Genomic DNA, 72,089 nt, shown 5'->3' with positions numbered 1-72,089 from the left:
CTTAACTAACATGGCCCTGAAATCCCTCTGTGGCTGAAGGCCATGCTAGCTGCAGAGCTTGCACTGCTTCTCCTCCTGTATGGCTGTTTTTGAGGATTCTTGCTCATACCAGGGTGACAGTCGTACCAGGCAACCTTCTTTCAGTCCAGGAGGTGTGAAATCAGGATACTCAAGCATAGCAAGGTATTTTTTTAAATAAAAACATGGACACACATGGACCTAAAAAGAACAGATTGCCTTTGAATAAACTTTGTTCATCTGAACAGCAGTGTCAGTTGAAAAGAAGCTGCATTTTAAAATCACAATCGTATTATTTAAGCAAGTTGTATTATTCTGTGTGTTGCCTTTATCTGAAGATTGCAGGCATTTGTGATTATCTGTCGTTTTACTGTTATACAGCTGTTTTCATCCTGATAGGTCACAGAAATTTGCGACATGGCAAGTAAGGGCAACCATCTCATCCAGTGTGTTACAAAGATAGAGAGTGAAGGGGAGTGTCTAGCCCTATAGGGCTATATAGGACTATAGGACTGCTATAGCAAATTGCTACACTTTTAGAAAAATGCTGTAAAGCCATTCCATGCCATTTTTAATGCTGTGTCTGAACAGCCTATGCTCAGTGAATTGGATGGTGTTTGAGTTATCTGTCTGTGCAAGATGAAGAGCTGAGCTGGCTGTACTAGGATTAAACCTGTGGCAGCAGGTATTCCTCAGCCCATACTTGGGACCATGAAACAATCCTGAAACCAGGGCTCTGAAAATACAGCAGCATCTTGAGGGTTAAAGGCTGGAAAAGGCAACATTGACTACCCTCCAACTCCTCAGGTCTTAAAACCATCGATACCCGAAGCTATTGTGTGATGTTCAGCCTGTGTCTGCTGAGTGAGTCTGCACAGTTGGCACCACTCCAGCTGCAGCTGCTCTTTAAAGTTGAAAAAACTGCTTGGAAAAGTTTGGCTTTTTTTAAAAAAAAATATTATTTTCTCAGCTTTGAGAATAGTTCGGTGTAGTTGTTGACTAATCCCCCCCCTTCCTCTGAAACAGCAGTTTCAGTTTAGCTTGTGTCCCACCACTCATACTCTCCCTGCAGTCTTAAAGGAGCACAGACCAAACCTCAGCAGTTTTCAACAAGGCCACAGAGTTGTTGGAAAGGTTCCCACTGACTTCTTCAGTGAGCTCTAAAAGGCAGGCTCCAGTGCTTCCAGTGCTGCTGTAAATAATGTCTAGAAGGGGCCGGATAAGGAATAGGGGATACACATGGCCTTGCTTCGAGCTTGTCTTTCATTTCCTTTGTCTCGTTTAAGAGAAACAAGGGAGCTAATTTCATATAACTTGGCACATCATCTGATTGTTGGCCCCTTAGGGGTCTGTTTGGTGCTGCCTCTCCCACCGACAGGGCTTCAGGCTCCAGGTTTTACTTGGAGGAGCCAGGGAGACCTCTCGGGTGCCTGGAGGGAGAGCACAAAGTGTTAAATGCAGGAAGAGTTAGGGCAATTTTCTGGCTTTGATCTGTCACTTGGCAGATCCTGGAGACAGGCTTGTCTGGGGCTATCTCTGTAGCAGAGTTTGGAAGTGCCTGAGCAAGGCACTGCTCAGCCTGGGGGATGAAAGTGCACCCAAGAGCAAAGGGGCTCAATGTCCTCTTTTTGAAGCAGGAGCTGGAAAATACAAATTCAGTGCTGCTCTCAGCTGGGAAATAACAGGGAGGATGTGTTTCCCTCCTTTCCCTCTTTCTGTGGATTTTTCAACAGGTTAAGTTGGATTTGGTTGTTAAGAATTGTAAGTACTGAGAGAGACAAATGCAGCATCTGCAGATAGAAGGAAGGTAGTATTATTAGGGTGGGGTTAGTAGCCAGATAAAGTGGCAAATACTAAGTTATGGAAACCTTACTGTATCATTCCCTTAATTCAACAGAAGGTGACAAGGAGACGAATTAAATATAGAAACTAGACATGACAGAACTCAAAGAATGTCTGTGCTCTTGTTCAACACCAGGCTACAGAATGCACAATTTCATGCAAATCAGGTTTCATTTATTTTCTATTTTGCTTCTTCAGTTAAATGAGATGAATGAGAACAAGAGCTTTTTTCAGCATCCCATACCTAGTAAATTCATTCTGGGAATGGAGGAAATAGAGTGAATATGATTGTGGACAATGACATCGCCAATGATCCAAAAATATTTGCACTGGGTGACCTGAATAGTCTCTTGAATATAAATGAACCACAGGGGAAAATTTCTATTAAAAGCAAACACAGTAGTTAAAAGGGTGATATTGCTGAATTGGAAATATGCAGCAGGATTAAAGCTTTCTGAATTGTACACAGGATTAAGTGAATTGACACCTGTGGAGAAAATAATTTCAATAATAAACAGGTTTTTGTTCTTTGGGAATCTTTCTGGGAAATATAGTCGTAATTTTCAGAGAGTTATGACTGAATTGTCGTAAGATACATAATAAGTTACTGCTGTAATCTTGAATGATGGAATGTATTCATGTGGTAAAGTGGTGATCCATAATTGTATTGTTATGCTAGACAGTGAAAAAACACAAACATTTGAAACAAAATTAAACTTTGTATGTTAAAGTGGGTATTTAACAACAGGCTTCCTTTTGCAGTACACCTTCAAAACGCCGGTTTGCTTACTGGCTTATCACACAGCACTTTCTCCTTCTGATTGGCCCGTGGTGGACCAACCAGACCAATGCAGAACTAAAACACACATAGGGGCAGAGAACTTTGCCAGCACCATGCATATGAGACCTCCATTTGTTAGGCATCTTTTCTTTGCTAACCCTCTGTGCTGTTCATCTGTATGATGATCCTATTGAAACAGGGCCAAGCAAAAGCATTAGCTGGTGATCCTGTTGGGAACTAGGTGGTTGTGGTTATTATTGCTCCACTCCTACAGGCTAATGGCTGCCTAAACCGTGAGCATTCTTCTCAAAGTCAGTCAACCTGGGCCATCACAAAAGCTTACAAGTGTGTGGGGTAAAAGTAAGTAAGTTCGGCAAGGGCTCATCTGTCTTCTCACAAATTTTCAGGCTTGTTGTTTTGTTAGTGCTTCATATTTCTTATCAGGTTAAGTCTAACTGCTTACAATTGCCACTGAAGGTTACAGCAGAAATATCATTGTTACATCTCTGTTTTTACAGCCTTGCAACTTCCCAAAGCACTCTTTGCCACCGAATTTTCCCATGCATAGTCTCCAGCAAGTGTCAGTCATTTTTTCATTATCCCCCTTGAGTTCTTCAGTGAAGCCAAATGATTGAATCTTTGTAATTTACTGGGGCACGGAGTACATCTTATCTCCCTTTGCATCGTATCACAGTGTTTGCTTTCAGTAAATAACAATAGCAATAACTTGATCATTAATGGGCTGTTTGGTGTGTCTTTTAAGACCTAAGTTGTAGAAAATGATGTTTAGCATGTATGCTTAATACGTATCTTCCTATGTGGCACTTGAAATTTTGCAATCAACCTGTAATCTCTGGTTTTGCAGCACCCATGAGAAAGATAGTTCCTAGCTGAACATTTTGAACAGTGCGAGTTCCAATACTGGCTAATTCAGGTAAAGCATTACTTCATCATAGCATTGAAGTATAAAAGGTTCCCCTGAAACAGTTGTGACCTGCCTGTTTTCCATGGCTTTGAGGATTAGCAAAGTCTTTGACAGAGATTAAAAAATGTTTGTGACAAAATAACTGTTATTCATGTGATTAGCAAACCCACTGATTGGGGAGTGGTGAACAGAGGCCAAACAAAAGCTCTTTGACTCCAGCTCTGCAGTTAAGGCTGAAATATTGATGGACAATATACAGCTTTTAAGCATTGCATACAGGACTGTAGATGAATGAAGAAAGGCTCTGATCCAGCAATGCCCAGTGACTTCTTTGAGGACGTTTAGGAAAGGACGTTTAGGAAAGTTTACATTCTCTGGAAAAGGGGGTTGGCAACTTATGAGGACTATCAAGATATAACAAAGCTATGTAGGGGGAAAATGAGAAGGGCCAAAGCTCAATCAGAACTCAGCTTGGCCACTGCAGTTAAAGACAACAAGAAGAGATTCTTTGAGTATATCAATAGAAAAAGGAAGACTAGGGAAAATGTAGGCCCACTGGTGAATGAGACAGGTGCCCTAGTGGTGGAAGACACAGAGAAGGCAGAGTTACTGAATGCCTTCTTTTCTTCGGTCTTCACTGCTAAAGCTGTCCCTCATGAATCCCATACTCTGAAGGCAAAGGGGAAGGTCTGGAGAGAGGAAGATTTTCCCTCAGTTGAGGAGGACTGTGTCAGAGACCACTTGGCCAAGCTGGACATTCACAAGTCCATGGGCCCTGATGGCATGCATCCGCAAGTGCTGAGAGAGCTGGCAGATGTTATTGCTAGACCACTCTCCATCGTCTTTGAACGGTCATGGAGAACAGGAGAGGTGCCTGAGGACTGCAGGAAGGCTGACATCACTCCGATCTTCAAAAAAGGCAAGAAGGAGGACCCAGGGAACTACAGACCAGTTAGTCTCATCTCTGTCCCTGGGAAGGTAATGGAGCGACTCATTCTGAATGTCATCTCCAAACACGTTGAGGAACAGGAAGTTATTGGAAGTGGTCAACATGGATTTACCAAGGGTAAATCGTGCTTGACCAATCTGATAGCTTTCTATGATGTTATAACTGGTTGGCTGGATGAGGGGAGAGTCATGGATGTCATCTACCTTGACTTTAGCAAGGCTTTTGACACTGTCTCCCATGACATCCTCATTAGGAAGCTGAGGAAGTATGGGCTAGATGAGGTGACAGTGAGGTGGATTGAGAGTTGGCTGCGGGACAGAACTCAGAGGGTTGTGATCAGCAGCACAGAGTCTAGTTGGAGGCCTGTAACCAGTGGTGTTCCCCAGGGGTCAATACTTGGTCCAATTTTGTTTAATATATTCATTAATGACCTGGATGAGGGGACAGAGTGTATCCTCAGCAAGTTTGCTGATGATACCAAACTGGGTGGGGTGGCTGACACCCCAGAGGGCCGTGCTGCCATCCAGCGTGACCTGGACAGGCTGAAGAGCTGGGCAGAGAAGAACCTAATGAGGTTCAACAAAAGCAAGTGCAAGGTCCTGCACCTGGGGAGGAAGAATGCTAGGCACCAGTATAGGTTAGGGGCGGACCTGCTGGGAAGTAGCTCGGAGGAAAAGGATCTGGGGGTCTTAGTAGACAGTAAATTATCCATGAGCCAGCAATGTGCCCTTGTTGCCAAAAAGGCCAATGGAATCCTGGGCTGCATAGGGAAGAGTGTGGCCAGTAGGTCGAGGGAGGTCATTCTCCCCCTCTACTCTGCACTGGTGAGGCCACAACTGGAATACTGTGTCCAGTTTTGGGCTCCCCAGTTCAAGAGGGACAGGGAACTGCTGGAGCGAGTCCAGCGAAGGGCAACTAAGATGATTAAGGGCTTGGAGCATCTCCCTTATGAGGAAAGGCTGAGAGAGCTGGGACTCTTTAGCCTGGAGAAGAGAAGGCTGAGGGGAGACCTTATTATGGCGTACAAGTATCTAAAGGGTGGGTTGAAGGAGGATGGAGCCAGGCTCTTTTCAATGGTTCCCAGTGACAGGACGAGGGGCAATGGGCACAAGTTAGAACACAGGAAGTTCCGTTCAAATACACGGAAAAACTTCTTTACGGTGAGGGTGACGGAGCACTGGAACAGGCTGCCCAGGGAGGTTGTGGAGTCCCCTTCTCTGGAGATTTTCAAGACCCGCCTGGATGCAGTCCTGAGTAATGTGCTCTGGGCAATCCTGCTTTAGCAGGGGAGTTGGACTAGATGATCTCTAGAGGTCCCTTCCAACTCTGAAAAATTCTGTGTTGCAGTGGTGTGCAGAGAGTGTGGCTTGCTGGTTGGGGTGCCTGGCAGTCGGGGCTACACCTGGAGATCTTTTGGTGTCCTTGGTAGTAAAGAGCTTTTCCTCTTTGGTGGAAAAAAGTGTGTGTATCTGGGAATGTTTATGAGGGCAAGTGGGGATTTGATTTGGGCTTGTTTTTGTAGTCAGTTTGCTTTAGTACAACCTGAAGGATTGGTTCTGAAAAATGCTAAAGGACAGAGCTAAAGTGTCATGCTAGTGATGTTGCAGGATATGGCGGCAATGCTCTGCCATTCAATTCTTGCCATTCAATTCTTGACCTTCCTCCATGTACATCCAAGTAGTGCCTGAAATCATTACTTGCCATAAACAGTTAATTGTATCATGTATTACCTCCCCTCAACAGCCACTTGGACAACAGAGGGCTGTGTAAGGTTTATATGGTAGGGAATTGGGGTATTTTGTTGCTCTTGTCATCTATGCTGGGCTTTGGTTTTAATGCTAGAATATGCTTGGCACAGACAGTGGGGATGTAAGATACTGTGGGTCTAGGGAGATCTTTGCAGTCTTGCCCTGGATAGTATCCCATAGAGATAAGTTTTACTGTCATAGCAAAAGGAAAGTGTGACCCTGCTAAAGGAACACAGTTGGTGATTGAGGTTCTCAATTGCAAAGAGGATGTTCTTGAGCAATTCTGTTGCTATGTTGTAGAGTATCAGGAATGGTCAACAAATGGCCTTGACCTATGATCCCAATGCCTGATGTATGTCAGCCTTGAAAAATGGTTGCTGAAACTCAGATCACTTGTATTTGAGTTATAAATGAATTATAAATCATAGTACTGAGACCAGAGTAAGAACTACTTTTCTTTACCTGAAAGGTGAATCAAATGCTCGTTGGTTGCAGCATAGCTGGAGCCCAGGTGAGTGTCTGAAAGTTCAAGTAACTATACAGAAGAAGGCTGTGCCATTTTGGGTGCTGAAGCCCTGCTGAAAGTGCCTGCAGCTTTTGCCCAGGATTTCTGCTTCAACAAGGGACGAAATACCTTCAAATGTGCGCTTCTTTGCTGATGTTCACTATGGTACTTTGGTGCATGGGGCTTTGAATCCCCTTCTGACATGCTCAACCCTTTTCTGAATTTTCAACACTCTGGCTAGATGGGCTTTTTGGGATGACACAGATGCAACATGAATAATTTATGGCATTTCAAAAATACTGGTTTTGTTCTCTGGGGAAACGGACTAGCTACAGTTTGCTGTATTTAAAAGCAGAAAGTTGGTTTTGTTGTAAAACCCCAAACTGCATTTGAATATTCCTGTGCTCTGCTACCTCCCACCTCTTGCTCCTTGTCAATAAGCAAGATCTTTCAGTGACTTGCTCAGTAAGAAACTGATTCTACATTATTTCCTACAGAGGTTTCTGCTGAAGTGGGCTGGCTGTAAAGAAGCAGCAACTCCTTTACATTCAGTAACCATACCATTTTCTCTATCAGCATGGAACATTTGACTCGTGTGCCCTAGAAAATAACTCCTCACTCCCACTATGTGCTCATATACTGAGCTGAGTTCTAAACCTGACCTGCAGTTCTGGGATGCAAACTCATGATCAAAATCGCTGGATGCAGGAGGTCAGTGTTTCGGTGTCCTGAGTCTCTGGGGTGAGAGTCCACTATTTAAGGAGTAGTGTTGTGAATTCAAAACAGGTTAATGCTTTCTAAGGTCTAGTGAAGTTATAAAAACACAGTACAAAAGAGCATGTCTGCCTTAAATAAAAGCTGATTATAGAGCTCAATCCTGTTTCTATTAAAGTCAATAAGGGATCATGCTTCAAAATTTCACCCAATCTGGGTCAGGGTCTTTTATAGGGGGCAAAAAAATTCTGTATGAAAGACTGAGGCGCTTGGTTTCCAGCACAAGCTCTAATTCTACTCTTGCCATAATGCAATGCAAGTATGCTCTTCAAGGAGTTTATTTCATAAACAATACAAAAATAGTGGTTCTGTCTACAGCCTTTTCCCCCACACAGCACCTTGAACTGTACTGAGTACTGTATTGAGTACAGGAAGCAGAAGGCTAACCTTCAACAGGATTTTACACTCCCCATAATCCAGGGACTGGGTTTTCATTACAGTTAATAGGACATGGGGTAACTAATATTTGAAGCCAGATCTGAGGCTGTGAATGTGTAGCAGAGTTTTAAGTGATTTAATTTTCTTGATTTGGTACTGTCAGAATGTGCACAGTCCAGAGATGCCAGGTTAAAAGGCTTGGAAATAGGCTCACCTCCTACTGTAATTATCAGAAAGACTTCTGATCTGTCTGCATGCATAAACTGGATATTTGTATGTACACGTGCATCCACCAAGAACAAGCTTCTTGAGAATTTTGGCTCCCTTCATTGGTAACTTTTTGTTTCATGACCCTTGCTCTGAATTTCTTGTTTGTCATTTCCTATTTCCCATACTGGAAACTATGTTGCTGAACTCACCTAATAAAGAAGTGTCTGCTAATAGTTGCTCTTCAGGGGGATTGTTGTGATGAGCAGGCTGGGATTTCAGAGAATACTGCAGAAACGTACTTCTGAGACCCATTTCTGACAGTGTCTCACTCATGCAGCAGCACCCTTGGCTGTGGTGAACTTCCCTCCTCAGGACTGCCCTGGCTTGTGAGTAATTTTCTTTTCTCCTGTAGTTACCCACAGATCCGCTAAGTGCGGAGAAGTATATGTTGAAAGTACCCTAGAGAGCTGTTAGCCATGTGGCTGCTCTGTTAATTTTCATGGTGGCCCTGTGTTAGACTGTGTTGCTGTGGAAAAAAGTGCCCTCTGAGTTTTAATTCAGGGTTCATAAAGACTTAATGTCACTTTTCCATAAAGGAGAGTGCTGCGAGTGATTCCTCAATACATTTTGCCTTTGTTCTGCAGCATTGAAAAGACAGGGAGGTTTATGAGTTTATTTGTTACGTAAGATCGCTTGGGTATTTCTGAAAAACATTGTTTACAGATATTTCACAACCTTTTTGGACATTCTTAGAGACAGAAATGAATATCATGGTGTGACCAAGTAAAGAAAGTGCTTGTTCTGAAGTTCCTTTTCTTTAGAAATTAATGAAGTATTTTTTAGGATTGAATTTTGAATGTGTTTATTTTCTGATCATCTTCACTGTTAACCAGAGATTGACAGAGAGGTGTCAAGTGCAGTAACCCCGAGCCAATGAGGAGAGCTGGAGACAGACGGCTCAGCCAGTGCTGTTTCTTTCTGCTCTGTTCCCCTTACTGTGGAAGGGCTCTCTTCAGGCGTCGACTTTATTACTTGTCTGTTTAGTAGTGCTACTAAATCCAGAGGGACTGTGTCCCCATGGCTCAAGGTCCCTCTGTGCACACATGCACAGTAATAGTCCTGCCCTACGTGTCACTTATAGTGCTAGGTGTTACCTTCAGAAGATCATTTCCGTCCCACATAGAGTCTCAGCTTTATCAGGGTAGGATCTCCTTCAAAGAGAGCAGCCTTCACAGTCCTAACAGGCTTTCATCCATAGGGCTTCTCTCTTCTTTTCCCACCCCCTCTCTGTGCTTTATCATGTCTTCTCTTGTTCTGTGAACATCTCTTGTTCACCTGTCTGCTCTGCAGCTTGCTTGGATGCATTGCTGACTTGGGAGCTCAAGACCAAAGTTTCTGTGAACCCTTCTGTCCTAGCATGTAGCTGAATACATTCAAAGAATCCCAAATGTGACTCTCTGGCTGTGAGTGTGTTGCATGGATGGGCTGAGGGCTGTACCTAAGCCACTTTCAACTCTCACAGCGCTTCCCATCCCCACTGGCCAAGGAAGCCATACATCCTTTTCCTGGTACGTAAATGAAGAGTTCAAAGACTTGCCCCTGTGGTTTCCTTCCTACCATTAAACAGATCCATCTCTATACATCAAATATAATTTTCTTTTGCAGCTAGTCAACTCTCTTGATTGTGCTCTTTGCAGATCTGGTAGTTATTTTTGTTGCCTCTGTGGAGGTCTGCTCTCAGCACACCCAGAGCCAATGCTCCTGACAGGCAGCACAATCCTGGAGTGCCTTGGCAGGCTGCCTGCGTCTGTCCTGCAGGCCCTGGGGGGACTCTCACACATTTTGCCGCTTACTTTCCTCTTTCCTAGAGATCTAACACAATTTTGCAAGTAGTCACTTGGAGCCATATTTCCCTTTGCCCTGGAATATTTTTTAATTTATTTTTAGTAAATGTTTGTCAGTGTTTCTAACATTGCGCCTCCAGCAACGTGGCCTGGACTGAAGCCACGCAGCAGTCTGACAACCTGTTAGGCAAGTCTCCTATCAATTAGGCTGCAGCTGTCATTGGATCTATTCTCAGCCTCCTTGGTACGTGTTTGCAAATAACAGGGGCTGCTGTTTTGCAGCTCTTGATTTTTTTTTTTCTCCATAGCCAGGCAAGAACATTTTGTCCCTAAATTCCTCCTGTCTCCTTTGTTTTTGCTTTCTAATCATCTTCGCTTTATTCTCCTAGGAATATATGCTTATCGAGGATATTCTTTTAAGTAAAGTCTCTGCTCTCTCTTTTAATGCACAAAACAAGGAAACCCTTCCCCAAAGAAACAAGGCTATGCCTTGATCCTTTAAATGTTTTCAGACTTTCTCCAAAGCATCCAGACTGCTTCTTACCTGTGAGGAGCTGCCATTTTGAAAGCCCATCTTGCATGAAAGCTCTCTATGGGGTCTGCCTTGTCTCTGCTGATGTTTGAGCTTTGAGGTGATTGTGTGTTTTATTATCAAGTTTGCCACAGCTGGAAAGAGAGTCCCTGACAATGTACAATCTGTTAGAATTCCCTCTTATACCTTCTACCATTCGCAGTTTTCTCCTCTTCCATAAAAATAATGAAAATCGCTCTATAACTTTTTTCCAGATGTTGCACACAGCATGGTGGTACTTGATGCTAATATTTCATTCAGTAATCTATGGAGCACAGCCCAGTTTGTATTAGACAGAGCAATCATGCTTAGGCATATCATTTTCTTGTTTTGCTTCCATGTGAAATGGGAAATCAGAATTGGGGTGTTCAAGCAAGGCAGAAGCACCCAGGGCATTTCATCCTTGGGCTGACTGAAAGATACATTTTGATATTATGCTGTCATTTCTTTCAAAAGCCAGGCTCCGGCTTTGCACAAAAACAGTGGAAACTGTTCCAGTTTCCTCTCAATCTGTAGGTCCTAACAACAGTCTCCAGCCAGCTTGCAGCTTTGCAGGCATAACCAGCCCATCATAAGCAGAGTGAAACAGTTAAGTTTAGATCAGCTCATGCTGAATTGGCAAAAGTCCCTACATTTGCTTGGTGGGAATATAAGGACAGGGCTTTTTTCTGTCCCTGCTAAATAGCACACAATACTGTAAGATGCTTCCCCTGCAACATCACTCAATGTTTGCTCTGCAAGAATACCCACAAGGAGCCCACCTAGTGCTGTAGCTGTGCTGGCATTCAGAAGCATTTTGAAGTTTTTACGTATAAATTTTCCCTAAACTAGCTGTGTGGCCCTGCAAAGCTCTTAGGCACTGTAAGTGTTGATACAGCACTGCCTGTCTATGTTATGTTTTCTGGAGTACAAAAAACCCATGTGAGGAAGGGTCCACCAGGATCCCAGGACTCGGAGGTTTGGTGTTACACCACCCAGGTATGGGGCAGCTGGCTCATTGCAGGGCTCTGAGCAGCTGCTCGGTGTGTGAGTGAGAGGGACTTCTATGGGCAAAATTAGGGAAGCTGGGACATGCAGAAGGCCTAGGCAGGGCGTTGCTGGATTGCCTAGTAGTGCATCAGCACCAGAGAAAGACCTGAGTGCTTTTGTGATCCTCTTCCTAGGTGTCTATTATCTTCTTTCTTTACCAGGGGAAAGGTGGCTCTAAATCCCTTAGGAAGCTGCTATTTAGACTGGGATGTAGGCTCCCACAGCACTTTAGGTGTTTCATGAAATACTTGTTGCAGATAAATCCTGTTGAGCAGTGCAGCAGAACTTTGGGCAATCTCACGCTGAGACATTTAAGATTTTCTCAAGTAATTATTTAATGAAAAGCACATTTCACATGTATACAGCATCCCTGATTGTTCCTGCTCAACCACTGAGCTTTCAACTTTTTGAAAGTATAAACATAGTTAGAACAAGCTGCCATCCTGTAGACAAAGCTTAGTTGGCAAGAAGATGTGGTTTATGCAGTATTTATGTTCCCCCGGTAAACAAAGACAAGTAAAATGCTTTACTTGTTAACATCAATTCAAAGGAAAAGCGAATGATGGCATTTGCTGTAATCATGTTCAATGTTCTGAAGGTGTCTGCGTGTTTCACCTTTATTCTAAGTTCTTGCTTATAATTTGCTTCTTATGTTTAATAGTGTGTGACTGTTTCTGAGAATGCAGCATGCGACTTTGTTTCAAGACTGAATTTAAACAGAAGAGTTCTCTCTGGAGTGATAATTTTAAATGCAGCAGGAGGAACGGTTAAATAAGCAGGAGGGGCCTGAGCTGACTAGTTTGGTGTTCATTTCTTTGTCAGCTGCCCTTGGAATAGTGCTCAGATTAATATGATTACTCTTTGCAGTGGCTGCAAGTTCATAGACCAACTGTGCACTTGTATCAAAGCCCTCAGAATGATTTTAGTCCAGGGTTCCTACCAGAATTATTTATATAAAATGCATTTGAAATCCTATATTGGCCGTTTACACGTGAGGATTTCTATTTCAGGAAGCTTTGGAAACAGCCAGGATCTTCAACTGCACCCTTTCCAAAAGATACAGGATCCTTTTAACATTTAATGATGACTGAGAAGGTGCTTAAAAATAACTTAGAAGCACAAAGCACGTTAGTGTGCTCCCTACCAGCTACAGGACTGGACTAACAGTTAGATTTTGATTTCTATTTGCATTTCTCGTCCTTTCTTGCTTCATGACCTGAGATGAATTGCCTAGTTCTCCTTGACAAATGTGCTTAATACTTACCTATTGTCCATATTTACATTATTACATTTAGGAAGTGATAGAATCTGAATTCATCTTCTCTGAGGAAAGAACTGTAAAACTCTGTGATGGTCAGGTAGTATAAAATATATCCTTCTACATGACTGCACATAGTATTATCCACTGTATAATTTGCTGGGTATCAAGTCCATTTCACATGCAAAAGGTCCCTGGTTAATGATGGTATAAGTTCTTTCGGGAGGGATTATGCTTACGTATATATTTGTACAATATTCAACATAATAGCAAGCTAATCGTGACTGCATCATTTATGCTTTGCTACAATTTATACAATATAGGTAATCAATTAGTCTGATTCTTCTGCATGCTGCTAAATGGAACATGAACAGCTCATAATGGGCAGCAGTAAATAGACATTTGTATGTACACAGGTACACTGTGCAGTGAAAGAGGCATGCAGGAAACAAGGTGCTGAACAAAACAGCCCTGCATAAATCCAGGCATTCATTTAGAGGAAGAAAAATGTCGCTGAAAGCTGCAAGATTATTAGCATTACTATGCATGAGGAGTAGTCAGAGAAGATGTTACAAGAGGAAGAGAGACATTATTCAAGTGTCTAAGAAGACAGACCTTCATCAGCAATGGAGAGAGAAAAGGCTTCCAAAGGAATAGTATAGCATTTCAAACATTAAATTATAAGGGGACTGAAGCTTTAAAACGTATATTGGAGTTTCTGCATTATTTATTATTTGAGATTGCCTTTCCCCCAAAATGCTTAAGTTTTGTTCCATTCATACAGAACAGAAAAGTCCTTGCCATACTTCTCAACTTCCCAGGGCTTTCTGGACACTGAGCCAGCTCTAAGTTTTGCGATATGATTTACTCTAAGCAGACATTGATTACTTGCGATGCTGCAGTAGGTTGGAGCTGCTTGTTAGAAAGGTTGGGGAAGCGAGAAGGATTTGGCTGCCGTTGTCTGGAGCTTGAGAAAGTTGGGCTCAGAATTCATTATTACTTTGTATTTTCATTGCATCCATACCTACAAGCTCCAGGCACTGACAGGATTTCAGAGTGCTAGGTGCTGTCCTTTCTTCAACACAATTTAAGGCCTTGTGGACATCTGTTTTAAACCTAGTGCATAGCTGCACTGACAGTGCAGTCGCTCAGAGCGCAGAAGCTTATACTAGGAAAAACCCTGCAAAAAATACAGCTTGTATCAGTTGCCTGAGCAAAAGAAGCTGTATTGGCAAAAAGAAACTTTTTTTTCCCCCTTTTGCTCATATTACAGCTGTGCCTACATTAGGGCTTTTGCTGGCATAGCTGAAAAAAAAAAAATCACACTCCTAGCTGACAGGGATATGCTGTCAATTTTTTTAAATAGATGAGTCTGAAGTATTTCCACATGATGGATCAGTGTGTGTTTCTGTGTGTAGGGAAGGGGGAGGGGTGAACCTGTTTTAAAATAGAAGTTTCTAAAATTGGTTTGCACAGATACCCTTAAAATGGCAAATACAGCCCTTGCCAATAGCTTCCCACTTCCTGGCCCTCCTGTCCTTCTCGCCCAGGCTCAGACCGTAGCCCTGTGTTCCTCTTCCCTTCCGCCTTGTCTGCCCCACACTCTGGTGTGCCCAGCTGGGGACTCTCGCCTGCTATCTTCAGTTCTCCTGCCTGGCTTCTGCCCTGGCAGGATCCCACCGCTATGCCTCTGCCTCCTCTCCAAACACCTTCACTGAAGCTCCAGTCCATCCCCTCTGCCACCAAAGGCTGGCTCTGCTTCTGGAAGCGTGGGTTTCTTACCTACCTCTCCTACCGCTGCTCCCAAGGCCTCTGTTGGGCATGAAGGCGCAGGCTTTGCATACAAACAGAAGTCCTCCATAAGCTCTGTGCCATTGCAAAATGTTTCATTTCCTGCAGCCAAACTGCATGTTAAGTCAAAGAGAGAGTAGAGGGATTTCCATTGCAAACAGGGAGGCAGAGCCTTTCCAGAACATCTGGAGAATATTTGGAGGAAGAGAGAGAGCTGTGATAACATCACAGGACTAGAGGCATGAAGGTCGGTTCTGTTGCTGCTTGTCCTGACCAGACAATTACTGATGTTTACCTTGTTCCATCAGCGCAGATTGGTTATGGAGTCCAAATGGCATATAAAGGTATCATATGTACTAGCTCCTGGGGAAGGAATCGATCCCAGAGCTACTGTGATCTTTCTGAGTCACCTTTGGGCAAAAGTTACTGCTTTGGTGCCTCAGATTCTTCATGTATAAAATGAAACTTCACAGTCATGCGGTATGAACCTTAATTTGATCAAACTGGGAAGGGGGTGAGGTCCTGTGGTGGCTGCTGAAGTGCAAGGAATAGGGATTAGCTGGTCCTCAGGTTATTCACACTCCTTTAGAAGTACAATTCTGTGAAAGTAAGTTGCTAACTAACCTGCACACAGTGTGAGGGAGTGAGGGGTTGGAGGCAAGCAAGTCCTTGAAGAACCCACATGTGTCAGCGTGCATAGCCAGCACCCCGGAGTCCTTACTGATGGTTCTTGCAGGTGATCCATTGGTTACAGTGGAAATGAGGCACATGTAATAATTTTTAAAAAGAGCAGTGAGAGAATTGTTTTAATTTTTTCTGAATAAGAAAGTTTGAGCATTTAAATACCGTTTAACCAAATAACCTGCAGCCCGTTGGTATCAACTATTTGTTAAGAGTTTAAACTGACATTTCATAAGTATGTTAATTGATACTGCACTAACTTACTATAGGTATCTTCCTAAGTGCCAATTATCTGCCTCAACATTCCCCACAATTTAAGTTTGTTAGTAAGAAGCTAATTACACTAGTTTATTGCTGATGGAATTACATGAAGAGTAGATTTCGCTCTTACATACTTATTAGACCTCAATAAGTGATCCTTAGCAGTCTGTTGCTATTCAATTAACAAGTAATAACTTCCTTAATGAATCTAATTGAAATGCTTATTTCAGTCAGCCACCTAATATAAAGCGCTTTAGTTTGAGCACTTTTCTGAGTGCTAGTCTTGTTTACTTAACAAGAACAAAATGGGGCCACTGAGGAAAAGTCTGAGACTGTGATGAGGACTGAACCCACTGTTGGTGAATCCCTGCCGAACATGACCAGAAGTAATTTACCAGGTGATTTCTGTTCTACAGAAATATCACGGGAATAAACCAAGACATTTCTCTCTGAGGGTTTAAATCCATGGAGGGGATTCTGCAGCATGAAATTCTTCTAGAACATTAGCTCTGCCTCCTGTAACGGGTGTAAAAATACTTGCTGCTCCACTGGGAGCTGCTTAGCAAAGCTCCGGTGCACTGCTGTGGACGCTGTCATTGATTTCTTGTTGCAGTTCGACTGTCTTAAAAACTCACTTCTTTTCTTTGTGAATCTGCATATTTGGATTAAGAGATTATTAGAAGTATGATGGTGGCTATATTTGATGATCTAAAACTATCAGTATAATTACAGCCAAAAAGAGAATATAACTGGAGGGTTTTATACTGTTCCATGTACTTCAGTGAGACTGCCACTAAATCACCTTGAATTTAGTCCGCTCACAAGCGTAACCCTGTGCTGAACTGTCTTGAGTGACCGCTCCTGGGGCTAACAAAACCCAGTTGTTATGTGGAGACAGCTTCCTAACAAAAGGGCCAAAGAAGTGTGTGCAGCGTACCTGGGCTGTGCACACCGTGCCTGGTGAGCTGTTCGGTTGGGAGCCTTCTTAATGGGGAAGGGGAGGATTCTTAACTGGGATTAAGATTGTAGTCTAGGAAATGTTAACCTGCTTCATCCGTTTATGGCATGGGAAGACCCAACAATGGTTGGCTTCTCAAGCTATTTTTTTGGTTTCAGGATTAGAAGTCTGGTTGCTCCTGTAATAAGCAGACAAGACGTGTTAGTGGATAAATGCCAGGAAGTCTTCTCAAGCAATGCTAACAAATTATTCCATTTGGCAACATTAAGGTATGGGCAGTAACCTTTTCTCAAGATTTTTTAGCGGATAGATTTAGTGTCAAAAAAAGCCCATAATAGGCTGTAATATCTTCTCCAGTCTATCATCAGGTTTGTTACCAACTTTTTAATGTATGCCTTCTACTCATTGAATCGAAAGACCTTATTGATCTCTTTGCAGCTGAACTGATTATTGGGGTAAGAGCGAGAGTTCCTGAAGGAAGCCAAGAGAAATTATTCATTTAACATATTCTGATTTTAGTAAACTTCCATTTAACCTCCAGGGTTAATTAAAAAAAAAATATTGCTGGTTGGCTGGCATAAATGTATTAAATCAGACAGAAACCGAGTTCAGGCTAGTACATTTAATGTCAAATTTTGTAATATTCTTGGGGAAAAAATCCACATAGACTTATTAGTATTCCAGAATTGCTTTATTTTAAAACAACAGCCGTGACAGCAAAGCAACCCAACTAGGAAAATAACCCCCCAAATGAAAACACATCCCGCAACTTTGGATAGTTTAGAAATAGTTAAATAAGGTGTCAGGGACTTCACAGATCTGTGGTTATTGGTTGAAACCTTGTTGTCATCATGAGGTATTAGCTAGTTGGTGTCTGTAGCTTCTTTGGGTTGGAATTAGAGGATTTGGGGTGTTTTCCAGAGATGCCATGGTTCTTCTCTGTGCCTACAGGGTGAATGATACACATCATAGCTGGCGTCTTTGTTAATGTCTGAACAGGGAGCAAGGATTAAATGGGGCTAACAGCTGAGGGGATTTTCAAAGGCATGTGTGGTATTTACACATGTATCTCCTGGTGGTTTATATTACCTTTCCAGACTTGCTTTGAGATTCCTGGTTTGGTGTGGGTCTGTCTCCCCACTGCTCTCCCTGACCCTGTTATGGACAACCTACTTATGGGTGTTTGATGGAGACCTGGAAATTTTCAGAGGTACAAATGTCAACTCCCAAGTTACATTGATGGGATGGAGGAGCCCATGCTCAACGGGAAAGACCTGATAGAGAACCATACTGGAGAAGGTTCTGTCTTGTCATTCATGCCATGAGGAGCTTGGAGGTGAGATCAAGTGGCATAACAAAGGTGCAGGCTGACTTTTTGAAGCTGTGCTTCTCTGACCCTGACTTGACCTTGCATCTGAAGCAGAGGGGAGTGGGGCTGGGATATCCTATGAAGCAGCAGCCAGAGGGAGGAGAAGCCTTCATTGGAAGGACTTTATGAAAAAACAAATGAGCCCTAAAATACCAAAGTGAGGCTTCAAGACAGGTTATTGTACTGTGTGGGCCAAGTGAAACTATGTTTTAGAGAACGCAAGGAAGAGTCTAAAAAAAATCCAGTACTGGATTTAGCTGGAAACTGCTGACGTTGTTAGTTGTGTGGCATTTGTGCAAGATTTTGTTAGAAGCCAACATCATAGAGCTGTCCATTCTGTCAACCAGTTTCAGGGCAAACATTTTCTCCTCCCCCCCTCCCCAATCAAATTGAAATGACAGTTTTCTAAGTGGTTTTAGTTTGAAATGTGACAAAAAGTATATTTTTGGCAACTGATCTTCCTCTGAGTCCTATGTGATATTTTGTCCCTCCTGGCCTGAAATATCTTATGTAGTTAGAGCATTTTGAGGCATAGTCCCTCCCTCAGAGTATGGGGAGAAATTCTACCTGGAGTTTTCTTCCTGTGGAAGAGAAAATCCAGCCTTTTACCAAGTACTACAGTTTAACTGAAGCAGCAGGAACTAGCAAGGAACGCTTGTAATATGGAATGTGTCATGTATAGTAAGATGTCATTTTCAAGTGCTTTCTGAACTACCCATCCCAGTAATGAAGCAGCTCTGAATATCACGTGACTTTCTCACAGTGCGTTGCACTCCGTATAACCTCGCCTTTGATCATGATGTCACTTCAGATGAAAGCGTTGCATGGAGAGTGGTACGTTGCGTGCTAGGATCAGCTGATACCCTCTGGGATCAGAACAGTGAAGGACTACTTGAGATGTGCACTCTATGCTTGTCTAAGAGAAATAAGTGCTGCAATAAAAATAGTAGTCGGATATTCAAACTCGCCTCAGTCTAGGTAGAAGGAAGACATCACCTTTATGCAAAAAGACTGGCTTAATCTGAAAGTTCTCCTAGACAGGATTTCAAGAATGAGTAATCATTTTTATTGTCTTTCAGTTCTGGGTCCTAATTCAGATCAGGGATTTCCTGAATGCTTGAGTAGCTCTAGGTGGCCCTGCTCAAGCTAGAGGGTTGGACCATACCATCTCCAGAAGTCCCTTCCAACCTCAGCCACTCTGTGATTCTGTAATTTTGATATTTTGATACCCCTTACTTGAGTGTTACCAATAGAAGCAAAACAAACACCACAAAACAGCCTCTTCTGCTGCTCTTAGCACATGCAGCTCCCCACAGGACAGTCTCAATGTGCCCAGTGGGTGCCTTTATATGGCTTTTCTCTGTGCCTGGGAGGTGGGTGTTTGGTGCCTTGCGTCCCAGTTGAGTGTAATATATGATGGGCTTTTCTAGAGAATTTAAAACCATGCAAACATGACACACTGTGGTCCAGGGATGGCAACAGGACCCCCCCCCCAAAATGTCAGCTGCCCTAGGCAAGCCTGCTCAGCTCCCATTACAGTACCTGCTGGAAAACCCTCCAAAACCAGAAAAAGCAGACCATTCCCGCAGAAGCATTTTCCTTATGCTGAACCCTTGATCTCCTTATAAAACAAATGTGGCCAGAGATGATGCTGGGGCTGCATCCTGTTACAGCAAATGCTTTCCTGCAGATGTGCATCCCATTTTGCTTTGGCCTTGCTCACACCTCCTTAGCATTTGCTTTCTGGGAACGTCTGAGTGATTGAGGGTGAAGGCCTGGCCCCATGCAGCTCTGCCATCTCCTTCCATGGAGTCAGTATTTCACTTGCGCTCGCAGTGACAGAGACTGAATGTCAGAGCTGCACGCACAAGCTTTCACAGAAATCAATTCTTACATACAGCATTAATATTGGAAGTGTGTCTCGCTCACCTAATCGCTGGCCAGGCACAATAACCTGTGACTAATAGCCATTCATGGTTATACAGCACGGCCTGATTATAAAAATTTGCCATTAGTCCGTAACAAAAAAAATCTCAAGCTGTTAATTGACCAACATGTATTCCTGAGGAAATCGGAGTAATCAGATGGATATTCATTGCACAGAAGGGGAAGGTACAGCTAGCTTGTGCATTGCTTTTATGATTCATCCGCTCTGATCTACTTTTGATTATTTTTAACTCATGTGGGGCCGGTACCATAAGTCAAAGATTTGAGAAATAAGCCTGTGCTTAAAGTGACCCAAATTAAAAGCCAATTGCCACCTTTCTTCTCTTACTAGGCTACCGTCCATTTCTGTGCAGGAATAGACATACGTTAAAGGCTGTCAGACAGCTACAGAAGCAAATCGGTTAGCTCATGGTCTGCCTTTGCCAATGTTTAAGGTCAGCTACTGGAAAAAGTTACAAAACAGATATTGCAGCCAGGTATAGTCCTGCAGAAGGGCCTTTATTGAGAACTGTTATTCTTTGCTCATTTTTGTGCAAGTCAGTGGGACGCTGCCCTGGAAAAACAGCCTGTGATTTGCAAAACAAGGACAGCCGGTCAGTTTTGGAGTTGGTTTGCGTTTGTGGTGCAGGTCAGTTTTGGGCAGGTTGGGTTTGGGTTGTTTTATTTTTTTTCCATTCAAGTTTCCCTGTAGTAAACTCCCTTTTTTTGTTGACAGATGGGGACCATTCCTGAAAATGGTGAGGACAACTTGGCCATGTGGTAGATTTTCTTCGTCTTCCCTACCCTTAAAGTATTTCAGGAGCTTGAGTAACACTCTTCCTGGCTGACCTGAGGGGCAGAGAGGACACAGCGTCACCATTGCAGCCCAAGGACTTTTCAAACTTTACCTAAACATGGTCACCCTCTGGCATCTCTGCTCTGGTCAGCAGCCTTCAGTATAGGACAGACTTGGCTCTAGTTATGATTTTAACGAGCAGAGCTCAGAAAAGTTGTTGGTGTCTGTAGGAAGAAAAGCAAGCAGGCAGACCATAAATCAGGTCATTGGATGAATTCAGAATGCACTAATAAAACCAGAGCTTCCAATAAATTTCATTTCAGGCAGAGTAGAAATGGTTTCTCAGTCGAGAGTTCAGGGCAGATTATAATTTCAGATGTGTGTCAGGCCACTGCAATATGTCTACAAAAATGTTTGCAGGGAGGCAGCAACGCCTGGTCCGGAGTCAGGCCCTCACACCAGTTGCACTTCAGTATGATTGAATAAAAAGGTGAGAATCTCTAGTTCTCTCAGCAAAGCTGAATCTAATTAAACCTTTAATGTGTTGGTTTGGTTTTTTTTCCTCCCAAATCCTTTGGTTTCTTGCTCTTTCGTACTGTGCTATGATGACATTTGAACAACAAATGCAGTCTTGGTAGGTTGGTCTCCTGGTACTGCTTTTTATATGAAAAGCTTGCACATCCCAGCTGAAGTCCAGATGCTGCATTTATGAGGTATTTTGTCGTGATCAATTTTTAAAAAATATTTTTCCATCCCATGAAATTAATAGGCACCTGGGGAAATACCAACCAACTCCTCCCCACTCCTGCAAATACTAACCTTTCCCAGATGGGAAAGGATTTCTCTTTCCCTTTATTTACCTGCAAGATGTCCTTGCTGATGCTCAGAATCACAGAGGGAGAAGGAAAAAATACGAAAACCTTTATAAGTCGAAGCCGTTACAAAGAGACCAACTGCACATACTCCAACTAAGAACACTGCCTTCGGAGGATCCATTATACTGAATAAACCCTGCATAATTTTGCCAGGGTCACAGAGTGAGTCATTAGCAAGACGGCACTAAGACAGAGGCACCCTGATTTTTGTAACTACTCTGATTACTTTAAGACCCCAATTTAAAAGGCCACAGGTTTGTGCTGGCAGCACAGTCATGGAGATAACTACTCACGGCTTTACAAATTGGTTTTCTTGCAATCATCTCACTACTGCGGGCCTGCAGCCCTTTTGTGTTTCGTCTTTTTTACTTGTCTGTGTTCTGTTCAAAATTATTTATGCTTTCTCTAGGAAAAACAAAGCAAGCCAGAGATGAGCGGGAGCCGCTCCTCTGCCTTCGCACGCCCACACCAGGGCTGCACCCGCCTCCCTGCAGCCCCAGGCACTCAGGCCAACTCTGTGCTCTGGGTCTGGGACCTCCCCTTGCCAGCATGTTCCTGCCCGCCAGCATCAAGCACCCTTCATACGCTCATCACCTAGCGCTGTGGCTGTGGATTGTTCTTCAAGAGAAACTTCAGGATGCTTAAAACCAACCAATCGACCCAGGAGAGCATCTGAGGGGAAAAACTGAAATTGCTTTCATTTCTTTTCTTCCTAAGTTCTTCCCTATTGTTGCAGATCTCTTTCAGAATGGGGAGTCTGTAGGTGGCTGCTTTGGCATCATCATTAAAGACAAAGCAGTTTAAAACCTGCGTTTAGCTGGTTAGCCTTTGGCTGCCAAGTTCCCTCTCTGTTAGTAAAGGGAGAGTTTTTCTTGTTCTTATTCTGACAAACAGTGAGTTGTTTTTTGTTTTCACAGACGACTGTGGTGTTTGCACCCACCACGTAGCCCAGCGGAGCACGTCGGGAGAGACGACTGTCTGGCTAGACCCATCCAGCCACCACGTCACTCTGGTTAAGTGAAGGCTGGTTCAGTATAGACCAAAACAAGTACCTGTGGAAAATGGTCACTTGACACCTTTTAGATAGGATAAATACAGGTATTTTCTGAACAACAGTAGTCTATCATTTGTGTTATAAATGCACTTTTATATGTTGCTAAAATAACTATTTGTAATTTCTCATTACAACCCTTAATGCCTGACTGAAAATTATTCAAGTAGGTGTGCTTCAAAAGTTACTGCCCTTTCAGAGAGGGCACACCTTCAGCCATACTGGCTGACACATCATGGCAAAGGCGTAATTAATTTTAAAGTGGAAAAGCAGCACAGGCTTGCAGCATATGACAGCTATATGTGGTTGACTCTTCATTTCATTTATAAAGACATCCAATGAAAAAACGTCACATCAGTAAAAAGAAATCTAAATTTGCTGCTGCACTAGAAAAAATACATATTGAGCCATCATAGGTTTGGGGTTATTTCTTTTTTAATACCGCGTTTCTTTTCCCATTAAAAGATTTTTTTTTTTTCTAGTAAGATACAACTAGGTGCCATTGTATTGTCATAACATGCTCAGTAATTTAAAATGATTAATACCTTGACAATGTAATCTCATAACAAATAATTTTTATCCATTATCTAAAATCAACTTTTAATTAAAAGAATATGTTATATTTGTTTTCTGATACTAAATTACCTTGATCATTTTAAAATTACATGTGATGTTGGCACATACTAAATATATGGCATGTATATTTCTGTTGGGCTTTACTGTCTGCCTGCAACATGAATTTCAATTATTAAGCATTCGTAAGTATTCAGGAATGGCCTGCTATGTAGGGTTTGCAATTAATTTTGCCAGGAATGTTATCTGTCTTTTTGTAGGCCACATTTTAGAAGGCACACGCTATCTTCTTTAAAAACTGTACTATATTTGCACAAAATTGGTATTTTTCTAACCTTAACAAGAAAGATTTGCAGGAACCAGAGCCCAGCTGAAACCTGGATCACGCTCCAATAAAGGCTTCACACGGGCGTGTATTACGCATTTTCAAATTCAGTGCATCTGTTGGTGTGTCTATGGGCAACCCTGACTCTCTATGATACTCTCCCACTGCGCGCCAGTTACTGTGATGTTTTATATTTAACTTAGGAGGCTGAAAGTCGTCTACAGACACTCACTCTCAGAACATGCATGTTGACGTGTGGCTGCAATGAAAATGGAAGGACAGCTCTGTGCGTCGCCGTCTACCTCTGCAAGTCCCCCGTAAGGCTGAGGCGAGGCTGTCTCTGCACCTTCTTCCCAGAGCCATTAAAGGCAAGCAGTTTTTCCTCTACTGTAATCGCAACACCACCACGCCTATGACTAGCTTCGCTAATAATGAAATTAGACATGCAATACATTGGAATATTTTATTTTGACTTTACATGCGGTGTTAAAAACCCAAAGAACGTATTATTTACACATCCACAATACAAGTTTACAAGATATCTATACATGTTAAAGTACTCTATAGTATAGAGCAGCTTCATTTAAGGGTTACTTTTTTTTTATGCCGTACCATTAAAAAAGATACAATCTGCGTTTACCTTTGCACAAATGGATAAAGCATCTTTTATTATTAAATTAACAGAATAAGGACTAGGTTGAATGTTAGAAATTTCAACATAAATACTGAGAGAACTCACATTACCATCTACAAGGCAGCACAATGTTACAGGAGGTTATCAGGGTTCACATACATTTATCTTTCGGTTTCACACAAGTCTGTATTAATTAATATTTGTAAAGTGAATTCGGATCAGTTTGTGTCTTTTGACAACCGAGTACATTTTTAATAGTTATTAATCTGTAGTGTTTTAGTTGCAAGACAGAAGTGTTTAGGAAGAGATATCATTGATTTTTGGATCCAGAGGTCTCAGGAAATAAATGTCCCTTACAGCCTTACTAGAAAAAATGACTACTTCTATTCTTTATTCTTTGTTCTGTTAACAGAGATCCAGTTTTCAGTGACTAACCTTTTCTTCCCTTTGAACACATAATATAAATCTCTACCGTCTCTGAAACCCACTGCAGTTATTTGTCCCGCTAATTCATGAATATTCCTCTGCCATGGTTATTTCTATAGTTATGTTCAATAAACAATGTGGTAGTGTGTAGTTTGCAAGCTAAAATAGCCATCTGTGTTGAACATCAGCTGCAAGTGGTTACTGTAAAACCTACTAAATAGCTTACACAACTTTAGCAGGTGTTCCATTACCCTAGAAACCTCATTTGATTTCACATTATAACTGTTTGATCCTTTGGAGAGCTGGAGTGGAATGTTTATCATGGTAAGGTGATTTAATGCTGCTGTCTTCTTGGATCGTAGGCTGCCTTTAGTTACCATTAATTATTCTTGCTTTTTATCTTTCTTCTTTTTTTATTTTTGGGGTGCTGTTGAGAGGTTTTACAACTGGCACTCGGGAGATATGTGCTAGAGTGAGAACACTTGACAGATTTATTTTTTTTTTTTTAGTACTTTTATCATTTGCATGAATAAGGCACAAAATGCACAGATTCAGGTAAACTCACACATAGTATTTACAGAATATTGTCATTACCTGCATGACTTTGGAAAAAAACCTTACATTACACAACAAAAACAAATTGATTGCACTACTGTTGAGTTTTCACAGACTGCTTCTGCCAGGCCAATTAATGTTTCTTCTTTTTTATTGACAAGAGTCTATCAGCATGTAGGGCATTATTAAATGCAACAAAAACGTAACCTTCTCTAGTTACACAGGCCTTTGCCAAGTGAATTGATTATTAGCTGCCCTCAATGAGAAGTACAGGGGCTCAAGTTCACAGTGGCCAGGTATTGGATGGAGGCACTGTGGAAACACAGTAAAGCTCCCCCGTTCCAGCCCAAACCACTAGATTTGAAATGCACAGCTCTGAATCAATAGCAGCGTAACAGAGTTATGAAGAATTAAACGTATCTGCACTCTTTCACTGGGTGACTATTTCATCAAGGTGTTATTCAGAAGGCTGGCAGAGATGCGCAGTTCATCCTTAGCTGTCTCCAAACTGAACCCAACGGGCTGCAGAAGGCAGAGTCATCTGTTTGTTCAGTCATGCTCAATGTAAACAATTCCATAGCATAAAAGATGCAATGGGAATCTAAGTACATCCTAGTGTGTACAGTACACACGCACATCCACACACACGCACAGCTTTATCTGTGGCACAAACAAAATGCCACACACATGGAGAGAAAAAAAATAATGCTACAGTTGGGCCAGAGACTGAATTCCAGCAAATTGATTATTAACCCAGATATTCATTGAGACATTACCATTTTCTGACATTTGTGCAAGAGGCAAGGTGAATGCATACATATTAAAATGTTCACATTTAATGGGAAGGACCACACTTAATGGTAGTCTAAAATGGAACCCATTTTTCAAGTATTTGCTTACTGATTTTTTTCCCAATAACTTTTTTTTAGCTATTTAGAACAGTAAAGTAGCCCCCACCCCATTGTGCTACATGTCTCCTTAGCTCCAAACAAAAGAAATGTAATGACCAGCACTTTCCTTTGTTTTTTGTGTTTGCTCTCAGCAAGTACACGAAGACTTGCTATAGCTACACGTGGCAAGACACAGATGTTGCTGAAGTACAGACAGTTTCTTTGGCCACTTTGTTCTCTTTAATAACAAGCAAGTCTCTGTCTTACGTGTCTCCCACATCATCTCACAACCTGTACAGGTCGATGCCACACTCATTTTTAGCACAGACATGTCCTAGTAACTGTATTTGTTCAGTGGTCTGACTGAAGTTGTCTGAGGAACAAATGAGGGTTTTGGGGGCACATCAGGTTTTAAGGAGGGTGTCCTCTTTATTCCTGTTCGAGGAAGGGTGCCGTTGCTCGTGTAACTGCTTTGCCTAGACAAGGAAGGCTGGAGGTGAACGCTGACAGGCGTCCCTTGCATGTAGTCCATCTTTGTGCCTGCCGTGGGAGGCATGTACCCCCCACGATTAATACTAGGCTGTCTGGATAACAAAACACCGTTTGGTGAGTTTAAGTTTTTAGGAAGGGCAGATATTGAATGCCTTTGTGAAGAATTTTTGTGATAACCCCTCTGCCTTTCCAAAGAGGTCATCGGTACTGCAGGAGTGGTAGGAACGTCCACTCGTTTTGTGGGGCTGTTTCTTGGAAGAGTTGATGGAGGAGAGTATAAAGACGCCTCCCTGTTGGGAACCTTAGGTGGGATCTCAGACATATTTCCCATTGGATCCAGCATTAAAGTCTGGGCCATTTGAATATCTCCCATAATTGCTTTGGGATTACTAGTAGTTTCATTTAAGTGTTTCAGAAAATCATTCAGGGTGTTCCTGGAATCAACAGATCTCCTGTGGTCTCTTTTGCTGGATGGTTTTGTAAGTGGATGATCGATATGTTGCATCTTTTTGTCAGCCTTGTGCGCATTAGAATTTGAGAAAGATGTATTGTAATCATGGGTAGCATTGGGAAGAACGATAGCACTAGGAATATGTCCATGACTTAGAGGAGAGTGGGGTGGAGGACTGGAAGGAAAAAACTGAGGGCTTTTTAGTGGGGTTTCCTTTCGTGAAGCATTGAGGTTACTATGTGCTTTGTCCGACTGACTTTTCATAGCCTGCAGAGTCTTTTGTTGAAGAACCGGTGTAGATTCAGGAGTTGGAAGCGCAGCTAATTCCGGAGGCTGACCCCTGTGGTCAATCATCATGGACTTCGTATCACCGTTTGGTGGCAACTCCTTTCTGCTCGTCAACAGGTTTGTGTAAAGTTTGGGTGAATCAATGTTTTGTTGATATTCCTTGACGGGACTATCAAACAGCCCATTCAGTTTAGCAAAGCTCCCACTGGAGTCAGTGCAGGACTGAGCCGATTCTGCATCTTTGTGTATTTTTCTGGATTTCCGTACAAATATATCCCGGTAACAGTAAACGGCCACTCCCGCAATAAAGGCTCCCAGGACAAAAGCGGCAAAGACACAAGTGATTAGGACATTCATATGTACCATTTGGTTGGACTCTCCTGATTGTACTTCCCACCTTACACCTGCAAAAGACATGCAGTATATCATAAATCTACATGTACTTCATACCGACACAGTTCAGAAGACGGTAGCCTCCCTCGGGGAAGTGTCTGTTCAGTGTTTGCAAGTGCTCTGTGTCTAGTGGGAGTGTGACTTGGGTGGATCCTGCAATCCACGGCACTGGGGAATGCAAATAATTTTATAAATAAAAGTGACTGTGTGAGCATTGATCAGTCTAAATGAAGACACTCCATTTTCTCTGATGATGAGGAATGCTCGTCAAAGCTTCTCTTCTCATACTACGTTCGGTTTAGCATGTCCCCAAATTTCCTTAAAGGCTTGCAAATAGAGGCCTGTATGTTATTAACATTAATGATTTCTGCTGGAAAATTGAGGTTAGAAGGTGCTACTGGGCCAGACAGCAATTAATAACTCGTGGATGGATTTCTCTCTCAATTTTCTGCCCAACTCATAAATCAGTATCAAAAGAGAGACGGGATTATGCAAATGTTGTGTAAAACTGTATAATGTACATACTGCATTGTTATCACCATGTTAATGTGATACGGTGCAAAACTTGTAAACTAATACATCCATGGGTTGCTAGCCTTGGAGTGGCACACCTTGCATTAGATAAGTGTGTGATTCAAGATTATGTCATTCTATTAGAGCACTAATTTTTCTTTTTTTTAATCAATAATGAATCTAAACACTTGCATAACATTAAAAAAAAAAAAACAACTTGCAAGGTTAAGTTATTAGAGAAAGTTAAAATTTAAGAAGCTTTTAGCTTAGACCAAGAAGTTGAATATTGGATTAGTTTTTTATTTGTGTATTAACAAGCTCCCTTTGTTTTTGCGATTTTTAAAGCAACCACAGACATTTTGCAGCTAAGACAATGTTAGTTTTTAATGAAAGTAATTCTGTTAACTATCCCAAGGGATGTTAAAATGAAAGAGCAAGAGGGAAGGAACAGATTCACTTTTGTTAGAGGCAAGGCCTTTGAACATTGTTAATGTTCGGGGTTATAGGTTTTAATGGCACTGTGCAGAAGAAGAAAGAAAACATGAGTAAAGTTCACTAATAGCTATGACACAAAACGTGATTCAGAACCAAGAGCAAATGATAACAAAAACTTAAAGTGAAATGGAAAATAACTGCAACAAATTAAAATGACAAATGCACTGCCATAATGGCTGATAGGAAACCTGATATGTTTTGGCAAATGGTAATAAAACACAAATGGGTTTTGGCTGGTGAGATTTTCAGTAAATACAGAATTGTGCAAACATGTCTGTCACCTGGCTCTTCTGTGTACTGAGGAAGACTTGTGTTAAGTTTTGGTTATGGGTTTGGAAGCGTCTTGATTCTTTGGTTGACTGCAATGGTCCTACTGAATTAAAGTCTTTGTTGCCATAAGAACCTAATCAAAGGTTCACTTAGCTGAAAGAATGGCTACAGAAAGATGAGTTACAGGCAGAGTATGTTTCTTTTTGTGTTCGGCTTAAAATCTGTGTGCGTCTCTCTACGTACTGTAAACTGTTGCTCATACCCAGAGAATAAAAATTCAGCACATTGTTACTCAGATCTGACCCATGTTCTTCAGAAACATGCTGCAGGCAGGCAGAGTTTGGGATATGCCCCATTTAACGCAAGGATCTGTCATGGAGCTGTGCTTTGTTTTCTGTCTCCCCCCCGATTCTCACCCATGAACCAAATGGAAAAAAAAACCATGAAGCTCTTGTAAGCAACCATTCGTGAGGACTAATAGTGGTACCCAAACTAGACTGGTTTGAAAACAAGCACCAGAGGTGCAGATAAGTTTGAATGTAATTTTTTAATGCATCCAGAACTCCCGCTGATTTTAATGGGAGCTTTGGAGCACCCCAGAAATAAAAGGCTGAGCTTATTATCTGTGTTTCCCATTATAAGCTCTAAGCAGCACTTTGTACACCGGATAAGTAGGTATGAAAAACATGATTGCACTGTCTGCATATTCACAGGAAATGGGTGTAAAATATAGCCCGACAATCATGGCTCTTACACTTAAGGCTTAGACAATGCTGAGACTATCAGGTTTCCATTCAGCTGCAATGTATTCCCTGGTAAGGCCTTACCCTTTGGGACACCTGATAATGGATCAGAATAATCAGAAGTGTTTGGGTCATCTTGAACTACAAATTTCCGAGAGCCAGTCACTTTAGGTTTCCAGGAACCAATCACTTTAGGTGATATAACTGGGATACTTGCCATTGTGGTAATGGAAGCTGAGGAGAACTCCATGTCTGTGGTGGCAAACAGATTTTTATTAATGTGTATTACAGTCAGGCTTTCCTCACTGTTTCATGGCACATCTAAGCTACAGCTGGAGACAATATTTAATGGGAGTTACACGTCAGAGCAAAATGTGACCCCCTACACTCTGCAGAAGTACAGAGGGCTAATTAAAATCAATTGGTTCAAAACTTCAAGTACAAAAAAAAATACATTAAAACATCAACAGCTGCTAGCCAAAAGTCGGAGAAGTCAAACATGAAAGCAGTGCAAAAGTTAAAGTAAGCGACTGGGGGAGGTGAAAAGCACAACTTAGTCTACTTAATTGCTATATTCTTCAACTGGAGACAACATACTTGACTGCCTTTTAAACATCTTAAAAAAAAAAAAAAAAAAAAAAAAGAGAAGTTACTTGGAAAGATACACACTCATGACAGGTTACGCCTGAGAAACCAGATCAGCTCCATTAGTGTTATTATGGTATACCAGGAACTGCTGAATGAGCCATTTCTACAGGTGGGGATGAAAGGAATGTTTTTAACCTCTACTTTGTAATGGTTCCTAAGGAACAACATGGCATAGGTTCTGGCTCCTCTGCAGTACATTTGCTGAACAGAACCACCATAGCCTACACGAAAATGCAGGAGGAGGAAACACATCAAATTGGATTTACAATCCAAAGTCTACTTTGCACACTCAAGTATTTTGTGTTCACTGTCCCCATAGGTTTAAGCATGAATGTCAATGGCTCGAGATCTGACTGGGATATGCACTTCAAAAGCACACTCATTCAGGACTTGAAAATAAGGTTCAGTTGTATCTGTGTCCTGAAACATCACTTTGAAAATTCAGTTGATAAACTAAACACTCATGCAAGCAAGGTAGCATTTCCATGTAACACAGTTTTGTTTTACTTTGCTTTCCTAAGTGAGTCTTTAACTTACATTATGGGTAAATATATGTGGAAAATATTTGTCTCAACCCTTACTTCTTGTCAAAGTTCCAGAAATGCAAGTATCATTGGAAACCAAAACACAAAACAATGTTCTTGGTTTTGCTGCACTCTTACAAATTTAGCATACAAATAGATTATTTTCATATCTGTCAGTCAGAAATGCGCCCTTGGTTTGAAAGCAAAGACCAAGTTCTAGGAGCAAAGACTGGAAAATAAGGGCTTGGTCTTGCTCCTGTTGAAGTCAACACAGGTTCTGCTTTTGAGTTCAACAGAGGAGCACTGGGTCCTGTCTCCCTGAACACCAGGGGCTGATGGTGGAAACGCTATTAGAAAAATCACTGAAGGAGAGAGAAAAGGATGTGAAAGTCCATCTGACAACAATGCATACAGTTTTTTTCTAATCCACCTTTGTCTACACAAGTCCTCATTCAGCTACACAGTTTGTGATGTTAAATTTTTCCATTAGCACAAACTACTTGAAACATTTCAAAAATAAAGAAATACACATTTTAGAAAATGTGTATTTGAGCAAAAAGCTTGCTGGGAAAGAAGGAAAAGAGGAAAGGAGAGGTAGGGAGGAAGATGATGAAATTCTGCCATTCATCTACTAGAGATGACCAATAGGGGCATTCACAAATGCATGGCTGGGGATAAAGAGTAAAGCTTAGTGGACTTTCGTGCAGTGAAGATGTCATCTATGTTAATCAGGCTCTTTAATAAAAGATGTCTCAATAAATAATGAGCTGTTAACATGCGGCTACACAGGGTGAAGTGCTGAGTGAGAAGAGTCTGACTATCTTTACCATCAGTGGGAACATGAGTAAAAGCACAAAAATGGAGGATTGCCAACTGTGCAAAAGGAAGGAAAAAAGGGCTGAAAATGCTGAACTGAAGGAAAGTAAAGGTCATTAATTCAAAAAAATTAAAAAAAACTAACCAGATGTTGGGTCGCCAAATATTTTGTAATCTGGTGTAGCTGTAGTAGGCAAAATTTCTAAAAGAATTAAAGGAACAAGTAATCAGTAAAAAGTAACAAAAAGAAAGCAAAAGATCTCAAACCTGAGTAATGGAAAACAAAACCTAAAATATTACTGGTTACAAAAAATAAATTCTTCAATACTTTGCTGTAGACCCCAAGTAGTTGTAAACTGGTGAAGGAAAGACGAAACTCTGCCACCCAGGACCAAAAAGCTCAGCTTTGTGAACATTCACAGGAACACCAGGTGATGTGTTCATCATGTTACTGAAAAGCTCATCATAAATTTAACATCCATTGTGAGGTGTGGCCACAGATTACTGCTGAGACATTACAAACGAGCAGCAATGACTATGCCTTACCATGGCAGTCCCCAAGCTGTGCTGTGTTGCCATATTCAACATCTTGTACATATCCTCCGGTGCTGTGGTTGTATGAAACAAACAAAGAGAACCTGCAATTAACAGTATTAGTAGGGAAACAAATGGTGATTTTTTTTTTCCTGGAAGCAGCAAATGGAAACATATACAAGAACTAATGCACGGCCCAAAAAATTGTTTTACAAAACGCACAAGTTAATTATAACCAGGCTTTGAAACTCTATATATGGGCTTACGCCAGGAAATAGAAAAAAAAAAATGCCTTTTTTCGGCAATTTCATCATGTCTTCTACATTGGGTGCGCTCTTGGTTTTAGATACAACCGTCCAATTATACTAGTTAAAAGTTTGCACTGGCCTGCTACAAAGGCCTCTTTTTAAGATACAGCTGCTAATGCAGTGTATATTACAGACTTGATTTGTGCAAAATGCCTTCGGTATGCATATATATCACCCAAGCTCCAGCGCCGAGGCAAAATCTTACTCTTTTCCCACTGTGAATCCTGTGCTTTCGTATTTGCAATTGACTGTGCCCTGGCCGTGAGCACACCCGGGAGGGATACTGTGTACTGTCCTCTCCGAGCTGCTCAGCTTTGCAGGCAGCAATTTCTTGCCTTCCTGCTTCCAACTGCTCTTCCTACAGGTCTGCTTGTCCTCCCCTACACGTGTAAAACTGAAAGTAAGTCTTCACCTAGAGATTGCAGAATCAGGTCAGACTTTAGCATTCTGTTCTCTTACATATACAGTACACTGAAAAACCATCCCTAAAAAAATGGAGATTTATTAATTGAGTCCAAGGGAACAGGCTATGTGCTCGTGTGGTCTGTAAAGCATACGTAGTGATGCTGGGCTAATTTGAAAAGCAGTACTTACAGCATGCCTGGTGTCACTCTTCCACATGCCTCGTGGTCTAACCAGCCACAGTATGGGTCCCGTGAAGCAATACATGCCCTTGCAAGAGAAAAACCCCAAAAAATCATGCATTTTTTACTTCCTTCCCAAGAGATGTTGGTGCCCTTCCTTTAAGGGGGAGGTTCAGGAATAGGGCCGTACTTTTTACATGACCCGTGACGCTCACACCGACTCAGAGGAATTCTGATGACGCAGCTGGAGAATGCCACGAACAGAGCATGGTGGTCTCTATCCAGCTGAAGGGAAATGACTCTTCTGTCCTCCTCGCTCTCAGCATTACACCTGTTCAGCAAAAATAATGGGAGACCGTTATTTTAGTAACCGTATTACTTTATGCAGCGCTTACACTGCGAACATTTATTTATTGTCTGTGTAGATACTGAAAAGAGACTTTTTACATATATAAATGTAACTTACTAGTCTTTGCTGAGTGATTTCTAAACAAACCTATGTGTTATCAAATGCCAACTTCTGGCTCTTATTTACAGCTAGGTGACAATTTTGCTAAACTACGTAGGAAAAAAAATCCAAATCCATTTTCTTTGTTCTCTCAGTCGACATAAATATCTTGACAGAGCAGAACAGGAGTCCTGTATTGGACGCCTGTAGAGTCTAATTGGAACGCTTCCATTCCCAAATTGTTTGTGCCAGAATAAATAAGTTTAAAATTATTAGATGTAGTTTATACATTATTGGTCACTCTTGAGAAACCCTCAAGATAAGCTCACATCATTTCTTTTTTAACAGCAGCAGATAGTTCTGACGTTTCATTTTCAGGAAGAAGTGTATCTATTTGCAGAAGAATTAGACTGTATCGCTGACGTCACTGCAGTGTAATCAGGTTGCTCACTCAACCCATGCAAAATGGCAAGTGACCAAATATTTTCAGGTTATTCAACATGAGGAACACGGTGAAATGACAAACAAGTGGTGATGTTGGTCATAATGAGTTGGTTTTCGTTTACTATAATTTTTTCTAGCTAGATACCAAGGACCAGATGAAGAGCTTAGGTGTTCTGCTAATACTTACTTTGCATGATTATACGCTTCAATCTCTTCCAGTAATACGCTGTCATTCAAAGAGAAAGGCCTGGTCTTTGCCAAGATTTTAAGTACTACCCCTGCTTCGGAGCCAACAAACATGACTGTGTAGTTCTGGTAGGGTCCAGCAGCGTGGTCTACAGCAATTGCTGTCAATCTGTATCTATCAAGACCAAAAGGCATATTATTAACAGCGTGTTTTCTTGTTTTCCTTTTCACGTGCATTATGTTTGAATGGTGTCATACCTGACACGTGTTTTGGTAAACCAGGGCTCCTCAATGATTGAGGGAACAGCTGAATCCATCAAAGGATGAGATTTGATGAAGGAGAGTGTTTCGTCAGGGAAATCAATGGAAGTTTTGTAAGCCTCTGCTAGGCCGTGTTTTGCACAGCAGCCAGGTCTGAAAGGAGAACAACATTGTTTTCCTCTTGGTATTTTAGTTAATGAGAGAAGGCAGACTGCTAATGAGCATCCTTATGGCTGAAGTGTAAAGCTCTGCTTTGGTTTTTACCCGACAAGAGGCTCAAGAGTGCAACTGACTTAAGGTAGCTCTTTACAAGGACAATATTACAGCATCATGAGTAAGAACCTTTTACCTTGGCTTTGGTACTTTGTCTTCAGGTACAGCTGTCCAAACAGAGTCAGGAGTCTTTTGTTCTTTAAATCTCCCTTTGAAGACTTTCTCAATGTCATCCATGCTGAAAGCACACACTGCTGAACCAGGGATGCTGTAAAATTAGAAAAATAGTTGCAAGAACTCAGACTACAATGACACCAATCTCAGTGTACGAGAGAACCAGAGAACTACCTTTGATGTAAGGCTGCTCATCTCTCACCTGTTAAGCTGTGTGGTGAATACACCGACAACCGTGGGGACTCCATTGATTTCTATTATGTCTGTGATAGACTGCAGAACATCAAAGTAGAAGAATGAATCCCCAGGAACTGAGCAGTTGAGCCGAGCTTTCAGAAAGGATGTCCAATGTTTTTCCAGGACTCTTTGGGACCCCCCCATGTCATTTTTGCATATGCGTGCCACACGGGAATACACAGCCTGTGAAGGGCGAAAAAAAAAGGCTTGAGAGATGCAAGGAAAACAGTGCTTGTTTTTGAGCTGTTGATAAAACACCAAAGATAATTTTGTTAACAGGAAGCTGCCACTTATCTGCCCAGAAAGGATGAAAGCAAACGGTATTTAGCTCACAGTACACAGGCATCTTAATGTATCACACCAAGCAAATGCAACTCTGCAGCTTGTCCCCACCCTTTTTGCCCTTCAAAATCATATTGTTAGTGAGATTTAAGGACTTTAATTAACCATGTGTAAAGGATTTAATAATTTATTATAGAATATCCTTCCATGGTGAGGCATGAGCATTATACTCTGTACTGGCATGACTGAATTATTCAATATCCAGGGACATTAGAGAAACTTCTTTGAAACTCTTCTTTTGTGTTGTTTCCTTTTGTTTCTTTAATAAGCATGAAAATACCCTCAGATTTTCCATGACTTGCCACAAGTGTTAAGGCAACAGCAACACTAAAAGATACCTGTAGCGAGCTTGCCTAACAGCAGGGCATAGAGAACAGAAACAACTTTTTGGTTGAAGAATGCACTGTTCTATTTCTCCCCCGCCCCCTTCCCCCCCAACCCTTAAATTATAATGATGGGAAAATTGCCCAAACTTTGTAATAGACTCCACTTCACATTGCAAACTGTGCTTGATACTGATGCTGTTTTAGGATGATCTCATTCTGTTACAACTTATGGCTACGTGACAGCTCACTATGACGATACCTACCTTGCCTAAATTATTGTGCTCTACAGCAATTTCTCGGAAGAAGAAATAAACATAGTTCCCGTATTCTATGGCATGGAGGAAGTGTGGTTCTGTAAGAAAGAGCAAGGAGAAGGTTACTTCAAAAAACGACTCAATTGGCATACAACACTGACTACACTGTGTGACTCGGCGGCTTCTCCACAGGTCCATATACCAGCTAACATGAGCTCCAGCCTTCCAGATACTTTAGGAGGTCCGAGTATGGGTACACTGGAGCTTAAATGAACTTGAAGTCTTTAATATTGGCTAATGGACTGTAAAAAGGCCTCACAGGAATTGCATTTCAGCTGAAGTGTTTTGTTATTGCAGATTCATTCATTGATGTATACAACAAAAATTTTGCTTTATTGGTATTAAACGGCTTTTTTTATTGCAATCATACTGTACTGAAAGCATAGCGTATGTGTGTGTAGCTGGCTGTGAATTACCTGACCCTCTGTGCCACTGAAATTACATTTGCCACGTGTGTGGGAAAATACTCCCCCAAATTACCTTTTATCCATTTGGAATCATACTTTATTGTTCTTAGGGCAGATCCATCCCCCATGCTGCGATAAATAACAGCATCACTTGCCAGGAAATCTGCTACTGTTGCCGAATACAATTTTCCATCTAAAACGGAAGTTGAAAATGTGGTATTAAGAGGCCTTTAATAATCTACAGAATTTTGACTAGCCTGCATTTTCCCCCATTTCTTTACTGCCACTCTTTCCCAAATTGCTGTAACCTATTTATTAACAGGTCAGCTTTTAATCCTTTGGAGGCCCTTTAAAAAATTTAAGAGCAGGGGCACCATGACACCTTTAGCTTTCCTGTGCTTGCTTTAAAAGCTCTCTGGCTCCTTTGGTGTCATTAATCATTTAGACTCATTACAAGCAAAAGTTCTTACCAGCAAAGAGGGCGACATTGGTTTGTCTGGCATCAAATGGGCATCTTGCCAAACCACTAATTTCCTCCCCATCATACTCTAAGGTATTCAGCTGGAGAAGGAAAAGAAATGGGTGATAGTGTCATTTCTATTTTGTACACTGGCACAAAGGCATCACATTGTCTTTCCAGAAAACTTAATTCAGCGCATTGGCTTCTGTCTGGTTTTATTTCACCTTGAAGCACTCTCCAATCATGCTGGATGTATGTGCTATAGCATAATTAGTGCAAGCAAAACCAGTAACAGATTAATAACACTTTCAATATTCTTACCCGATAGTATCTGCACATAGGATTAAATGCATTTGTTCCACAGACAAACACCATCTCATCATTTCTTGGAACAAAGACTTTAATGAAGTTATGGCATTCATCCTGAAAATAAAGTAAGATGTATTAGACACAGACTTCACATATATAATAAATGTTAGTGTTGTTTTTTATGATGTATGTGCTAAACTTACTTTATGTTTGCCTTTCATAGCACAGTTCTCTCTGTCCTGCTGCCTTGATCTCCATGTTAATTTCTGTTAAATCAAACCAGAAAAGAACATTTAATTTCCTTTCCACAAAAAAGTCTTAAAAAAATTAAAACCAAAGAAAATAACTCTCCCTTGCCAGCACCTGTATCTACTCACCTTACTTGGAGTAACTTCCGATTTTGGAACTTCATTTAAGTTTACAGTGTAAACTTGGTCCCTGTTTGCAACGAGTAAAAAGACATAAGTAAATTCATTACTTCATTTGCCTTATTTTTGATATGATAAATCTCTTTTTAGAGTGTCAGACCAGAAACTTCTATGAAATGCTTATGGATTTTCTGTGTTTGATACAAATCGAAGACCGTTGGTCATGGGCAACATGGGGTGTTTTTGATTTTTATTGGTGTGGACCTTAGACAGCACCTACAGTGGCCAGCTATCCAGCTCTGTCTTTCCATTCTGTTGAAGACTAATCCCGGCTGTAAATATTCAAGTGTGTTATCCTCACTTCCTACATCCCTGATGTGTCAGTCCAAGTTTAAAATGATCAGGAAAGGTTTTTATCAAGGCAGTAATATAAAAGAAGGAAGAGAGTATTTGATCATTGGCTTTAGCATAACTGCAGTAACTGCAGCCTTCAAATCCAATTTTCATGCACTGGCCATAGATACGGTATATTTCTCTGGGAAGTCCTCCCCCAATTCTCATTTTTATCATATTCTGCAGATTTTTCTAAATGAATTTTACACATTAATGCAAAACCAGAAGAGAAAAGAATTTTAATCTAATGAACTGAGTGAAGGAAAATTACCTGCCAGCGATATAAAGTGTGTCTCGAATTTTCAACATCAGTTGGAAGTCCAGTCTGTGCTGAGATTCATTGCCTGAAGGGCGTCCTCTAAATACTGGATATTGCCTTGAATCTGCAAGTAAAAATGGGCTACACCATCACTCAGGATTATAGAGCTAAAGAATCAATATATGGCATTGATTAGCTGTATATACTAGGTGTAGAAGGGTTTAAACTAAATTCCTTGAGTAATGTCTTGAATATAAATGAGAAAAAGATGGCTAATGTCAGCAAATGTTCTTTTTCCTGAAGTTATTGCTGTATTTCTGATTGCTCTTTTAAGAAAATGATTAAGTGTTCTATTAAAGATACAAAGCCAGTAAACACATTTCAATTTGAAAGAAAACAGACTTTTTTTCTTAACTTCCCAAGGAAAAAAAAAAAAACCAAACCACATTAAAACTTTTTCCCTAGTGGTTAGCACCATTTGCAGATTACTTACAGTGGTAGTCAACAACGTTAATAGGGTCCTCATCTTCAGGGAAGCTGACAGCCCGGCACTGGGACAGACTCATTAGCATCACGGAGGCACAAAGCAGAGGAAGCCTCATGGCTGGTGAAAGATGAGTACTACCTTTGTGGCAACACTGTTTAACTACCTGGAAAACAGGAACACGCCAGTGAGATTTCAGCAGCACAGGACAGTAAATGTGACTTCCTGCTGCAGGAGAAGGGGCTCTTTCATTTGTATTTTAGCACTGGCAGCAGTGGACTAAATCGGTGCTTATGAAAGGCTCCTGTATGTACATTGATGGAAAACTGCTGCGTGACATATCCCTGCTCAAAGCTGCTCCAAAACATATTGATGTTTGCTAATTTTTATCTGGATTTACAGGCATTTCCAAAGAAGCTGACGACTGTCAGCCTACTTAATTCACGGGAATCGCTAACAGAACATGCAGGCTGCTGACCTGGCAAGAAAAATTGTCAAACTTGGGATTAGAATTTTAATTAAACTGCAATCTCTTTCCATCCCTTCTATCACTGAATGCCATCCAATAAAACCCCTTCCCCATAAAATACCTAAATCTTATCCACAAAAAGTCATGACACACACAATCTGTCTGAACATCCATGCCATGTTTTAAAATTACTGCTTGTTTTCCAGGCTGTGCCATCATAATACTAAGCCTAACATGCTCATTGCGAAAGACCTTATTATGTCTAGGACCAGACACTTGATGCTTTGCCTTGCGCAGTGATTTACACACGTGCAAAGTAAATGCAAAAATGCTGCCTCAGCAGTGTGAGAGTGCTTGTCACACGCTTTGCAAGGGTAGCAAGAGCCTCAAATGGGGGCACAACGCTGAACTGGGTTCCCAAGATGCCACTTGCCCCCTAGTTCTGTTTGTCACTGTAGAAAGCTAGGAACCTCACAGAGACTTTCACAGTGGGGATTTTGTGTGCGCGCGCTCTATAGATCATACAGCACATACTGTGATAGCACCACAACATTATACAACAAAGCTTTTAAGCGGGGAAGGGAAACATAACTTCTCCAATTAAACCGCAGGGATATTTTAGTGAGCAGAATGTAACTACTCAAGTTGCAATTTGGGTAGGATGCAAGAAAACGCATCTCAAAGTGAAACGCAACCCTTAATGACCACAAGTGGTCTGGGCAGGGGTCATATTTCTCATTAGAAACCTGGCAAACGTAGTACTATTCCCTCCTCCGACCTTTTGGAGGCATTCATTCAGCCCCGATTCACAGGTCAGAGCTCTGAGTCACCAGCTCAATGCCGTGCAACTGCTGAAATTGGTTATTAAGCTCTTTGTCTAACAGAAAAAAGAGAAACCTTTCCATTTCAACGTTTCAAGAATTGCTGTGAGACGTACACGTTGCCAGCACAAAGTGCCAGGCCCGATCCAGCAAAGCACATAAGTATTAATCATTTAATAATTTGAAAAGCAATTAAAAAGCCCCTTCATAACAACACTTAACCTTTCAGTAATCTTCACTGGGGATGAAAATACTGTATTTCTTAATTGATACTAGAGCTGGCTAGGGGCAGGGCTTCTTCCTTCCACAAGGCTGAGCTCTCTCAGTTCAGGCTGGACTGTGAGGAGACCAACTTAAAAGGTGACAGTATTTGGTGATGGGGTGGGGGTGTTGTCTGAATGCCTGTCCATTATGGACTGACCTGAAAAGAAGCATTTTCCACTGTTAATGATATTTCTGTATCTCAGTCCACCAGTCCAGAACGAATGGGCTGTGCTCTTAGTCAAGATTGATGAGTGCAGTGGTTAATAAACACTAATGATTCCTGGCACTTTCCCTCTGCTCTTCCTTGTCCTGACATGGCCTCTTCAGCTGAAGCATCTTGCGTTAAATTACTAATGAGCAAACTTAAAACAAACTGGAATTAATAAAGTTAGTCAAATTAGTTCTTTCTTGTGAAAGCACCATTAGAGCAAAGTCCTGCAGCACAGTGGCTCCCAGACACAATAACAAATCATTAATGGCTACACAATCTTTTTTTCTAGGCTTTTTTTCAAGAAGAGCAGGCTCCAAATATCCAACCCACTGCTGTCCCAGTGAAGGAAGAGAAAGGGGAGGCACATAAACTGTACGTTGAGTCAGTGCACCGCAATATCAGTAAGGTGCTTAGTAAAGCCCTCCCTGAAGCCTCGTTTTCTTGGAGAACAAATGAATACAAATTGCCAAAGAGCAAGAAGCTCTAGCAGCCATGCAGGATTTAGTTAGCACAGAAGATGAGGCTGTTTATGGCCCACACATCATGACTCAAAGAGACCCTGGCCTGGCTGCAGAACGTGCCCAGCCTGCAAACTCTACAAGTTCTGCCAGTATCAAGCACAGGCACGTATTAGGAAGTTTCTTTTTTTCCTCTCTTTCCTTCCAGCATCCCGCCTAGGAAGAATTCACTGGGGCAACAAAATACGAAACTTAAATGTAACCTGCCTTGGACTAGAGGAAATGGCTGCAGAGAACAAATGGGCAATTTGCTGCGCATTGGCCACAACAATTGTGACCTAAACCCAAACTGTCAGAAAACCAAAAACAAAATGACCAAAATGCCAGGTAACACAGAGAGTATCAGTTCTCTCAATTAGATTTTAATTTCTGTGTGTATATCATACTCACTAAACAAGGCAAAGTTTTGTAAATGTAAAACCACGGGATGTGTCTCCTTAGAGACCGCATCCAGACCAGAAACAAACTCACATTTATGTCTTCCTCAAAAAAACCCCAAACCTCTGAGACTCCAAGAATGTAAAAGGTGGGAATAGTTATGTTCAGCAATCTCTTTTAACTAAACATCACCTGTTGCCAGTGTCTATCAAAGAAAATGTCTACATCTGCATGAAGCACAGACCTTTGTCATGACAAGAGAGAAAAGCAGACTGAGAGCTGGACTGGATCAGCAAACCGCAGGTAATCACTTCCTACCAGCCAGGTGAGAAGTACAAATTTCCTTTTTTTTTTTTTTTTACTTGTTAAAAATATTACAAGGAAATGAACAGTAGCTCTGATTTCTAGCTACATATGAAAAGAAAATGCACTTGCTTTAAGAGGCACTTAAATGCACCTTTTAGCTGGTTGGACACAGGCTTGAGATCGGAACCACTGAAAAGAGAATAAACTTGGAAGAACAGCTGTTCCCTGGATAATCAGAAAAATGGCTTCCCTCTAGCTCTTGGAACAGGGGGATTATGACAGCCAGGTGTATGCTTCTGGTAGGCACAGATAGGCTGGTGTGAAAGACATAATTCTTGCCACATTCAAACCTTTTAACAGAGGCCACTAATGAGGACTACAAATAATGGTCAAGTATCTGTTTGGACCAGAATAGCTGGTTATGAAATGCTGGCAATGTCTACTTTCAAGAAAATACAGAAAACAATCATGCTCTGCGTCTGATTATTTTTCCCCAGCCACAATTCAGACCAGTCTTTGATTAATTTCTCTTATAAATTGCATTCCTAGCATTTCTGCTAGGAAACAATTCAGGGTAAGTGCAATGTTTGGAAATTACCATATTGCTATCCCCGTTTTGCAGCTGGGGAATTGAGGCACAGATCAAGGCTGAATTTGTGACAAGGCCAACCACCAAAAAGGCCTTTGCAAAGCATCTGAGCTGCTTTTGGGTCATCCCTCGCAGCACAGGCAAATTGGCCAGTGTCACCCAGGTGGAAAAGCCAGTAGCAGATCAGAGATCTTCTGGCCATTTGGTCTATGCCATAACTCGTGTCTGCAAATCCAAAGAAATAGAGATATAAATGTTAACTGGTGGCACAAATCCACAACGGTAAAGAGGACAGCAGGCTGACTGAAACAGGCCTCCAGGCTAGTGCTGTTGGTCAAGTGGAAGGCAGGCAGTTGTCCCAAGTAATAAACTGGCTCTTTGTGGCTGGCATCTTTCAATCTCAGATACAAACCCCATCCTTCAATTCCTGATTGGGGGAATCCAGAGAAGCAGGATATCATTTCTGTTAAAATATGAGCCCTCCTTCAAACAATCACACATGAAGGGGAACAGGCTGGTGTTTCTTGCCCATTAATCTACTCCAGCCTTTGACAACGCACTGGTGACACTCCATCAATCATCTTTCCGTGCGCTGCCACGTAAAATAGGAGGGGGAAGGGAAAAGGGCATTCAGCCAGCTGGAGAGAAGCAACACATAAAATAGCTCCAAACCAGACTGATGCAATATCTTCTATGCACAAAAAAAAAATAAAATTTTTAAGAATCTCCTTAACACATAAATGCTTCTCAAAACGCTAAACACAGACAGGAATGTCGTATGGCAAATGCAGGCTGAAGTTCAAGATAGGTCAGAACAAGAGATACATCCTAAAAGTTAGTTCACTTGTGGAGAGCTTGGCGAGGCAAAGGAGAAAAGGGTTGCAATAATAAAAGCTGAAAAACAGGCACATAACATGAAAAGGCCTAAATGACTACATTGTCTTCCTTCTCCACCAGGCATAGGGCAAAATCAGGCTGTTAGGTGAGATCAAGGATCTCCTCTGTGCTTGGAGGTATGCATTAACCATAATGCTGAGGGGAGACAGGCAGAATTGATTAGTAATATGCTGATCTTAGTCAATTTATGTGAAGTGGTTTCCCACAGTCCCAAATGCCTGGACTTCGACAGATCAGGAAATCCCTGCTGTCCTCTGTTCCTTCCTGCATGCAAATGGCTCCCTGAAGGCACTAATTAGTGCAAATGCACTAACTAGTGCATTTTTGAGATGGTACCTTCTGAAATTTTGAACATGAAGCCAATCTAATAATAAAAATTAAAACAAAACAAAACAAAAAATCCATTACTGCTGCTTGTTCACAGATGCTCAAGAAGTTTTTCAAGACCTACAGCCGAAGCTTCAGTTCCTCTTTCTGACGGAGAGCAAAGCAGATCCTGTGCAACACTCTGCAGCTTCCACTCATCTCAGCTCTTGAGACAGCCCCTGGTGAGGGTAGCAGTGCATCCTTGGACAGTGGCTTCAGGGCACTGAGCAGCTGGCCAAATCAGTGCTTCAAAGGTCTTCAACCAGAAGACCACGCAAACAAAGATCTGTTGGCCGGGCTAGAGCAAATCACAGATTTCACTTGCAACCAAATAAAAGTTATGTTAGTCTCCAAATGGGAACTTCCTTGTGTTTAGAACCGCACCCACCCCCCCCCCCCCCTTTTTTTTTTTTGGTCCTTTTGGCAAAGGACTAGTGTAAAAGCATAAAATACTCTTTACTACGGCCTCAGGGATTATCTTTTGATGTACAAATCACTTATGGTCCACTAACTGCAGGTTGAAAACCACTAGTTGAAAAGGGTATGGTTCAAATTCTGGACTTCATGAAGTTAAAAGGTTTGCTGGCAGTGACTCTGTGGGACGCCAAGGATTTGCACATGTTGATTTACTTGCTGATGGTAACTGCTACCAGGTGGGAGAAGTTCAACTTCTTGAGCCAGCTGCAGGGAGAACAGCTTGCCAGTAGGGTGCTGGTGCAGGAGCTGGAGCTGCACTTCACTAGTGCATAGTACAGAAAGGTAGGTTGTTGCTGAATTTTGATTTGTCAAGCAGGTCAATCGTCTCAGAAGATAAAACATTTATAAGAAAATATATGATGGTGGTAAGGCTGCCTTCAGTGGTGTCCCTAGACCTGTTGTAGAAATGTAAGCATTGGCAACCACAGATACACCAGAATATTCACTCAGAGTAGCACCTTATCCCTGCTGCGTGTGGAATAAAACTAGTCTAGAGCAGAGCCACACACTGGGGGAACCAGGCCAAAGCGTGTTTTGGTAGTCAAAACATGAAAAAGCAGCATTTTTGTATCATCCATGCCAAAATATAAGACCAGGGTGGCCCAGGGTCTGGTGGCCTGAACTCTATAGAGAAGCAGCAAACAATTCTTTGTCCTACCTCTATTTTTTTGCTCTTGGTCCTTTTTTCTATGTCTCACTGTGTGAAATGGGTATAATGAGTCATTTGCTCACAAGCCAGGAAGTATTCCACGCAGAATGCAACGTTTGCCTTAAAAATCTGTATCAGTATCTATTATATGAGAAGCAGGGGATTAGATCCCCATTTTAGGTCACATCTATACATAGGTTTTCCAGGGATGCAATTGCTTTATAGTGTGGTAAGTCCTCCAAAACCAAGGGTAAAACATCCAGCATCAATGTAAGTGTGATTTTCTTTTTATTTTTTTTTTTCCAATGACATTCCAGTATAGATGTGTTTCTTCTAATGAAGTCTGACTTTGGTAAAGTTCCCGAAGGCACTGCCTGACACAGAGGTTTACTGTACATTCAAATCTCAGAGATTGTCTATGATGTGATAAATCCATATTGTGGAGTTTGGTGACAGATTGTTTCAGCTAATTATCAAATAACACAAGAAAATATTTGTGGTTATAATAAAAGAAACATACCTAATTCTTGTAGTCCCTTTTAAAAACTTAGAGCATGATTTTGTATGAATAAATAGATAAGAAAAACTGTTTCTGTCCTATAAAGGCACACTCAAATTTAAACTTGCAGTATGTAGCCATCCTTACTTTCTACGACTTTAAAATTTGCAGCTCTGAAGAAAAAAATTAGGATATTTGGAGCAGTGATATTAATTGAGCACAAAAGTGCAAATAACAGGTCTGTTATTTTAAGATAATACTTGACTTCTTTTAAGGATTCTGCATTAACACCTCTTGATCTATGCCTAAGTTAAAAAAAAAAAAAAGATAGTTTAATATTAAAGCGATGAAACCCTACCACTGAGTATCACAGCTTTCATCTTAATTGGCTTATGGTATTGCTAGTTACACTTCAGTTGTTTGCAGGCTTTTACCGTTGCAGAAAATGCACCCCTCTTGCTCTAGAACAAACTGACAGAACGCTTACAAAATGGATAGGGTGACTTTTAATGATGCAAGTGTTTAGTGGTTGATTAGATGCACTTTGAGGGCTAAATTCTCCTGTGATCAAAAATTTACTTGAACACAAGGTAGTTTCAGCAGGAAGGGAAATAAAATGCTGAGCAAACTGTAAGTGATTGCTTCAATTATGTTTATTTTAAGTTAATTTTTGAGAGTAAATGTTAACTACCTCATTTTACCAGGGTGATACAAAAGTCCTCCAACTGAAACCAACCTTTGATTTCTGCTCACATCTATGGTCGAATCTGTCCTGTTTTACAGAGCACCTGTAGGACATGCTCCCCTTGAAGGTTTGCCAGGGTTGAGCTATCGGTGATAAAGTGCAAGGTACTTTAACTTAAGCAGTGCTCTAGACTCACCATTTTCACGGGACTGCATTTTATTAATTCAAACTGCTCGTGCCCAACTGCCACTGCCCTCGGAAACACTAAATTTATTTGTGAAAGCGTCCAAGGACTGGCACAGAGAATGTCAATACAGTGATGTTGAGGGTTTGTTCTGTACTCTCAGCACTGATCCTCCACTAACTCCTGGCCATGGGCAGCACTGGGAACAGGAGCTCCTACCTCTGCCCCGACCCCAGCCCAAGGAAAGCAATCCCACCCAGCTGTGGCTCACCAGGGTGGACTGAGTGCCTCCAGTTCACGGCTGTGTCAGAGGCGCGCCTGGTCCTTTTCAATAGCATTTTTTAGTCTGAAATAGTTTTATTGTGAAAACTAGAGAGAGTTAAGCCATGATGGCAAAGACCTAATTGGTTACAGTATCACATATAGGCGTGGATGTAGGTTTGGCAAAAACCAAACTGCATCCCTTGGCCCCACACAAAAGCCTAAAACCTAGAGCAAAGTATTACCTTTTCCTCTGTCTAGGAGGGCTGGCTACAAATGTAGGTGAGCACCAAAGTGAAGTAGGTAAGTATTCTTCCTGCAAGCCTACAGTACACGATTTACATAGCAAAACTGCCACTCATTTCAGCATGATTAGGCATCATCTGATAAGGCAGCTCTGGGACAGGTTTAAACCAGTATCTGCAGGTGAGGACATAATGAAAGTCTCAGGCACAACTTGCACAAGCCCAGCTGACGCCACAGCCATAGCGAATTGCTGGCAGCACCCCTGGGTCTCCTGCCTTCGAGCCCTGCCGTCTCCCAGCAGTGGAGAAAGCAGCCTTCACCTTGTGCAGTGCTCCAGCCCTGATCCCCGAGATAAGAGCTGCCCATTTTATACCTGGCTGGAGCCCTGAAGGTCAGCGTTTGCCTACAGGATGAAGTGAATGGGAAGTTTTGAAATGGAAATGAGGTTTGGGAGAAAGAATACACCCAAGAAGCAGGACACCTGAAGAAAAAAGGGATTTGTGCTGTGGAGAGGGCACATCTGCTGTTCAACAGGCTGTGCCCCAGCCAACGTTGCTGTCAACCTCACTCCAGAAAGCATCACTTCTTTCCACCCACTGCTCTCCCCTACTATAAACATCCCTCCAGCATCTCAGCACTGTGCCTTGCTGGAGCGTGGGGCTCACTGGCTTGAGTTGCTGCTGCTGGGGTAAAGGGCTGTTGTATGCCACTGCTCTCACTTCAAAGAGAAAGTAAATGGCTGCTGGAAAATGCGAGGGGAGAGACAGGAGGAGACTATCAACTGGCAAGAAACACATCAGAGCATCTCAAGCACTGCACCAGTATTATCAGCATGCCATTCTCAGAGCTGGAATGGCCAGCCAGCCTTGCCCACAGGAATACTGCCTATGGAGACCGGAGAACATGTTTTTAACTACTCTTGGGTTTTCTGCATGGACAAATCTGGTAGCTGGCCAGCCAGTTACCTATTTGTATATGCAAAGCATGCGCTCTGCCACTTTCCTGGGCACAATCAATTCCATGTACAAAACACAGGCATGAAAACCTGGAGGAAGCCCGAGCTCAAAGTTAACGATTACTATTATCTTGTTAAGCATTAAAGATTAACTATGCCAGTGAAAGGATGTGTTATGAAATGTCTTTCCCAGGCAGGAAAGTAAATAGAGGGAGAGTTTTGTGTTTTCTCGTCTCAAAGGCTACTCAGAATTTGGAATAGTTGTTTAAACCAATTCTTTTATTTACCATAATATCAAAACATAGTCACTTGCCACGTGACTGCTCATATTTTCATTTGAGATGTCATGCAGAAACACATGGAAATCTGGTGAAGGCAAACCAATTTTAGAACATGTTCTGAGCAATTGTTTTGCAGCACTGCCCTACAGTATGAAGTCTCTTACATTTCTTAAATTGCCTAATCAAATGCAGACTCTGTTCCAGTCACGCTAAATTTTCACATAATGGCAGAAAAACACTTCTTTCCAGCCTAGCACTGAAGAGCTGGATCACATTATTACATTTGCTGCTTTTGTAGTCTCCGAGTGTGTATTTGTAAATGTATGTATATACATATTCACGGGGGGGGGGGGGGGGGAGAACACTGGTGCTTATGCTGTGTGACCCTGGGGACAGAGGTATGTCTTAAGAGGTGCCTGTGCTGAGGGTCTTCCGGGAGTACCTGGCTTATCAAGAACACAGAGGGGTAGTGGTGAGAAATTTATTTTTATTTATTTAAAAATCAGATGTATTACCGCAGGATTTGATCCAGCTGATTTCTTACCCTACAGTCTGCTGATGTCATTAAACTGATATAAATGCAGTTAGGTAAATTATACCCATATTGTTGCCAGCCTATGGTTGAAGGCAGGACTGGCACTATGTGCAGCCATGGCTATCCTGCTCTGGGTCCCAAGTTTGGGCATGTCCCTGTGATGCAGAGAATTCCCCAAACTGATGTGATGCAGAACTGCCCGTTTTCCACTGGCCAGACACAACCTGCAGAGCCACACCTGGCAGTCGTTTGGAAGAGGACGTAGCCATGCTATGCTGGGCACCAGCTCTCCCTCCCCTCCATCTTTTACTTGGGCTACATCACCTCACGATAACGTTCGCCCTGTAAGGTGGGGGAGCATTTGCATCACACTACTTTGGCATTTTGACTAGTGAGCCACAGAGAAGCCACGGATCAGACCTTTAAAAGTAAAAAAAATAAAAAAATAAAATTCAAATCAGTAACATATGAACTGCAAGTGCTTGAATCAAGGTCACAAGGAAATCTGTGGCAAATCAGGGAATGAGACTCAGGGCTTTAAAGCTTTACATTACAGCCTGTCCCATTCTCTCCTCCCCACCAGCCTTCCGAGATCCCCAATACAATGGCAATGTTTCCCTAAATCCTTGTGTTATCGCCAGTAATATTGGGCCAGTGTAAGAATGTGACTAAATAATTGTATCTGACCCACACGCTATGTATGTCTGCAGGTCTATTTTTCCTCTACAGCTGCACCAAATACATTTAGGTTTGTGTTGGCATAGTTTGCCACGCAAGACCACTGTTCAATCACAAGCAGTGCTTGTTATGTCTTTGGCAAGGATGAAAACCTGATGCTTTAGGGGGAGGAAAAGCCATAATCCACTCTCACAGTAAAACCTGTACAGTGCTACACAAGACAAAATAAAAATCTATCCATACCCTTGCAGGGAATCGGATTAATCTGCAAAGCATGGGATTTGATTATTTTTGTCTGAGGTTATCATTAAGGAAAAACTACATAATGCTAAAAATACCCACACAGCATTAACTTTACAAAGAAAATATGATTTACTGAGCAAAACCAAAATTACTGGCTTTTCAGTGTTAATCTTTGATAAACACGTGCTGGGTTAAAGAAACTGTCGTGGAGAGCAGAAGTTTGCAAATTGAAAGAAACCATTCAACTCTGCAAGATGATTTTTCCCCCTTATTACTCCTTTCATGAGACACCTGGGGATATTGTTCACACACTGTTGACAGCTTTCACACCACTGCTTTTCCTCTGTTATCCTTACCCTTCTCTTCAGCACTCGTCTCCAGGTGGCAATACACAAAAGAGCTATATTTGCAAGGGGTGCCAGTGCTGGCTCTTGGGCAACGTTGCAAAGCCAGAGGGCCCTCGCCTGCCTTGCACCTTGCTTCCACAGGGCACTGAGCCTCCCTGACCCACGAGGCAGTACTCTGATACTTAGCACCTGGGAGCTGCACCGCTCAGGGAACATATGGACTGCTTACAGCCCTTTCTTGGTTTTAGCTACCATTACGCTAACAGGCAGAGTCACAGCTCCCTCACCAACACTGCACTACATTCAAACACCATCTAAAATTTTAACACCATAGTCTTAGCTATACACTGAGACTTTTGTAAGTTAAGTACACATTTTTCTTCTCTGTGGTCTCCCAAAACAGGATGGTTACGCAGCCCAATAGGACACATAAGTGTTCACACAACACGGGAAGGGTGTACCCAAGTGGAGCGATACATAAACAAAGGCTTGAAATACAAGCGTGAGAATTTGCTTTTGACCCCAAAGTGCATCTGTCACAATAGACATACACAGAAATAGCAATACTTTCTGTTAGTGCTGTAGCTGCTGCATTCCCTGTCCACCACCAGCACCCATAAAGATGCCTGGGAAGTGTGGCAGCAGCACTTGAGGGAAATACCCTTTGTTTCAAACAATACTAAGGCTCTGAGGAAGGTCCCACCCAACGGAGGTGTGAGCTGGTACCTTACTGCTGCTCTGGAAAGCAGAGACCCAGCTGTCGTGACCATTTGGCATAAGACAGATGAACTATGTGGCTCATGTTAAGAAAAGCCTATTATTGCAGTAATAGCTGAGCTGAATGACCAGCTGATCACCTCTCATCTCTTCTGAGGTTTCACTCCCACCTCTGGTGGGCAGCCAGTCTGTGATGCTGGTCCCCGCTGCTCACTCGTTACCTTTCCAGACGAGCACCTCTGTGTTTGCTTCCCCGCTGTCCCTCATGCACTTGAAGAGCCCCCCAGCACGCATCTGCCAATTAACTCCTCATTCTCATCCCAAGCCCTCTTCAAAGCTCTCCTCTGCCTCTGATGCCTACAAGCATGTGTGTCGCCTTTCCCCGACACACGCAGCTCAGCTATGTTTAGGCAGCTTGTGCACTAATACAGCTGCTGATTATGCAGGCCAATGTGGCTCTCCTGCTTCTAGAGGCCACTGCCTGACTGTATCCATCTGCTGTCTCTGCTCTTAAACCATCCACTGTGGGGAACAGGATCCATCCTTTTTATTCTGTGTTTGTCCAGTGCCCATCGAATTAGAAACCTGGGCTGCAATTTGGCTCTTAGATGCAACGTTTAAAAAAAAAAAAAAAAAAAAAAAAGACAAACCCAAACACAAAACAAAACAGCAACTACAAACATTTTTGCAAGAGTATCTGTGTGCAAATACGACCTCTGTAATGTTACCAAGGTCAGGCAGACCAAGGCCAATGTGCTGTGTGAGAATATAAATCAAAGCTGTCCAGGGACTGATTTCATTTACAAGGTTTGTAACCATTCTGGACAAAACAAATGTCACCTGCTTCCTTGAGCTCCTTGCTCCTCCTCTTCCACCACCACTTCTTTGCTCCTCCGCTTCCACCCGGCCCCTCCCTGCCTGGTAACACCTCTTGACCTCCTTTGCTCTTGAAAACAAGAGTTCTCGTCTAAGCGAGAAAGCTGTGGCTCACCCATGACAGACAGCCATGCTAGGCCTATTTATTTAAATTATGCAAAAATCTCAACAAGTAAAATTAGCACAGAGCCACAAGTACATTCACCTGCTGGTTACCTGCCATTCACAGCACACATCAGAATGAAAACAATAAATTCTCTAATGACTTCTTTCCTATTGCATTCATAGATCTGCAAAACAAACCAAGGAAAGCATCTGTAGCAAGTATTAGAGTCTGGGCACAGATCCTGTGAAATCACATGGTTTCCGTTGTGGAACTAAAAAGGCTTGTACAAGAATGTGTGAAATACACAGCCGAAATTCTCCATTTCTTTCTGTGCTCTTTGGCAGTTTGCGTGGCTAAGTTAAAGCGGCAAGTTCTGTTTCTTTAGCCGGTGGCTTTCAAAGCACACCCCGATCTGCAAATTGAAAGAGCGCAGGATCCAGCTAGCAGGCTCCCTCTCCAGTAAGTAGGGAGTTAACTTAATCCCATGCCAAACAACAGGTTGCTGTCTCCAAACTGGAGCCTTGAGAAGAGAGTCCAGTGGTTGCCTCGCTCCTCGCGGCCATTTTGCAGCCCATCTGCAGGTGTGCCCACTGAGCTGCAGCAGGACCGGGCAGGGGTGCCAAAACTAAAGAAACTTCACGTTCTGGATGTTAACTTTAGTTACCATAGCCAGACAATGCTGCCAGTGGTGTGGAAGAAAAAATTGCTGTAGCCAGCTGTGCTGTTCACAGTCGGATGGTTTCAGCGTAGCTCCAAATGGTTATGGAGCCAGTAGCCTGTTGTGGCCAAGGACAGGATGATGGATGGTCTACACACACTGTCCAAGCAGGGAGAATGGCAGAAGTTCACTTCAGGGTTGTTAAAATGCTAATCTGGGTTAGTTAACAAAAGCCGAATGGAACAGAAAAGTTAGGGAAATAAACACTACTCACATGTTATATATGTGCACTACAGATTTGAACTCTGTGGTTAACACAAACGTTTGACTTTGGAAGTGGGACAATTCAACAGTCTTCCTGTTTGAACAAACTGAATCAACTTCTGATATTAGCTGTACTGTAATTACTATCGAGCCATGACGAGGGAAAGTGGGCTACAGCAGACAACGCACAGAGCTCCGGAAAACAGCATTGGAAGGGCAGTAACACGATTTTCACTGCACACCTCTTCCATGTGACATGGGAACAAATCAGAACCTACTTTCTTTTGAACTGGAGGCTGGCAGCTATTCACAGAACAAGTAACAACTTAATAAAATGGCTTAGATGGATTTTAACGGTAACTGCAGCAGCTTATCTGATGCATAAGAAAAGAGATCATCTGTTCTAACTGCAGTTTTGACGAAAGCAACATTTGAACTGCTTTAATTACATACAGAGCTGCTAAGACTGAAAATAACTTGTACTACCCAATGCAAGTAATGTGCCTTCCATCTCTTCTTAATTACTTGTGGAACAAATTATTACTTTATCCAATGGAAAGAATTATAGGTATGTTTAACACACGAGTATGTAATCAACCACCACCTCCTCTGTTCAGTAAGCAAAGCAAACACACAGCGTATTCCTTGAAAAATATCAGAGACTGTAACATAAGCAAGCTCAACATAAGCTTATAGGAGCACAGAAGCTGTTGATGTAACTGCTTCCTTTGTCTTACAAAGAAGGACTAGAACCAAAACAGTGCCTGTCATATCACTTGTACGACACTTGATGAAAACTGACGGTATTCACATACAATCCCCCCTTGACTTCGGGTTTCAATTTTTTTTTTTTTTCAGAAGGAAGAATAACCAAAACATTTCAACATTTCTATACAGGTTCTGTCCAGCTAACAGGGCTTCACCCAACTTCAAGGGTTGGTGAATCCTGTGTTAAGTGCAGTAACATTTTAAAAATAATTTAAAACCCATTAAAAAAAAAATAAAAATCAAGAGCTGCAATCTGCATGTGACCAACTGTAGTAAGACCAGAAGATACGTTATTACAAATGCCTAATGTATGCTTTGAACTGAGCTTCTATGACATACTTTTCTTTACCTTCACATATCCCACATGACAGGACCGATCAGATTGAAGATCAATTTAGTCAGAATTAATTGCATATATAATTAAGCATTCTATCAAAATATGTACTCTTCATAAGTCTACATCAAAGTTACGGCGGCTCCAAGGGCTAAAGTATCTGCTCTAATAGTCAGCTCAGCTCAGCCATACAAAAAAGGCAGAAACGTTCAGATGGTCCAGCTCAAAGGGCATGAGAGGCTAAGGGGAAAAAACCCGCAGCCATACAGCTGGTTTGTACAGCTTTGACAGGGCCATCGCTGTATTCCTGGCACACGCTCCTGCATCACACAAGGCACGTTTAGAAGATGATGTTATCTTTGTTGCATCTCGACCATAAATGAGAACAGGTAGCGACAGACTACAGGATATGAGGGAGAAAGGTAGCTGTTCACTGTAACTAAAGGTATAAATGAAAGTGAGAAGCCAGTTAAATAAATCAATTTAGAGCCTCTGGGTTATACTTTTTTGGATGTTCTTTTGAAAACAAATCTGAGCTACATAATGCAGAATACTAATAAATTCTTACTATGAACTTTTTCTTCCTGTTTTTAAAACAGCTGAGCTTTATATTAGTTAATATAAAAGGTGTTAAAGTTCATGATTCTATAGAAAAGAAGTCAGAGCATTCAACTAGCGATTTGTATTTATCTGAGCCAGAGTAAATGTTTATACAATATCTGCCAACATAACAAAATATGCCTGTCACTTACTACATTAAACATGATTACGTACAGCCTAATTTACTGAATAGTAACTTAAGCAGACGTTAGAGGTGCATAGAATTTTATAGTGTGAATAAAGCAGGAAAAACATCTATTCTCTTCTGCCACAAAAGTGATTGCAAAGCTTTACAATGAGCTTCCTGTTGGACTTGGAAAAAGGAAAGAACCTCAGAAAATTCTCTGTGAAAGTATTTGTGTGTGAGAGCAATAGACGAGCAGTAAAAGCCTTTAAGACAGTAGGAAGCTGTTCCTTCAAATAATATTTAAATGAATTAATAAACATCATTAAGGAAAGACTAACAACTTAGAACACAAAGGTATCCCAATCAAGATCCATGTTTTTCCCCAAAGGGAAAAAACAGTGGAAAAAATGCCACACGTTTACAGAGCAGTGAACAATATTTTAGAGGAAGTTTGCTGTAATTCCTGCACATTATGTGTGAAGCGCGCGCGTGTGTGTACATGGATAAGCTACAATACCATCTGTACAGCAAGTGCCACATATGTGAGCATTATGAACCATCATTGCTGCTGCTGCTATGCTCAAAAGTAAATGTATTCTAAACCACACACACATACAAATACAAATGACTTTACACACTGAGGGCCGAATTTTGCTCAAATTACTCACAGGCTAATGCCTGAGATCTGGACATAATCTTGACCAGAAGTAAAAAACAACTCAAAGGCTGGCAGAAACCCACCAATTTAAGGCTAGCTATATTCATGCTAACAAGTGGGATATCCACCGGAACTACAATATTTTCAGTACGTCAACCTAAAGCATACTGGATCGTATTTTTCAACTCACAAGATAAAACACAATGACGATCGTAAAAAATCCAATGCAACAACCCCACAATCCTTTAAAACACAGGCATAATATCCACCTAGAAATATCTGTGTGACCTTTCATTTCCATCCAGTGCTTATAAATAATAAAGAAGGCTTTAAACACTTTCTAATTACTCCCTGAAAGCTGCTGTATCGGTTTCTGCAGTGCTGAAACACCCTCCCCCCACCAAAAAAAAGAAAAAAAAAAAAAAAAGTTTCTCCGCTCTACACCTGAGCGGAGCATTGTTTTCACCAGGAGGCGAGAAGGACTGAGCGGAGCTATCCCTGCCTCTGCACGGGGATAATTCAGAACTGACTCTAGTATTTGTTTCCATCCATAATTGATGGAGAGCTTGAAACACAGCTCCCTCTGCCTCCCAGCGCCCGGCTGCTGCCGGGGAGCCCGTAAATCACGCCTCGTCGCCCGCCCGCGCCGCCGCCCCGCCGGCAGCGCCGAGCCCCCGGGGCCGGCCCGGATCAGCCCCCGACCCAGCGCCAGCCCAAACTCACCCCGAGTGCCGCGGGGCGATTTCGCCGGGGATAAACCAAACAGCTCCGCTCCGGCTCCCCCCCGTCCCCCTCCGCCCTTCTCCGGCCAGCGCCGGCTCCCACCGCGGCCGCCCGCTCCGCTCGGCTCGGCGGCGCGGCCGCGGCCCCGCGTACCTGCCGCTGCCCACGGCCGCCGCCCGCCGGCGGGGCTGCCTCCTCCGCCCGCTGTCCCCCGCCGGGCGCCCCATCCCGGCGCTCCGCTCGGTGCCGAGCCAGCGCGGGGGAGGCGCGCCCCGCAGAGCCCACCCCTTCCCGCCTGCCTTTTTTTTTTTTTTTTTATTCTTTCTTTCTTTCCCCTCCCCTCCCCTCCCTTTAATGTGTTTATTCTCGCCCGCCCCTCGCCGCGCTGTCCCGCCGCGCCCGGCCTCGCTCCGCCCCCCGCCTCCGCGCAAACACCGCGCCCGCGGCGGCAGCCGGCCCGCGCCTCACCGCTACCGCCGCCAACTTTTCGGTTCTCCCTCCCGCTGCCCCCCGCCGCGGCTCTCACCGCACCCGCCAGCGCGGCCCCCAGCCGAGCTCCGCGGCCGGCCGCGCCACGGCGGGGCGGGGGCGGCACCGCCCCAGCCGCAGCCCCCCCCGCCTCCGCCCTCCCCGCCGCGGGCAGCGCCGGCCGCGGAGCTCCGGCAAACTTCGCCCGTAGTTTTACCCCTCCCAAAGCACCTCGGTAAACCTGCCCCGCCTCCCCCCCCCGCCTTCGACCCCGAGCCCGTCCCGCCTCCGCGGGCAGTGAAGTAAACAGCCGGGGGGAAGCCATCGGGAAGACGTCGTGTTCATCGCCGACGCTTCTTAATACAGAAATTTTCATTTCTACTTCGAAAGAAAAACTCATTGCGAGCAATGCAATTTTGCCGGCTAATGAGACTCAATTTTGCAGACGAGTACTTCGCGTGTGGTGGTGGTGGGGGCGATGGGGGGGGGGGGGGGGATGTCCTTGAAATGACATCTTTTTAAGTGCCTGTCCAAAATCCCCTCAGATATTCCAGAAACAAAGGGTTTAATCCCAGAAATGAAGTCCAGGAAATAGCTGTCACTAATTCATTTTTCTTAACATGGAAGATAAATTAATTAAGGCTTAAAGTGCCACAAAATATTTTGGATGCCCCTGCAAGGGAAAAAAAAAAAAGGATTACTCGCCAAATTGTATCATATCATCTGTGCTCGTTTTATGGGAAATCAGACAAATTCCAAGTAAAAATAACTTAAGAAATTTTTGCTGGGGAAACATCTCTGTCATTCACATGCAATACCGAAATTCCTGCCCTCAGCTGTGCAGTGCCCCCCCAGCAAGTCCTCGGGCAGGTCGCTCCCCACAGCGCTCCTGCCCCTCTGGAAGAGAAGCGCTTGATACTCCCAAGCAATATTTTGGGCTGATCCTGCAGGTTTTTACACACGCACCACTCACAGGGGGAGCATTGCCTCTTGAGAACTGATTCATCTAAGCAAGGGCGCCAGGATTTGGCCCATAGTAAATTCTCTTTAGAGACGATGCCAACAAAATCTCTCAGCCATGGGAATAGGACGTTTTTGGCAACGCAGCCCCTTGGCTGGCTCTCTCTGATGTTTCCCAGTGGTGACAGTCTAAAGGCGAGATCATTATGGGCTTCCTCACAGCAAACACAGCACAGCTATGTTGTACCCCAGGAGCTGCTGCCTGGATAAAGGTGTAAGGATATTACAGGAACAGCCATAATCTGAAAAGCATCAAAATTTGCATGGTGCATGAAAATGCTGCGATAGGGACTACTCGCTGTCTTAGGAATCACATTGCAATACGTGGACAAAAAAGCTTAAGGGTGCCTCGAAGAGAAGGATTCGGTTCACAGAATAGCTCTGTGGCCTTTTCACTGGAAGTCAAACACTCGGAGCAGACTCCCTGTTGTGTGGATTTATAGAGGGTATGGGTACCTAGGTGCAAGCTACCCACACCAGGGCATTACAAATGTGGCATTTGCTTCTTGGATTTTTAAATGCCTGATGGTAGTGTCAGCCATATTTCCATTCCACATCCTTTTTGTGACTGGCACGTAGAAATTACTCAGCAATGCTGCTCGGTTATCCCTGCAGCGGGCGCATGGGAAGCATGGCACAGCCTGTGCCATCTGCTTGGGCTGTAGCTGCACGCTCCCCTCTGCTCTGAGAGGGGCTGCTTGTGGGAAGGGACTTCCCCACTATACATCCCAGCCCCAAGCTGACTCATGGCTTCCATATATCAGGATGAGAGATTAATATGGTTTAAATCTCCTTCTGCTTCAATTAGGCAGATGACACAATATTGGGAATTGGATCACATTCCTGTAGGGCAAAGGGTTTCAGTTTGAAGTACAGCATTTTGGGGGATTTTGGTACAGCCAAGATTAGTATTTTGTGTCTGCCCTTAAATATAGTAGTTTATTATGGTTTCAAAATTTGCTGGATGGCTAGAAACCACTTTATGTAAGGATGTAACGTATGTGCACTTACAATATGTGTGCAGTCAGGGAATTACACAGCCACAGGTTTTTAAACACAAATATATGCAAGCTCCTATTGATATGATAAACTATCAGTAACACGTGCTGCAAAGCTTCCTAAATCCTCATTGACACCCAGACCACTATTGTGTCAATAGTGGTCAGATTAATGGGGTATTGTCAGGCTGTTTTAGGCCTTAACTTTCATTTATCCTAAAACTTGTTCTTCATTGTAACTCTTAACCTTTGGATTCTGCCAACACTTTTCTTGTCACAAATATACTAATGGAATTAAAAGAAACCTGGCTTTTAAATGTTAATTACCCCTAGAATGATTGATTTGTAAAAGAAACACATCAGCAGAATCTGAAAGTACAGAGACACAATAAAATGGACTGTCAGTCCAACAGCCGGAGTGCCCGAGGTCCAGCTTTGGCTCCGATGAGACTGTCCCTGTGTACAAGATTGTAAAGAGAGCACTTACTCACCCTATCTCATGGGTATAGCTTATGGATTAGTCCTATTGTCTAAAGGACTTTTCACCCTTTAAGTGTTTTACAGACTTAAGCAACACGTGTTCACAAATTTGAAAATGTAAGCAAAATATTCAAAATTTACATACAGATAAAAGAACCACGACCTGTTAGAACAACAAATTGAGTTTTTGCTTCATTAAAATACAGATGACACTGAACTAATATGTATTTAAACCGGACATTTCATTCTGCTTGAATGCTTCCATTGGGTTTATAACTGAGGCTGAATCGATTTCAGCAAACGCAACTGTTCATTAAAATCACTACTTCAGCCACATGGTGATTTAGTAAGAAAGTGCAAGTGCATACAGTGCAGGGCAGTTTGCGTGTTTGGGAAACCACCTTCAGAGCACGGTCATGCGGGAGAGTTTGCTCAAATGGTGCATCCCCAGGAAATACCAAGTGCTGAGGAAAATGGTATTGATGGTTTCTCTCTGCCTGAGCCAGCACTGAATCAGTGACTCAGCACACTAACGCACCCACACGATAGCTTCTGCACGGAATGTGAAATTTACCTTTTGAGGACATGTTAATTTAAGCTGTGTCATTTCCAATAAAAACAGCAAACATCGGTTACAAAGGATGGTCAAGTCACAGTAGTGCCAGGATTTGGTGATGGTACATCCTAAGAGTCATTATATTTTAGCTAAATGTTTTCCTTCTCACTTCTTTGGGTATTTTTTCCTTCAAAAGCACCACATTTCACCAGTGCGTACAGACTAGTGCCTACGCATTTCACCAGTGCCTACTGCATGGCATTGTATAGAGGAATCGGTAGGTAATTTAATAGGGATTAGATATGTAATGTCTGATGAAGTAGACATGCACAGTTTTTATGTTTGCTGTCCTAAGTTGCAAAGTGCGGATGTTATAACTTACCTTTACTGTAATTAAGTTTGATAATAAAAGAGAATAGCATTTATTTATTATGAGAGCATAAAATTAGCTGGACAATTTAAGACGCTATTCAATGAGTAATGCTCCCACAGCAGGGGTAAATAGTAGTCTGCCTAATAGTATTAGCATTAACAACCTAGAAAAGTTGCTTTCATACAGCTCTGGTTTTATGTGCCTTTGTGCCTTCTCAATATCTGGGAGCCATTGCACAGGGCAGGGCAGGCATGTAGAGTATGTGAATAAATGTAGAACAATTTCCAAGAGAAACAGGCTTTTCATCCCTATCGATTGGTGAAGAATTCCCTCCTTTGGATTTTTAAGAACATGAACGTAGAAAAGAGGAAGCTCAAGCTATAATGCTTCACAGCTCGTCACCAGAACAGGGTTAAAGCCACATAAGCTGACAGTGATAGCTCATTAAGGTATTCCACTGTTAGCCCGCAGAATGCAGAATTCCGTGTTTTCTAATGCTCACCTCCGTTAGACGGATGCCTCCTGTTCCTGGCTTTAGCATCCAGTCTCCATGAACCCTTACTGTAGTTATTGCCCTGTTCGTAGCCACTTATTCACCCCCATCCCCCGTGGTTTAGATCCCAAGAAGATGGGTCTTTAATCTGTCTGGAGTGCATTTAGATCCTATCCCTGTTCAATCACCCTAAACCTTGTTGCCTGGGGAAATATAGGTGAAAATCCCAGTGTCTGGCTGGCAAAGCAATACAACTGAGCCAACCATTTTCCTTCTGTGAGTCCTGAGCTTGTAGCAGTATCAATGCAAGTCAGAAGTGAGACATTTCAGAACGTTGTTGCTCATGATTTACACCAATAGGCTAAAAATAACAAATTGCTAATATAACAAGGCTGTGCTGTGTTGATACAGGCAAATAATTGGTTATAAGTCAGGTACTGTGTAAAGACTGGTAAGTTTAAGAAAAGACATCGTAATTTTATCCCTGTAGATAGTATCCAATTCAGGTAGCACTTAAGTGTAGTTCTTTAAAATGCTTAAAGGAAAGAAAATAATTTTCTCATTTTTTCCAAATGATGTGAAAACCCCCTTTTCACCCTTGTCAGTTGTCAGAAAATTATAGGAGGTGCTTTTAAGCGATTAGCATTTTGAAAAATAAAGGAAGACACAAAATAGTTTCAATACTTTTAGCATCTTCTTGGGTACTGTGTTGAGAGTTGTTTTTAAAGTATTTCTGATTGTCAAAACTTCAATTTAACATCATTGTTCTCTCTTTTTTATATCTTTCTAATCTGCCCCCTCATTTAGAGGGCTGTGTAGAAATCTCAGGTTGTATGCCTGTCACTTGAAGGCGTAGTGATAATTTTCTGCTAACACTGATGGGCTGTGCATCCGAACTTGGCAACCTGGCTCTTTACCCTGGCTCTGTATAGGATCAGCATCCGCATACGCTTCGATTCTTGTCATTTCTCTTTCCGGCTGGTATAAAAAATGGGTCCACACTGCTGTTCCATGCCCACTCACGATCACGTGACATGAGTTTACCTTGAGCAGTATACAGAACACTGTCTCTATATTGAATATTTAAGCGATAAATCTAATAGCTGCTCTCAGTTCTTACTTAGACGAAAGTCCAACTGAAATTCAATATGCTTGCTCTCCAGTTCCCCCCTCTACCTCTGGGGAGGTAGATGAGGTATGCCAGTAATTAATAAAAATAATTGGAAAACAAATAATTTTTTTTTTTATGCTTTGGCAGTATACTGCATGGGTCAGCCAGCGGGGATCGTGTGGGATCCTGCACAGATGAACCTGAGGCCAGAAATTCCTCCTCTGCTGAGGCTGCAGGGCTGGCAGAGAGAACCCCGTGTCAGCAAAGACAGAAAAGACATAGACACAATGTTTGTAATGTGTTGTCCTGAGTATTTTACTACTTGAAATGTGCTTAGAGTGAAATCTGGATGACTGTATGTCAAAGCTAATAAAAGGGATTCAAGCAATAAACAAAACTGGGCACAGTCTTGTAAAACTGGTCTTTCCTGCCTGCAAGATCTCCATCAGACTTAACTTTGAGAAACCAACTCTTTCAGGCCAACGGTTCTGGCTATGGCACTTTCCCGCAAAGATCACTGCAATAGTAAAATGTGATTAATTCCTAGTCCTTACAAATGAATAGTCTTGCAAAAAATTCCCTGTGAGGGACAGCTGTACAGGGCAGAAAGCTGGGGACAGAAAAGCCAAGCTGAAGGCATTACCATGGTGCCCTTTGGGGCCGGGTATAGAGCGGTAGGTGTTGCTAACGCCCCTCAGCGCTTTAAACGTTAACAGGGATCATTGAAAGCAAGAAAACTCCCTTTTCTGTACAATGATTAGCTTTTCAGGTGGGTATATTACACCGCCTATCATTTGATGGGGAATTCATTTCAAACGTCTAAGGTAATATCAACAAAATACTGTAATTAGATTTAATGGCATGCTTCCAAGATTAATAGGCGATCTTCCTCACAGCCTACAATTTTAATTTCCAAAATTTCATTTGTCATACTGCTACTCAGTCAGTACAGATTTACCATCCGCAGTGTTTACCTACACTTTTCCTCACTAGTAGTAAAATGCATTGCCTTTTTCAGGCATAGACAGATGAAAAGACGTATTAGCAACAAATCTATGTTCATGGCATATAATCACAAGATGACACGTCACTTAATGTTATCTATTTATATTATATATAGCAACTTCTGCTACACAAAATCCCTTTTCAGTCCCATTTTAGGAGATTACCTAATCCTGTAATTGATTTTGTGTGATGAGAACCCCTTGTCCTATGGAGACCCAGTGACCTTCAGAACAGGAATAGGCCTGAAAACATTCTATTATTTCACTGTTATTTATGTGTAAATTACAAGCTAACGTAGGATGGGAACAGATGATAATTGTATCTTTTTATTTACTTCACTGGGCTCAGACTTTAAGTGTTTTATGTCCTGGCCCAGAAGAAAAATTACTCCCTATCAGTAAGAATGACCAAAGACAAGATTGATGTTTTCTTTAAGGTAAATCAAATATTCCCTTAGAAATTTAGCCAATCATACAGGTTCCCAAACAGCTCGGAGCTACAGTAAAGCTACTATCTACTGTAACTGTCACATCCCAAAACTTGCAGTTAAGGGGTGAGGCAATTGCTCACTGGTTATAAATACCAGCAGATTAGTTTATCTATAGATTAGTACCACGTTACTCATTCCAGAGTCCATAAAATCCAACATGAGTCATCTTGGCTTCATATACCAACAATCACATCCTACACAAAGGTGAGTCCACAGGTAACCAGCTGATGACATTTTATAGTCCTGGAGGTTTCAGTATTAACAGAAAACAAGCAATTAGGCATGCGTGCATGTATAGAGTCACACAGACACATCCACAGACACACATTAACCTTGCTCCTTCGCTGTCCCACCAAATATAACTCCATGGATTAAGGCCTTAAATATGACCCTAAGAATGTAATTTAGTACAGTCTGAATCTCCTTTGGGCAAGTCTGAGGTAGCTCCTTGGGCTGTCACAGCTAAGCAGCTGTCCAGCCTAACACTGACTCAGAAGCCAAAAACCTGCCTCATTTGGGTGACAGTAAAACAGTTGTAAAGGATCAGACAGACATTATTCACAGTTGATGTAGGGAGGGTGCTCAGAAAATAGTTAATAGCAGCAAACACTAAGAATAGAAAGGTAAATAAACTGCTTGTAAATTTGTATCTGCTTGAACTCTGAAATAAAGCCTTCCCATATTTCTCCAGTGCATTCCTATCCAGCAAGAAGGTAGACTCTCATCCTAGGTTTGAAGACAGATGATCAAACTATTTACCTTTACCTCTGTGACACATAAAGAAAGTTCATAGCCCACACACAATCAGTAATGACAGTAGTTGCCGCCTCTGGCATGTTAACTTGAGTTTCTGTTTAGTGTATGCCCCTTGACACCTCAGTATCTGACTTTAGCCTAGGATATTTTGTTCTTGAGACGTAGGTGGATACCTTCAATTATTTTTTCAACACTTATGGCGTTATCTAATATTACAGTTTGTTTGAAAAAATGACTTCTAGCTTTGGTGAACCTCAGTGTTCCTTCCTGTGTGCTAGATGTGGGCTGCAAAATCCTTTCTACTGAGTGGCCGTAGCAGAGCCATCCATGAAAGGTTTGCTTTTCCCTGTTCTGTGCTTTGCATGTTACAGAAGGTGAGCGAGTACAAACAATTATTATTCTCTATGTACCACATTATCAAAACTGAGAGGCAAAAGTGAGTGCAGGTGGCTTTGATCCTTTGGAGTTACTGCTACTTCTTCCCCCCATTAACGTCTGAAATGCTGCACCATGTCTGAGAGCCACTCTCATATTACTGATCCTGGGACACATCTTAATACTTTTCTTTGGTGGGTGCAAGATGACATTATTTGCACCTTTGAAATGACGGTGGGTGACAATGACATAGGTGGCCCATTTCATCCCCAGGTTGTTTCACTGATCACAGTCTGCCAGCTGCTTGTATGACTGTGCATGTCAGCCCACTAATCTTGAGTGATGCAAAGCTCCACAGAGTCTGGGGAAATACCATTGTCTGTGACAAGTCATGCGGGAAACAGTCATGCAAAGGAGCTGTCAGGGAGGAGGCTTGGTCTAGAAGAGGGGTGTGTGGGGGGTCAAAAGTGTAGAAAGCACTTTAAGTCCAAGGCAATATAAATTAGCTATTCTACCCCACAAAATCTCCTATTTGCAGCACATACTGGAAGTATTAATGTAGCAAAAATATACAACAAAGAAGCAACCAGTGATCAAGTTATTACTAAATCCTCTGGACAGTGCTTGACTTGGAAAAACAGGCCCAGGTAGGAATGTCAACACTATTATCTGATGTGGCTCAAAAAAAAAGTAAGGCATGACATCTCCATTCTTGGCAAAGCACAGAGACTGCTGTGGGATGCTCTGTTACCTCTGCTGCTTGGAGTGATGCAGTCGTAGCTGCTGTGGCTGTTAGCTACAGATCTCCTCTTTTCTGTGTCTTTGTGGTTCTCTATCTGGGAAACAATGGAAGGAACAGTATTTGTGGCTCCAGCCAAAATTTTGCAGCTCCTTTTATAGATTTGACTTTTTTTAATTAGTTGCATAACAAGGTGCCAGGATTTTAGCAGCCATGTTACAGCAAATTAATCATTTTATAATAAAGTCTCTACTGTCCAGTAGCCAAAGATAACTACAGGTTATTCTCAGCTTTCCTATCAAAAGCTGTTTCAGAGTTGGATATTTTATCTGAGTACTTCAGATGCTGCCTGAATAACTTCCTGTGTTCAGAAGAATCTCAATGATTGCTTATTGTGTTTATATGTACTTTGCATGCTGGCGCAGAATGCCTAGTTGGTCCTTTCTCTCCCTGTCATCATTAGCCATATATGTGCATCAGGCCAAGAGGTCAACACTAAAACAGACAGGGATGGAAAGGTCTCCACCTCCTTGTGTAGCCAGACCACCCAGAAACGCTCTCCATATGTGGTACGGGGGACCCAGCTGTGTGAAGCATGGGCTTAGCTGGCACCCTGCCACCTGGCAAGTCCCCCTGAAGTGCCCCAGGCTCGGAGTGCACTGCCAGGTAGGACAGTGCTTTGTCCTGGCAGAGCGATGAAGAAGGGAGTGGAGTCGGGGGATGAGGGTAAAGGCAGAAGGGGGAGAAAGCTGACTGTCCGATGCTCAGCCAGGTGACAGCTGATTTTGAGGTCAGAGCCACGGTCAAGCTCAGGCACCCATCACATCACATTGCCCGGACTCAAGCTCAGGCGAGCTTTGGACACATCAGAAGAGGGATGTTAGGCCATATTACTCCTTACTACTGACCCAAGCGAGTAGCTGCCTGCAACGTGGATCATATATCATTCCTGCCCATCAGTAATGTCATGGTGCTGATGTCAGGCTGACAATTTAGATTCAAAATCCTTCCTAGAAGGATCAGGATAGCACGTGTGAATGTGTTCCTGGGGTTGCTGGCCATCTGGGCTGCTCCTAAAGCCATGTGGTTTTACACCCTGCCCACGTTTCAGGCATCCTGTATCCAAAATGTCACCAGGGAGAACTGTGTGTGTTAACTTGCTCTCTGATCTACACCCCTTCGTAGACTTTCAACGCGCCAAAGTCTATGTTTTCTCTAGGATCTTCAAAACCTTTTCAGAAAGACCTGATGACAGAAAGCCTGTTGATTTTCATTGGGACTGCATGAAGATGCCTCTTTTCTCTCAGTTGCCAAAGGAAAAAAATTTGAACTATATTTTTCAAATGTCATCCTGGGGAGCCAACCCTCAAACTCTTCCTCACATATAAAATGTCCTGGCAGGATTACCATATAATATCCATTGCAGCAGTGGAAAATATCAAAGGATCATGGTTTAAAATTAAACAAAAAAAGCACCCTTTCTTGTCTCAAAAGCAATGCATTGTTATTCTTCCTCCTCCTCCTTTCTCACCTGCAAATTGCCATGCAGTTTGGTAAAGCGGGATTAACTAGCCACAATAAACATCCCCATGCAAGGCCAGCAAGTGCAAATGGAAGCAATCGCTTTACTTTTTAGCCCAAACCTTCTGTTACTGTAGCAAATGAGATTTTTTTGCAGCTGACTAACAGAAGCTGATTTAGGCCCTTTGCACTTGCTGCCAGCAAGTGTTCCCACTCCAAAAATAGCCTATTGAAGAAAGAAGTGTCAGTTGCTGTCTTCAACAGGCTGCTTTCTAAACCCATTGTTAGAAGGCACCTACTTCAAATGAAACCTGGCATGTCACCACGTTGGTGGGCAAAGTGCCATTCTAACAGATGGGCAGTGGGTAGCAGTGCCAGTGATTCAGTCTGTATATCAACCTGGAGTAACAAGGTTGTATTCCCATCTGAAAACGTCAAAGCCTGTAGCTGTGCTCTACCATAACCTGTGTCCTTACATGCGCTGCTGTCCCGCCATATCTACAGAGTATTTAAAACGTTTCTGTTTGAGTTTAAGCCCATACTTCTCTGCTCAACCAGGCACCAGGTTTAAGTTTTGGATGGGTGTGCCTGGCCTGCCATGCTCTGCAATGAAGGTGTGGGCAGGACCATGCGAGCAGTTCTTGTCTTTCAGTGCCTTTCTCCCCATTTCCCAGCAAATATTTGGGAAAACACTTCAGGATGCTGTAGTCATGGCAAAAACTTCCAGAAAAACCTCAACAGGTGTGGGAACAGTGAGAAACCACAACGTAGGTATCTCTGACTCGGGCCGTAGGAGTCCAGCACAGGGTTAATCTCAATGCTCAGGTCCCCCTACATTCAGTGTAAACACATGCCCAAGTATCAGGTGGTAAGAGCAGTTCTGCTCTCATTTTGTGCTAGTCTCACAAATCCCCACACTCTCAAGTGCGTCACAAGAGCATCAGGCCTTGATGAACTGGGATTCATATACCACAGCCTCATGAGACTAATATGACAATGAAATCTCCACCTTTCAATGCATCTTGTGCAAAAAAAGCCTCAGCTTTCTCGGGAAATGCCAGCCTGTGCGTAGAGGCTTTATCTTGGTTCTTCTGTAGTACCTATTTCTATTAAATGTATTACAGACAGTCACAAATTAATGCATGTAAACTGTATCTGCATCTTTTCAAAATACCCTCTTATATGTCCCATGAAGCTATTAGTTTAGCTATCACTAGGTATTAAAATTTAAAAGGGTCACTAAATGCATACTGCTAGAAGGAAACAACATTAGTTACACATTACCAGAACAAAACTAAATTAAGAAACAGCTCATTTCCTTTGTACCATCAATATTTTACTCAGCCATAGCCTGGATGCTTGTACTCACGAAAAGGAATTAATCATTCATGTGCTAATGTACATCCATTATTTTTAAATCATCACTTAAGTAATCATTTTTGTGTGTGCTCAGATGTGTGATGCCTGCTTATGAAAGTGCAGGAAAAATCAATACAAATTAAATAAAATTTAAAAGGTGGATATCTGTGAAACAGATGCAAAAGAGTCCTCCACGCAGTAAAATTGTAATCAAATTTCTGTAAAACTCTGTTAGTGAGTCATAATTTGAAAAAGATCCTGGTCTAATGCTAAACTTACTTATATGCCATGCTACCCTCTTTATTTTGGTGCAAGTACACACAATGCAGTTCATCACAGATTGTCTTAAAACCTGCATAAAACTGAAAAAACAAAAGCTTTATTGCCATTTAATTTGGTACTGCCATTTTTTTTACCGAGCTTGTTTACCAAGAATTGCAGTGCTCATATCATAACATCATCTGTGTCTGCACATCTGGAAGGTTCCCAAAACCTTTCACAAAGTGAGGTGCAGGAAGAGTGATGGAAATGCTTCCAACCTGCCTCGTGCACAGGGCTCCCTACTCACATTGCTTGTTGCACACCAGGTGTGGGAAACAAGGCACCATGGCTCAGCAAAACCAAAATTTTCCTCTCCTGCGAGTGACACGCAGCCTTTAACATCTACTCAGTACAGATCACAATAATCAAAGTCTCATTTTCCCTCCTCCCTGAAATGGACTAACTGTATCTCCTGGGCTGGATTTGCTGCTGCCTTGGGCTTGTCATTTATACCCATGGAAAGTGCTTCCAAATCAAGAGCCCTGCTTTACTCAGATATAAATTACATCTACTTTACTCAGACATAAATGTCTATCTAAGGTGCAAAGTACTGAAGAACAGCAGTTAGTGCTGGCCGCACGTAAGAAGAGTTAAGATGGTCCTACTAGATTGGAGCTCACAGTCCCATGGAAATTAAATCATCTTTTCCTGAAAGTGTGATAGCTTCTTTCGGACTACCCATATCGGGGAAAGAATATGACAAAGCTTTTAGATCCCTGCAAGTACAGTGAATTTCACAGAAAAGCAGCATAACACTTGAAGCAGAATTTGGTGTAGCAGTACTGTAGGTTTTTTCTTCTATTCCTTCAGTAATTTTATGGTGATCTACTTTGATGACAATTTAAGGGAGCTCTATGTTTATGAAGCAATAACAAAATCTCCTGCAAAATAAATTCCAAGGCCAAGTTAGTTGTCTATTAATATATGGTATGGCTTCTTGTGAATTAATAGAGACGAGCCAGAACAACGCTGAGGAGAAAGCAAGAGAGAGTCTGTACCTTGGCTTTAAGATGGGAAGACCTAGGTTCCTTTTTCAGATAAGACCTGACATTCTCAGTCTGTGAAATGGAGAAAATGATCCAGCAGGCAATACTTCCATTTTGCAGCAGCTTCTGAGGCTTAGTAGTGGGTTCTCACTCAGCTCACTCACCAAAAGCAATGCTTTCAGATATTTCATTTTGAATAAAGGACTTCTTTTTCTTTTTTCCTCCTCTCTTTCCCTTTTTCCTAGATCCAAATCTTTTCCAGATGAGGTTTTTTTGTGAAAACCAGTGCATCTCTTTGAACTGTTTCTCCCTCACCAAAACATGACACTTCCAGCCAGCTCATCTGCAAATGTCACTGAGTACATAGCAAAAAAAATCACAAAAGTATAATCAGTTTACTGATAACGGATAACAGAAGCACCATGATCTGACCATAAGTCAGAGATGTATTGTAAATGACTGTATTTTAGACTGCAAGGTACTGAGAATTTAACTTTTCTTTTGGGGAAGTACCTGATGAAGCTGGGTTTGGCCACAGTTTAGGGGCTCCCTGAGGAGCACACAGGAGTTCAGTACACGCTGTGTAGGTACCAAACCAAGCACACAATTTATATCCCCCCAGCAGTGCAAAGTAACCGGTTACTACAGTCCAGCACACAGATATGAATATGAGTCCATAACCTTGGAGAACTGGATTGGATCAGTTTATTTAATTTCAGCCAAATTAAGTGACAATGCACAGTCACGAGCAGTATACAAGGCAAAAACAGTTGCCAGATGAAGCATCCACCAGGTCTGAAAGCCACTGTCAGCTAACTGTGCAGGACAAGCACTCTTGCAATTACACAAACAGTTAAATAAATATGGACTTCAAAGTTCTTCCCACTTCTATCAAATTCAGCTGTTGCCAAGGCCTACAGCAAGAGAGAGGGAGGTGAATGAGAGGGCAATGAGCTTCTCAACCTCAATGAATGCCATCTGGGCAGGTGGAGAAAGGGCTCTCTTCTAAAGCAGATGCATTTGGGTTACTGAAGTTGACACAGGTTCTTTGCATGAGCCGTCTGCGTGGGGCTACCTGACCACTTAAGATTAAAGTTGCTGTTTATAGGAATATAAAGTTTGACCTGTGATAATTTCCTTTTCTGGGTGCCTAAAGGACTAAGCAGGTCTTTTCCCAACTCAGAAACTGCAGGTTGGCTGCAGATCACTCAAGAGGAGAGATTCAGCTTTCCCTGTGCCTATGGGCCCCCACAACTCCCTACGCGGAGGAGAATCCTTGCAGATTGGACCAGAGTGGGAGCTCGCACAGATGTAGAGAATAGCCCCAAACCTATGTGTGTGCATCCACTGCCTCAAAACACACACGTGTGTACCTTTTTTGCTTTTGCTCAAATTCAGCAAAGTGTAAGTGTCCTGAAATGCACTTCAGATGATGTGAAGGATAAAAATGTCTCTATCTTGCTTGTGCCAGTTTATTGCTAATGCGGGCAGGTGATTCATCAACGGATGAAATGAGATTTTCAAGTTCTTTTAAAATGATGAGGTAGTTTTCAGAGCTCACACAGTTTGTGACTCGATACATGATTTATGAATATATTTGTCAAATAATGTATTTGACAAGTTTTAAAAACATTTCTGGCTAATTGCTTTTATTAATCATCAATCCTGAAAGGGGAATAGCAAGATAAGATTATAGTTTACAATTGTTTTTTTTCTAGTCTCTCTCTTGTCACAGCCCCGAGGAAGGGATGTGGCAATATAAACACTGGATCCATGTCTCCCCCTGATTTTTCTTTGGTTTATTGTTGATTTTCTTTGTTCAAGCTAGACTCAATCTTGCCAGTGAAACTAGACAGGTGATTGGCCAGTTTCAAACTTCAGTTTGCAGTTTCATAATTGACTGGTGCAATTATGATCGCTTTCAGCACTATGCGACTTTTTTAAAGCACTTCGATTTTTTGTTTTGATTTCACTCTAAACCATGCCTACGTTTCTATCTATTCCTTACTGGGTCCCATTCAGAAATATCATTTTCAGGATTACGTTTTCCTATTAAAGGCTTGATTGAAAGATGGATTCAGGGCTCAGACACACGCTCACTTAACAAAGCAGATGCAGCAATTTCCTCAAGCTGTTTGTTACCACCTGCTTGTCAGACGCTGTGTCCCGCCAAGGAATGGATGGAGCAGACCGTGTGAGCGTTCGGTAGCTGCTTCAGCGCAAAGTCCTGTGGCTTAGTTAAATTCCCTGGGTACGTTCCTTTCCACTGCAGATGGCTAAGCCTCGAACATGCATTTAAGGCCCACTGACATAGACTGGAAGTATTAATGGTCTGAGCAGTTTTCCTGATTGAGACCAGAGTTTCCAGTCCTGTGATGAGCTAAGCCGGAGGACTTCCAAACCTGTCCCAGGCAACCGCTGGGGTTTTGCTTGGGCAGCGGAGTGTGCCAGCACCAGTGCTGGTGCAGAACCAGGTGCTCAGGCTGAGCACACGCGTCCCCTCCCGTGTGCTGATGCTCATTACCAGGCCCAGCTGCTTTATACCGCCCCTCTGCCAACCATTGCTGCCCCGTAACTCTGCCGGCAGAATGGATCACGTGCCTCTTCCCTCTGCTCTCTGGGCAAAATCAGGCAGCCGGCTTAACCACCTGCTTAGACTGTTTAAACCTAGCGTAGTTTTAAATGCATGACAGCCGAGAGGAAAAACAAGGAGAAGTCTTGGAGACCATTCTGCTGAATAGATGTGGGGAAATTTTTGACACTGGACTGGTAACTGGGGAAAGTAAAGCAGGGATGTCTTAAACCATGGCAATGGGTTGTAAACTGATGTTGTGGGTTCACAACCCCTTCTCTGGGACTACTGGGGGAGGAGGGAGAGAGCGAGGTTACACTCAGATGTAAATCTCTGCAAGATCAGCATGTACACACCCTTCACAAACCTGCTCATGCAGCCTGCTTATAAGCCTAGAAGGAGTTGTTGATTCGGTTTTTCTTAATAACACAAATACATTTTTTGGAACTTAAGTTTTGGAACTTAATGCAGTCTGCTATACTATCTTTCACTAAAAAATAAAACAGAACAACATACAAGGCATAGCACCAGCTGGTGCTGTGAAGGCAGGCTATTATATGGAGAGCAAGAACTTGTGCATATACATGGAACAAACTGAGTTTCTGAGAACGTGCTTTACTCAGACCCAGCCCCGCACATGCACTCCACCAGGCTTACTGGCATAGGCCAAAGTTACTGCCTGATCCAATCCTTACAGATAAGAGCCACTCCTCTACAAAAGATATTTTCTAGCCACTCTTTCTTAGCATTGAAATTTTTCTTTTATATACATTTTAAAGATATTTTTGTCTTCAGCAGAGGATAAGCTGTGGTATTGTCACCCAAACAGCTCAAAAATGCCAGCTACAGCAAACAGGGTGAGCAGAGGCACTTCAGAAACTAATGAGAGTGGAGAGATCTGCATATTCATAGCAGGAGCTGCATATGCAAACTGAGCAACTGCCACCAATGGGCGAGGTGATTAGTGTTTATTTACAGGGGGAGAGAAATGAATTCTAACTGGCTAAGACACTCTTGTTATTGTGAAATACATATTTGGATACAGCAAATGGCTTCAAATCAGAAAAACGACATTTTTGTGCTGGCTGTTTACAAGCAGGATGTAGTTAGTGCAAGGCACCCACAGCTGCAGTAGCTGCAGGTTTTCAA

General features: G+C 42.3%; 1 protein-coding gene across 2 annotated transcripts; it reads right to left on the bottom strand.

Moving 5' to 3' along the window:
* Positions 1-23,584: 23,584 nt before the first annotated feature.
* SEMA6D (semaphorin 6D) lies at positions 23,585-42,253 on the bottom strand (the record flags this gene model as incomplete). 2 transcript variants are annotated; one of them, XM_082488580.1, is made up of 19 exons in its annotated part: positions 42,193-42,253; positions 38,637-38,793; positions 38,156-38,267; positions 37,501-37,561; positions 37,327-37,389; positions 37,136-37,237; positions 36,825-36,915; positions 36,428-36,547; positions 35,897-35,985; positions 34,931-35,148; positions 34,691-34,822; positions 34,339-34,494; positions 34,082-34,255; positions 33,193-33,333; positions 33,013-33,090; positions 32,123-32,184; positions 31,722-31,778; positions 29,673-29,840; positions 23,585-27,578 (listed from the first exon to the last, which is right to left on the bottom strand). In XM_082488580.1, the coding sequence occupies exons 1-19, from the start codon at positions 42,193-42,195 to the stop codon at positions 26,278-26,280; spliced, it is 3,285 nt and encodes a 1,094-aa protein (XP_082344706.1). In that variant the 5' UTR covers positions 42,196-42,253. The 2 variants fall into 2 exon arrangements, with proteins under 2 accessions (XP_082344706.1, XP_082344705.1); XM_082488579.1 differs by lacking the exons at positions 23,585-27,578; positions 29,673-29,840; positions 31,722-31,778; ... (1 more) ...; positions 33,013-33,090; positions 33,193-33,333 and having other exon boundaries at positions 34,078-34,255.
* Between the last annotated feature and the right edge of the window lie 29,836 nt (positions 42,254-72,089).

Source organism: Vanellus vanellus (assembly GCF_965231255.1).
Source record: "Vanellus vanellus genome assembly, chromosome: 11".
Classification (NCBI taxonomy): Eukaryota; Metazoa; Chordata; class Aves; order Charadriiformes; family Charadriidae; genus Vanellus; species Vanellus vanellus.
The sequence above is the reverse complement of the archived record's forward strand: the minus strand, read 5'-3'. Positions and strand labels throughout refer to the sequence as shown.